Source organism: Neovison vison, chromosome 4 (genome assembly GCF_020171115.1).
Source record: "Neovison vison isolate M4711 chromosome 4, ASM_NN_V1, whole genome shotgun sequence".
Lineage (NCBI taxonomy): Eukaryota > Metazoa > Chordata > Mammalia > Carnivora > Mustelidae > Neogale > Neogale vison.
The window spans coordinates 77,014,608-77,084,685 of NC_058094.1; the positions used below are offsets into that span (position 1 = coordinate 77,014,608).

General features: G+C 38.4%; 1 pseudogene; it reads right to left on the reverse strand.

The window, feature by feature from the left end:
- Positions 1-12,562: 12,562 nt before the first annotated feature.
- On the reverse strand, positions 12,563-43,988 carry LOC122905347 (annotated as a pseudogene).
- Between the last annotated feature and the right edge of the window lie 26,090 nt (positions 43,989-70,078).

A 70,078-nucleotide genomic window follows, 5' to 3' on the forward strand; every position in this document is an offset into this window, starting at 1 on the left:
GTAAATAGAAAAAGAAATCCTTAGTGAGAAAAAACACCTTTTGTTATTGGTGTAGGGTTTTTTTGAAGTAGTGTTGTTGAGGTTTGGGACCTATAGCCAAGAAAGAATTCTCCAGAGGGCTTCAGTGCAAAGAGGTGCTTTTATTAAAGCAGGGGGACTGAACCCCTGGGCGGGAAGACCTTCAGCCCAGGGCTCCTGAGGAACAACTATTGCTTAGTTGGGGATTGGAGGAAGTAAAGGGAAGGGAGGTTCTGAGGATTTTTGTATGCTAATGAAGACTCACAGACTATAGGAGGCCTTGCTATTGTCAAACTAAAGGTGTTTTTCCCCTCTAGCAAGGCATTAACATTAAGACAGTTGGGAACCTGGGAGGAATCTTCTGCCTATCCCAAGATAATTGTCAACCGGCTCCAGGTTGTAAAGATGTTTAATCTACACTTTCTTTTGTCTTTGTTTGCCACTTCACTTTGAAGAGGAGCAAATCTGAATGTGAATGAGTTTCCCAGTATTTTTTGAGAGCATATCTTCCCCAGTAGGAGAGGTTAAAAAAAAAAAAAAAAAAAAAAGCAAACACTGGAAACCTGAGTGGGGAAAAGAAGAAAGGAAAAGGGCGAGGTATAACACAAAGACCTAGGTTTGCAAGGAAGAGTGCTGTGTTGGAACTGGAAAGAAGGGTGCCATGAAGATCAAAATACAGTGAGTGGGGAGTGGGAGAAAATGTATGGCTAACAGTTAAGGGCAAAGGCTCAGATTAGATCAAGATGATGTGGGAAACAAAGGCAGAAGAAAAATTATTAAATTTCCTTACCACCTACAGCCCATTGACAAGTGCTTGAAAGAGGCAGAGGGACATTCTTCTAGGGATTCAACTGCCTCAATGTTAATACCTTCCTAAGAGCAAAAGGCAATTCTAGTCTGACCACCTCTCCTCCCCAAGATTTTGTAATCCTACTTTAACATATAAAAGTTCCTTTGGAAATTTCCTTTATCTCTAAATCCAATATACATGTTGGCAATCAACCTCCTGGCTTACCAATACACATCTAAAGGATCTCATGACTAAGGGTTTTTGCTTTTGTTTCTGTTTTTAAAGATTTTATGTTGGGTCCCCCGATAATGGGTCCATGGTCAAAGGAGTGAGACTGATACAAAGCGAAGGTCAAGCAAAGCTTTATTTCATGCCAAGCATCAAGAATCAGACTGACTGTCAAACAGACTGGCCAGGGCCGCCCCTTAAAAGAGAGGACAACCCCTCCCTGCTTTCCACACTAACTTTTATAGAGCAAAGGCCATGTGGTTGGGCCTGGCCACACACAGGTGGCTAATTGCATTATAATTTACCCCACAGTAGCTATGGAAACTAGCCTATCACCTTGGAAGCTAGGAGACAGTATGTGCCCCCACAGATTGAATGTATCCACCTGACCTCACCCACCCTTGTATTTGGGCTGTTACCTGGGACTAGTGTCCCAGACTTGCTTTTAAGTAAGTTCCCCTGGAGGGGGAGGGGTGTCAGGGTCAATTTAAGTTTTACTGCATAAACAACGAAATGGCTGTTCAACAGAGGTGGGGCTGCTCTTGCTAAATAGGCCCTTACATTTATTTATTTGTTTGAGAAATAGAGAAAGGCAAAGATGGTGAGAGAGAGTAAGTATGAGTGGGGAGATGAGGGTAAAGCAGGCTTCCAGCTGAGCAAGGAGCCCATGGGGGCCACAATCCCAGGACTGTGGGATCATGACCTGGGTGGAAGGCAGACGATTAACTGACTAAGCCACCCAGGCGCCCCATGACTAGGGTTTTATTAGACAGTAATAATTGACCTTTTCCCAATGCCGCGGAAAACCTGAAGCGACTGAGGAAACTCAAGCGGCACAGGAGAAAAACAGGGAAAATTTAGCTTTATTATCACCAGCGGGCTCAGCGGGATCCCTACACAAAGGCTGAGCACCTGATAGGTTTAGGAGTGAGTATTTAGGGTTACAGGTAATGGGGGATGGTAGCCAGGCATTTTCATGGTCTCTCAAGGCCAAATGGCCCCTTCAAATGGAAGTATAATCTATGCAGAGGTGTTTCAGGAGAGTGCTAAATCAAGGCGTGAGGGTGGGGGTGGGGAGGGAACTTGTTTCTTTTTCTTTTCTTCTTCAAACAGGACAGGCCTCTGGTCTTTTTCTTCTGTCTCAGCAGGAGCATTGACTTGTTATCTTATCTTAACCAAATAGGATGGCTATTTGGTCTTTTCTTGGCCTTAGCAGGAGCAAAGGAGAGCCTGGGAAGGAAAGGGACTGGAGCCTCGGAGTCTATATCCACCTCACCAATAATGGCTATCCCCCTCAAGGTCCTGGAAACTTTGCTTCCAAATTCCTTAGAGACTTATGCTATCCCTAACCCCCTCCCAACTTGAAAGTATATAATGGGCCACTACTCATGACCCCAGTACAGCTCTTACTGCCCATGGTTCCTGTCCCCATGTTTTAATCAACTTTTTGCATCAATAACGTCTCAAGAATTCTTTCTTGGCCATCGGCTTCAAACCCTAATGTCCTTTCCTACATCAAAGAGGCTTACATTTTATCTGATGAGTAATAGTAATGTACAAAATTAAGTATATTGATAAGAAGGAGTCATTTGGAGAGGTTCCTATGATGGCCTTATGGTCCAGGAGAGGGGGAGTTAGTTATGACACTGCTCTGTGTTCTGCACAGATTGAAACCTGTCCTTCTTAGTTTTCTTTATGATCTCAGCACAGGCCCTAGACTAAAATGGAAATAGTATAAAAGTTTGTTGGGTGTGAAAATGAAAATGAAGAGACATGGACTTGAATGATAGCCACTGAAAGGAACACCTCTATAAGGGGAGTGCCAGTCCCATGCAGCCATTTAGGGCTGTGGACAGACAGAGGAACTGCTGCCTTCAACCTGTGGCTACCAAGATCACAAGGAGCCTTCATCCAGCAGAATAAGGATGATCAAGAAGAAATAGAAAATCTGAGTAGACCTCAAATGAGTAAAGAGATTTAATCAGTGAACAAAAACCTCCTAACAAAGAAAAGTTCAGTACTAGATTACTCCACTGGTGAATTCTACCACGTACTTAAAGGACTAACAGTAATCCTTCCGAAGTTATTTTAAAAACAGAAATAGAAGCATGTCCCAATTCATTCTATGAAGCCAATATATCCTGATACTCATGCCAGACAAAGATACTACAAGAAAAGTATAGACCTTTATCCCTTGTTATGCAAAATTCCCCAACACAACACCAGCAGCCTGGAATTTCTCACTAGAGTAATTATGGAAGACAGAGAAATTTAAAAAAAAAAATCCAAATTGGAAAAGAAATCTAACATATATGTATAAAATTCTGAATAATTCACACATAAACACACAAAGCTGTTAAAACTAATAAATGAATCCATCAAAGTTACAGAATGTTAAATCAACACTCAAATAATTTAGTTGTATTTCTATGCACAACAATCTGAAAAGAAATTAAGGAAATGCATATACAACAGCATGAAAACAAATGAAATACTTAAAATTAAATTCAGTAAAGGAAGTGCAAAGTTTCTACATTGAAAACTACAAATCATTGTTGAAAGAATTAAAGAAGACCTAAATAAATTGAAAGACATCCCATGTTCATGGAATGGAAGGATTAATATTGTTAAAATGAAACTATTACCTAAATAATCTATAAATTCAATGCAAACCCTATCAAAATCCCAACATATTTTTACACATATGGAGAAACCAATCAAACTCACATGAAATTTCAAGAGATCTTGAAAAGCCAAAACAATAATGTAAAAGAAGAACATAGTTGGAGAACATACACTTTCTGATTTCAAAACTCACTATAATGCCACATTAATCAAACCAGTGAGGTAATGAAATAAGGATAGACCTATAGATCAACAAAATAGAATTGAGAACCCAGAAATAAATCTTTAAATCTATGGTCAACATGTAAATATTTGACAACAAAATCTTAAGAAGCATAATCTTCAACAAATGGTGCTTAGAGAGTAGATTTCCACGTGCTAAAGAATAAAGTCAATGGGGCACTAGGGTAGCTCAGTTGGTTAAGTGTCTGTCTCTTGATGTTCACTCAAGTCATGATCTCAGGGTTGAGAGATGGACCCCCAGGTTGGGCTCACACTGGGCATGGAGACTGCTTAAGATTCTCTCTTCCCCTTTCCCTCTGCCCCTCCCCCTCCAAAGAAGAATAAAGTTGGACCATACTTTACACCATACACAAAAATCTAGGATCAAGAACATAGATTTAAGAGCAAAAAACTATAACCTCAGCTGCAGCAACTTCTTCCTAGAAACATCGCCAAAGGCAAGGGAGGCAAGGGCAAAAATAAACTACTGGGACTTCATCAAGATCAAAAGCTTTTGCACAGCAAAGGAAACAGTTAACAAAACCAAAAGACAACTAACAGAATGGGAGAAGATATTTGCAAACGACATATCAGATAAAAGGCTAGTATCCAAAATCTATAAAGAACTTATCAAACTCAACACCCAAAGAACAAATAATCCAATCAAGAAATGGGCAGAGGACATGAACAGATATTTCTGCAAAAAAGACATCCAGATGGCCAATAGACATATGAAAAAGTGCTCAACGTCACCTGGCCTCAGGGAACTACAATTCGAAATTACAATGAGATACCACCTCACACCAGTCAGAATGGCTAAAATTAACCAGTCAGAAAATAACAGATGTTGGAAGGGATGCAGAGAAAGGGGAACCCTCCTACACTGGAAAGGAATGCAAGCTGGTGCAGCCGCTCTGAAAAACAGCATGGAAGTTCCTCAAAAAGTTGAAAGTAGAGCTACCCTATGACCCAGCAATTGCACTACTGGGTATTTACCCTAAAGATACAAATGTAGTGATCCAAAGGAACACGTGCACCTGAATGTTTATAGCAGCAATGTCCTCGATAGCCAAACTATGGAAAGAACCTAGATGTCCATCAACAGATGAATGGATAAAGAAGAGGTGGTATATATATGGAATACTATGGAGCCATCAAAAGAAATGAAATCTTGCCATTTGCAACACTGTGGATGGAACTAGAGGGTGTTATGCTGAGTGAAATAAGTCAATCAGAGAAAGACAATTATGATCTCCATGATATGAGGAAGTTGAGAGGCAACATGGGGGGTTTGGTGGATTGGGAAGGAAAAAAATGAAACAAGAGGGGATCAAGGAGGAGACAAACCATAAGAAACTCTTAATCATACCAAATAAACTGAGGGTTGCTGGGGGTAGGGAGGTGTGGAGAGAGTGGTTGTGTTATGGACATGGGGAGGGTATGTGATAAGGTGAGTGCTGTGAAGTGTATAAGCCTGACGATTCACAAACCTGTACCCCTGGGGCAAATAATACATTATATTTTAATTAAAGGTAAAAAAATAAAAAATAAAGAGCAAAAACCTCTAAGACTCTTAGAGAAAAACAGGGGCAAATATTCGTGAACTTGGGTTTGGCACTAATTCCTTAACTATGACATGAAAAACACAGGCAACAACAACAAAGATAAATTGGATTTCTTCAAAATTTAAAATGTCCATCAAAAGACATCATCAAAAGAATGAAAAGACAACTCATGGAATGGAAGGAATATTTGCAAATTACATATCTGATAAGGGGTTAATATCCAGAATATGTTAAAAAACCTCTACAACTCAACAAAAAAAGGACAAACAACCCAAGTTTTTTAAAGGACAAAAAAACTTGAATTGGCATTTCTCCAAACACAAATGGCTAATAAACATGCTAAAAGATGTCAAAATAATGATTTTAGAGAAATGCAAAGCAACACCATTGGATATTACCACACATTTACTAGGATGGCTATAATCCAAAAAACAGAAAATTGTGCTGGTGAAATGGTGGGAAAAATGTAACTCTTGCTTCTGTGGAGAACAGTTTGGTGGTTCCTAAAACAAATAAACATAGAGTTATTATATGACTCAGCAGAGTACTCTGAGATATAACAAAAAGAACTGCAAACAGCGTCTCATACTTACATTCCAATGTTTTTTTTTTTTTTTTAAAGATTTATTTATTTGACAGATCACAAGTAGGCAGAGAGGCAGGCAGAGAGAGGAGGAAGCAGGCTCCCTGCTGAGCAGAGAGCCCGATGCGGGGCTCGATCCCAGCATCCTGGGATCGTGACCTGAGCCGAAGGCAGAGGCTTTAACCCACTGATCCACCCAGGCGCCCCAACACAGCAGCATTATTCACAATAGAAAAAAATTGAAATAACACAGGTTTCTATCAATAGATAAATATATAAACAAAATGTCATATATATATATATACATTATATATATATATATAAAATAAAATACTAGCCATAAGAAAGAATGAAGTTCTAATACATGCAACAACATGAATGAACCTTGAGAACATTATGCTAAATGAAATAAGCCAGACACAAAAGGGCAAATATTGTATGATTCCCCTTATATGAACTATCTATAACAGGCAAATTCATGAAAAAGAAAGTAGATCAGAGGTTACCAAGGTCTAGAGGAAGAAAAGAATGAAGAATTAATGAGTACACAATTTTGGGGGGGGGGAGGATGATGAAAGTGTTCTATAAATAGATTGTGGTAATATTTACATTACATTGTAAATGTACTTAATGTCACTCAATTGTACACTTAAAAATGTTTAAAATGGTAAAAATCTATGTGTATTCTGCTATAATTAAAAAAAATAAACATACACAAAACTCGATTCTGTATTTTTCTATCACTCATTTCAACTATCATAAAATAACTCGGTAAAATTGTAGTTTCCAACACTTCTCACAGTGGATACTGATCAGCAATTCGCAGAACAGCACTGTTTTGTGGACCACTGTAAGGAGCACTGATCTGAAGCAAGACATTTCACCTAAATATGCCTCCATTTCTCCAGAGATAAAGAGTGAATAATTGCATTGCTTACCTTCTCTGGCTTTATGTGAATGGAATTAGATCATGTATGGGAATTACTCAGCACAGCCCTGGCACAACAATCTTTAGTTCCTATTTGTTCATTCTCACATATCACGTTCTACATTTAAAATTGTTGATATGTATGCTTTATTAATTCTTTTTTTTTTTTAGATTTTATTTGTTTATTTGACAGAGATCACAAGTAAGCAGAGAGGCAGGCAGAGAGAGAGAGAGAGAGGGAAGCAGACTCCCTGCTGAGCAGAGAGCCCGATGTGGGACTCGATCCCAGGACCCTGAGATCATGACCTGAGCCGAAGGCAGCGGCTTAACCCACTGAGCCACCCAGGCGCCCTGCTTTATTAATTCTTAAAAAAATTTTTTTTTAAGCTCAAAACTGCTTTATCCATTCTTTATTGATATTTGACTCTACTCTGCATTCTATTTCTGGCTAGTATATACCATACTGCATGGCATTTATTTTTTATGTATTTGATATCTGTGCAGACTACCTATGTAAGAGCAAAGATCATGCTTTCTCATGACAAAATCACTAGTGCTCAGCAAAATTTCTGCTGTGTAATAACTCTCAGTAATGCTTATTGAACAGTTTCTGACCCCACCCCTCCATTCCCCAGCTTCATCCTACAGTGCTAAAGACAATCTTGCACTGAAGAGACACAAAATAAGCTTGTATGGTCTAACTGTAACCTCGATCTGGTTGGTCGTTAGGTTCCTATGACATTTTGGAATTATTTAAATTGTGGCCTTAAAGAGCACTCATTTACAATGTGAGTCATCCGTGAAGAAATTCCTGGAGCATATGATATTCAAGTGCCCTTTGTTCTCATTACTAAATAGCAGAGAACATTAAACCACCCACATTCAACCTCCCACTACAGTAACGAAGCAAGTCACAGCCTTCAACATGACTCCTGAGGAATCCTACACACCACAGCCAAGCCAAACCAGGGGACAGCCCTAGGTGGTTTGCAAGTTTGAAGCACAAGACTGAATTCTAAATAAAGAAAAAAAACCCCAAAACTAACCCCCCCCAAAAAAAACCACACCCACAAAACCAATGACAACAATCCCTCTTTTGATTTTTGATTTCATCTCCTCCAACAGACATTCCAAACTTATGCCTCTCAAAAATAAAGTAAAATAAAATAAATATAACAACAATAATAACTCATTCATGGATGCTAGAAAAGTCTGTTGAAAGGAATATAGGCGACTGTATATATGGAATACGGACTATATATAAACTATTCGCTGAATGATTCATGAAATTGATTACAGAAATTACTTCAGTTAATTAAATCCTAAACTAGCTGTTCTTAAAAACAAATCAACAAACCTCTTCCATTAGTCCTCAGGTGAAGAGAGATGAGGTAAAGTACCACCTTTTAAAATTTTAAACACTTGGGAATCAGAGAGCGCACGCAGATTTCTTCTTTGACTGTTGTCAAGTGCTACTTAAATATAAATGAGAAATAATTCGGTGGGTTTCCAACATTATCTTCATTAAGGTAAAGCTATAAAAGGAAAGTTTTAGCCTGAAGTGATAATTTCCAAAATGGAATAGAATCTATGTGTTCTGCCTAGATGTGCCATACAAACACAGGGCTCAGTGGCCGGTGGGTGGATGGCGTTAACTGTCTGCCATAAGTGTTAATTCTCTACACCACCTTCTAATTGGGGACTCCTCAGTCATTCACTAGTAATCTCATTTCAGACCAAGTATACCAGGCTAAAGAAGGATCTGACTCCCATAAATAAAACAACACAGGAGAATTGCATTTTTTCCACTCTTCTCTTTAACTTTGCCAAGGAGCCCTAACTTTGTGCCAACATATATGTTGACTCAAAGTAATGCTAGAGCTGCTTTATTAGGCTGATCCCTAAAACAGCCATAAAAACAGAAGAACTACACCTTTCTTTTCTCACTTTGTTCCCCCATTCCCACAAATATTACTATTTGATCATCACTGACTTTCCTTACATGTTTTATTTTCCTAGGTACACTTAATTGGCAATTAAAAATAAAATGAAAATCTGTTATAAAATATCCAACAATATTGCCTCAAAATTCTGACTTCAAATATTCTAGGCAGTGCTGGATATAGAATCCGGGGGAAAAAATACACTTCTAATTTAAAAGATCATCTAGGTTAACCAAATATATTGCAGCTACATATACTGTATAAAACTTTCAAGATTTTCAGCTGTTTTGGGTTTTCCTTTTTGGCATTAGAAAGAGGGGGGGTTAATATTTTTCTAGTCCTCATTGTTTGTTATTTCAGACGAGATCGGGCGCGTTCAGAGTGGTATGGCCGTAGACTGTTTGTTATTTCAGACCAAAAATTTAAGGAAGTTTTAGAAATATATGGGAGAAATTACATAAACAGGACTGATAAATAAAAAGCACCCTTCCTCTTTTCAGGACATATAACAATTCAAATTTGAGATGTTTTATCATCGTTTTGTCTTTTCACTCACCTGGAGAGTGAGAGAGACCTGACCCTGCTCTATTCCTGTTCTGTTCTTCCTCACCAAGGGGCCATGCATGAACCCTTGTCACTGACAAGTTGCACTAAGAGGCTGAATGAGACATTATTCCCAACATGGCCACCTGATGCCCCAGTGTCTTCCAGCTCATGCAACTTCTTGGTCCAGATGGAAAGTATTTTATTATTTATTTGTATACGAAATATATTTACATATATATATTTTTTAATTCTGTATTTTTTAATAGATTTTATTTATTTATTTATTTGACAGACAGAAATCATAAGTAGACAGAGCAGCAGGCAGAGAGAGAGGAGGAAGCAGGCTCCCCGCGAGAAGAGAGCCCGATGTGGGACTCAATCCCAGGACCTCGAGACCATGACCCGAGCCGAAGGCAGACACTTAACGACTGAGCCACCCAGGCGCCCAAAATTTCTGTATCTTATGATGTTCCGACATCTTAAAATTTTGCTATTGGGAGGGGACTGACTTCCAGTGCTAGTCAATTCCTAGAGATAGCAAAAGGCTAGGCCAACAGCTCACCTCTCACATGCAAACTAACCATGCAGAGTGCCTTGGTTCAACTACTTCCTTTACACCAAACCAATAGATCTCCTGCCCTCGATCATCCCAGGGCCAGGCAATGTGAGACCACCCCTATAGCTCAGGCCTTCCAGAATTATTCAAACAAGCCAGTCCTAAACTGTTCATAAGCCCTGCCTTTCCTACAGAAACTACAAGAAATGCTTTGGCCTAAGCTCTCCCTTCCCTCCTCCTTCCAGTCCTGACCAGAGCCCTGTGCTTCCCCGGTGACACTGTGTGGTGCGGCATGCCTCCTCCTCTTGGGAAATGTAAGTAATAAATTCTTTCAATGCCATTGAATTCTCTGTATCTTAACTCAGTCACTTCTATAAATTAGAATCCCACAGACACAAATGCAACAAGTATCATAAGTGAAACATACGCAAACATAATTCTTCTGGGCTCTCTTACTTAAGCATGTTGCTGGAAGACAAGCCACCTATTAAAATTAATTAGTAAACGACAAATATGTACACAGATTTGTTAAGAAAAAAAAATAGAGTCCGTTAGCTTTGCTTTGCTTTTGGCCTTCAAAAGGCACTTAATTAGGCATCAATTTTATTTCAAGGGCCTTTCCTAAAACTTGCCTGAATTGCCAGATACGATGGGTTTCAAAGTGAAAATTTACAGCTTCTCGGTAAAATTATTGCAATAGCCAGCTGTTTGGTATCATGCTGTGTTGGGTGGCTTCTGCATGCTTTCTGATTAGAATGCGGTATAGACCTTGATGACCCAAGTATAGACCTTGATGGCCCATGATGTCAGAACAAGGGTTTAATGGAGAGCTGAGCTTTAAATCACTCACATTCTTTAAGCTTTTGTGTAAGGCATAGCAGGCCCTCTGCTGGTGGTAACAATGGATTGTACTGTCCTATAGAACACATTCTTTACCAAACACAGATACTCTCTATGGTGGTAGTTATCCTTCTTTGCGCAACAGACTCTTCTAGGGAGGCTTCTAGAAATACTTATGTCCACATTGCTCTGCAAGATGTTTGGTTTTAGTACTGACAGCTCAAACATTGAGATACTTTAAAATTCCCTTGGATGATTTTAATCCTTAACCAGAGCTGAGAATACTCATTTATATGGTATCATCCTTTATCTCAAGGCCCTGTATGAACATTATGATGTTATTTTTATGAAACATTACTGTTAATTTTAATTTTTAAATATTTTAATTGTTTAGTTTTATAAAATGTTAATTTTATAAAATCTGAAAACTCTAGCCCCATTAGGTAGGTGGATTTCATAAGGGCAGTATATCTAATAGCAGAAACTCTTATAAAAGAAAAAACAAATCCCAAGAAAAAGCAGCATTGTTTAATGACCAGAGCATTGGTGTAGCATTAGGAAGTTTGACCCAGAGTTACCACCTACCTGCTGAGATTCTGGATAACTCACTGAAATCATCTGTCTGCCTAAGTTTCACTTGTTAGGGTCTATTTTGTGGAACTTCCAAATGATCACAATTCAAAGTAAATGAAAGTGAGAATAAAAAAGAAAACTGTAGGGGCACTTGGGTGGCTCAGTGGGTTGAACCTCTGCCTTCGGCTCGGGTCACGATCTCAGCATCCTGGGATTGAGCTCCACATGGGGCTCCCTGCTCAGCAAGGAGCCTGCCTCCCCCTTTCTCTCTCTGCCTACTTGTGATCTCTCTCTCTCTCTCTCTGTCAAATAAATAACTAAATAAATCTTCAAAAACGAAAACCAAAAAACAAAAACTGTAGATGGCACTGTATCAATAAATAGAGAATAAATTTTAGTTACCAGCCAAATAAAGTTTAGTATTCTGTTAAAATGTGCATTTAAAGCATTTAAAGAAAACACCCTGGACAAATCCATTTGTGTTTATGGAAAAAGGAAACACCCTCATGATGCATAATTGTGTCCTCCTTTGCTTACTATTCTTCAGATCTTTTTGTAGGATCCTTCTTGCACATATGGCAGTCAGTGAAGTTGTTTTGAGTGACCCATGGTGTGTTATTAACAAAGAGAAATGTCTTTCTCATTCTATTTTTTTTTTCATTAAACTTTTGTGTTAATGGGTCTCAAAATTCTGTGACAGATTTTTGGTCAAGTTGTTTCCATTAAAAAATATTGATTTTAAAAACTAATAACTTAAAACTGCTCCCCCCGTACGCACAAACAAATGGTCCGCAAAACACTCTCCTTTCCTTCTGAAGGTTTGGCGAGGCACTGTTATCATTAACCAGTCTTCTACTATTAAACTTAAATGGCCAATTGACAAATAGTTCTGAGACTGTTCTGCCACCACTGATTAAGACTGGGGTGGGGGCGCCTGTGTGGCTCAGTTGGTTAAGCAGCTGCCTTCGGCTCAGGCCATGGTTCCAGGGTCCTGGGATCGAGCCCCACATCGGGCTTCCTGTTCAGCGGAGAGCCTGCTTCTCTCTCTCCCTCTGCCTGCTGCTCTGCTTACTTGTGCTCTCTATCTCTCTGTCAAATAAATAAATAAAATCTTAAAAAAAAAAAAAAAAAGACTGGGGTGGCAGGTATTGGGGATATTATTTACTTAGCCTTCTGAGCTTTCTGGGCAGACTCGGTGACCTTGCCAGCTCCAGCTGCCTTCTTGTCCCTGGCTTCAATGACACCCATGGCAACCATCTGTCTCATGTCATGAACAGCAAAATGGCCCAGAGGAGGATAGTCAGAGAAGCTCTGAACACACACACAGGCTTGCCAGGAACCATATCAACAATGGCAGCATCATCAGATTTCAAGAACTTGGGACCATCTTCCAGGTTTTTTCCAGAACGTTGATCTATTTTCTCCTTCAGCTCAGCAAACTTGCAAACAATCCAGCACAGGTGCATATCCAGCACTGATTTGGCCTGGATGGTTCAGGATTATCACCTGAGCCGTGAAACCAGCTGCTTCCATTGGTGGGTCATTTTTGCTGTCACCAGCCACATTCCCACTACAAACATCTTTGACAGATACATTCTTGACATTGAAGCCCACATTGTCCCCAGGAAGAGCCTCACTCAGAGCTTCATGGTACATTTCAACAGACTTGACTTCAGTTGTAACATTGACTGGAGCAAAGGTGAACACCATGCCAGGTTTAAGAGTACCTGTTTCTACTCGGCCCACAGAAACAGTACCAATACCACCAATTTAGTAGAGGTCCTGGAGAGGCAGATGCAAGGGCTTGTCGGTTGAATGAGTTGGTGGCAGACACAATCCCGAGCTTCAGGCAGTGTGGTTCCATGGGCATTTCCATCTTTACAGGTGACTTTCCATCCCTTGAACCAAGGCCTCTTAGCATTTGGCTCCGGCATGTTGTCACCATTCCAACCAGAAATTGGCACAAATACTACTGTGTTGGGGTTGTAGCCAATTTTCTTAATGTAAGTGTTAAATTAACTTCCTTAATGATTTCCTCATATCTCTTCTGGCTGTAGGATGGCTCAGTGGAATCGATTTTGTTAACATCAGCAATTAGTTGGTTTACACCCAGTATGTAAGCCAGAAGGGCGTGTTCACCAATCTGCCCATTCTTGGAAATACCGCCTTCAAGTTCACCAACACCAGCAGCAACAATCACAACAGCACAGTCAGCCTGAGATATGCCTGTACTCATATTTTTGATAAAGTCTCTGTGTCCTGGGACATCAATGATGGTCACAGAATACTTGTTGTTCTCGAATTTCCACAGGGAAATATCAATGATGATATCATATTCACATTCACTTTCAGTTTATCCAACCCCAGGCATAGTTGAAGAAGCCCTTTCCCATCTCAGCAGCCTCCTCCTCAAATTTTTCGATATAGATCAGAGGACCAGTAGCAATAGACTTGCCCAAATCTACATGTCCAATGACGACAATGTTTTTGGTGACAACTCCAAGAGGTTAGTTCTTGCTCTTCTTACATTTAGCTCTTATTACCAGGCTATGAGGTGATTAATGGAATCTTTTCTTTTTTTGAGACAGATGAGAAATTTGTATATAGAAATCCAAGAATCATAGGAATTATATGGTCTGATTCCATCAATGCTGCTTAAATATTAAGATTAATTTCTAAATAAAAATAAATCTAAAAGCATCAAATTATAAGTATGGAAAAATATAGAAGAAAACCATTTAGCTGGTTATAAAAAATAGCTAATATTTATTGAGTACTTACTCTATACCTAAACCTGAGTTAAGAACTCAAGAAAAATTCTTATTTGACAAAGGCTACAAAAAGTAGCTTTATACTGTAGTATTTAATCTTGCTTTTTTCTTCATTAACCTGTTATATTCAGCAACTTAACTGGGTTGAAAATCAAAGTTTTCTTTTTAAAGTCTTAATTATCTACGAGTTACTATAAACTAGAGTCACTATGTTTCATCAATTCTCTTGTATTAATCTGCATTAATCTTGCATTAATCTTGACTCTTCCCTTTTTTTTGAAAGCATCTTCCCTAGGTGAGGCATACCCTGTTCAATTCCTTCATTTTTATTTGCTGGAGCAACTTTTTATCTTCACATATCCCCTTTCTCGATCCTCCTTTGCCTTTTATTCCTGTGTATGTATTATCACTGCATCATATACATGCCATACGCCATATATATGGCATATATATGTGTATATACACCTATATATCCTATAGTCATACAGAATAGCTGACTAAGAGAAATGGAGACAGAAAATTACAATGCTTTTGTGGAAGACATATTCATTCTGTGGGAAATTGGTACTTTCCAATTTAATTACTTAGGCTACCTTTTTTTTTTAAGATTTATGTATTTATTTGAGAGGGAAAGCATAGGTGCATGAGCATGGGTGGGGGAAGGCAGAGGGAGAAAAGCAGACTCCCTGCTCAGCACAGAGTCTGACCTAGCGCTTAATCTCATTACCCTGAGATCATAACCTGAGCTGAAATCAAGAGTGGGACAGTTAACTGACTGAGCCACCTGGATGCCCCTTAGCTTACTTTTGAAAGCATTTTTAAAACTTTATAACTTTTAATCTTCATACTATGGAATATATGGACTAAACTTTAAAGTAAAAATTTGAGTCATAAGTGAAATTTGTTATTAAATGTCACTGCTAAATAACTGGTTTCATCTGGACGCAAACAATAGAAAATGTGTAGGGGAAAGCTAATTCTAGAATATTCTGAATGTAGATGCAAGGACAGCTGAAAATGTTCTGGTTTGGCACAGTAAGATGGTCTTGAGTAACAATTCGAACAAGAACGTTTCCTTCCCAGAGTCCTAGAGAGAGAGATGGGGAAAAGTCTGGAATAGAGGCTGTTGAGAAAAGACAGAACAACTGAAAGAAACATAATTTTCAAAAGTCTTTTTCTTTCCAGGGTTTTGGTACACGCCTGGCATTCTTCTGGTTTCATCCTACCATTGAAATGGGACTCGTTCTTGCATGGACCTGCAATATAATTAGGAAAATGCAAGGTACTCAGAAGCAAAATAATTTTCTCTGTGTTATCCAAGAGAATAATTTACAGAAAATGCCAGTTTAGTTAAGTGACATAGATTGTGCTAATTCAGCTGGATAGAGTAAGGTTGACAGGAATAATTTTATAAAGGAAACAGAGCAGAACTATCATTTTGTCAAATAGAACATTTGTAACTACATTCCTAAAGTAAAGCACTTCATAATGCTTGAATCAGAATACCACAATAGCAAAGAAATACATGGTGGCTTGAAAAAAGACCTTTTTATTCAAAGTATGGGCCAAAGACCAACAGCAACAGCTCTGTGTCTTCTGAGAGCTTATTAGAAATGCAGAAGAGGGACGCCTGGGTGGCTCTGTGGGTTGAGCCGCTGCCTTTGGCTCAGGTCATGATCCCGGAGTCTTGGGATCGAGTCCCATATTGGGTTCCTTGCTCGACAGGGAAACTGCTTCTTTCTCTGCCTCTCTGCCTGTTTGTGTGCTCTCTCTCCCCTTCTCCTGACAAATAAATAAATAAATAAATAAATAAATAAATAAAATCTTAAAAAAAAAGAAAAGAAATGCAGAACTAGCATTTGCATTTTAACAGATGCCTAGGTGTTTCTTCTGTGTGCTAGAGGGAGAAGATTTAGAATTCCTAATCTATTTGGGGGAGTGAAATGCATGGAGGAAAAAAGAATGCCTTTCTAGCACCATTTATTTATTTATTATTTATTTATATTTATTTATTTATAAGATTTTATTTGTCAGAGAGAGGAAGAGAGAGTGCACTCAAGCGCACAGCCAGGGGGAGCTGCAGGCAGAGGGAGAAGCAGGCTCCCAGCTAAGCAGGGTGCCCAATGTGGGGCTGGATCCCAGGACTCTGAGATCCTGACCTGAGCCAAAGAGAGACACTTAACCTACTGAGCCACCCAGGAGCCTTCTAACCCTTTTTAAATGGGTGATCTCCACAAAACTGTAGCTTGTATTATTTATCTTTGTACCACTTATACCTAGTAGTAGCTGGTCTAAGATGGCAATAAAATGTTTGCCGAATGAGTAAACTAGTTAATGATCCTCTTTTAAACTGTCTCGGACATAGGCAAGGTTGAGATACACTGACAGAGAGAGGTTTAAGTCTCCCAGGCTGGCATTTTGTTATAGCAGCCCTAGCGAACTAATACAGATGAAGAGATCCATCTGTGAGGTATTTCCCCTCAGCAGTTTGAAGATCCCCTCCTAAAGCTGTGCAGAATTAGCTGGAATAGTTGACCATTGGACAGTGTGGGGGTCAGGGTCACTGACCCCGCCCACAGTCAAATATCTGTGTGTAACTTTTGACTCCCTCCCAGATTTAACTACTAATAGAGCTGTGTTGATCGGAAGCCTTCCCAACAACATAAACAGACATTTAACACATATTTCATATGTTATATCTATTATATACTGTACTCCTATAATAAAGTAAGCCAGAGAAAAGAAAATGTTATTAGGAACATCATAAAGAAGAGAAAATGCATTTATAGTACTGTATTTATCCAAAGAAAAATCCATATTATCAGTGGACTTGTGCAATTTAAACCTGTGTTCAAGGGTAAACTGTAGTTGTTTCTGTCTTTTCCCTCTGGCTTCCTTAATATTTTTTTATTTTATCATTTGTACCATATTCTAACTGAATATTTTCAAATCTTAAAACTTCTTGTGTTTCTGGAATCTAAGGCTTTTCTTCTAGTAATTTTTGAAAATCGTCATTCTCTTTTGAAATGTACTGTTTTCCTCAATCATTTCCAGTGTCTTCCTCCCCAACTCTAGTTATATAGATATTCTTCCTTTCTGTCTCCAACTTTCTGTCCCAATTTCATCCTAATAAATCCTTGGGTTTAGGGGTCATTTTACTAACTTTATAGCTATTTCTAATAATAATATTAATTGCTATTAATAAGTCAATTTAATTTTTAATTTTAGTAGCTATATGTTTTATCCCTGGCATTCTTTAAAATGTTCCTTTTGAACACTTTTATTCTTTTCTCAGGTCTCAAGCCTTCTGTTACTTTCAACATAGTTTTTATTTTATTTATTTTATTTTTCTTAAAGATTTATTTATTTATTTATTTATTTGACAGAGATCACAAGTAGGCAGAGGTAGGCATAGAGAGGAGGGGAAGTAGACTCCCTGCTCAGCAGAAAGTCCGATGCAGGGGCTGGATCCCAGGACTCTGAGATCATGACCTGAGCCAAAGACAGAGGCTTAACCCACTGAGCCACCCAAGCACCCCTCAACATAGTTTTTAAAACCATCTTTCAGTTTGCTTCTGTAAAGTAAGCTGTTGTAGTGCTAAGCCTGCTGGCTCACTCATGGTTCCTGTTTGTTCAAGTGCGTCACCATGTTTTATTGTACGCGGTATCTTCAGGATGGGTTTGTCTGTTAGGCATGAAGTCTGCATTACAGGAGCAGTTTTGCCTTTTCTTCCGCCAGGCTTTCCAGGGATGTTACTGGTGAAAGAGCAGTTATTTATTTATTTTTAAAAATTTATTTACTTATTTATTTATTTATTTGAGAGAGAGTGAGCCAGATCATAGACAGAGAGGGAAAAAGCAGACTCCCCGCAGAGGAGGGAGCTGGACAGTGTGGGCTTGATCCTCACACCTTGAGATCATGACCTGAGTCAAAGGCAGTCGCTTAACTGATTGAGCCACCCAGGCACCCCTAAAAGAGCAGTTTTATGTTGACTTCTCAGCCTGGAGTTTCTCCCCCAATGTAGAGGATATAGGTAACCATTTTTGAAAAATTTCAAGGGTAACTCTTTTTCACACTGCTCAGAAAGAGCACATTCTTCATAAGTCAATGAACAAACTTTTTACAGATCACTGAAGTGCTGAGTATCGTAGGAAGGGTAACTAAGTATTTTTGTGTGCATCTGAGTATTGACTGGCAGCCATTTTCTTACTTTCTTTCCTTTTTTTTTTTTTTTAAAGATTTTATTTATATATTTGACAGACAAAGATCACAAGTAGGCAGAGAGGCAGGCAGGGAGAGAGGGAGAAGCAGACTCCCCGCTGAGCAGAGAGCCCAATGTGGGGCTCGATCCCAGGACCCTGGGACCACGACCTGAGCCGAAGGCAAAGGCTTTAACCCACTGAGCCACCCAGGCACCCCATCTTTTTCTTTAGAGAGAAAGAGAGCATGAGAGGGAGGAGGGGCGGGGGGCGGGTGGAGAGAAAGAGAGAGAGAGAATCTTAAGCAGTTTCCATGCTCAACACATTCCAATGCAGGGCTCGATCTCATGACCTTGAGACCATGTTCTGAGGCAAAATCAAGAGTGGAGCGCTCAACAGTCAGAGCCACCCAGGTGCACCTCCAGCCATTTCCTCATGTAATAATCCTCCATCCACCGCAGCAGCACTAGCTTACGTGCGGGCTCCACATGTTCTCAACTTCATATTGTGAATTTCCTTGTTATCTTATGTATATTGATAACACTTACTGTAATTTCTCAGAATTCTGCTTGGTGTATTATATGTATTTCAGTTTGCTGTCTTTCTTTTATACTGTTTGTATTCATCTGGTGTTTAAATATTGGAGCTCCTGAAATCAAGTTTGGGTGCATACATCATCTGTTCTGTCTGGCAAAGTTCCCTGGGAGAGGGCAGGAGGCCAGTTCTGATCTGTAGTCCCTCCCAGAGAGTTTACAATGAGAGGCGGGAATGAGTCTCAGGCAGGGAGACCCATGCACCAGAGAACTACTGTTTGGCCATTACCATGCGTGACCACACCACAGACACTGCCTTAGGAAAAAAGGATGGAGGGACGCCTGGGTGGCTCAGTTGGTTGGACGACTGCCTTCGGCTCAGGGCGTGATCCTGGAGTCCCGGGATCGAGTCCCACATCAGGCTCCCAGCTCCATGGGGAGTCTGCTTCGCTCTCTGACCTTCTCCTCGCTCATGCTCTCTCTCACTGTCTCTCTCTCTCTCAAATAAATAAATAAAATCTTTAAAAGAAAAAAGGATGGAAAGAGACAGTGGTCCTCTAGATCCTTCATCCCTCCTAAGAGGTTTGGAGAGAGAGCCTGGAGTAATAAATGCCTGATTTAGCTGGCCACTGATTTTTAAAAAATATTTTTAAAATTTTTATAAATTTATAAAGTTTATAAATTATATAAAATTATGTAAGATTTATAAATTTTAAAATAAATTTTTAAAAATAAAAAAATTATTTATTTATTTGATAGAGCACAAGCAGGTGGAGTGGCAGGCAGAAGGAGAGGGAGAGGGAGAAGCAGGCTCCCCGCTAATCAAGGACCATTAGAGGGCTTGATCCTAAGACCCTGGCATCATGAACGAGGCCAAAGGAAAACGTTTAACCTACTGAACCATCCAGGCACCCACTGGCCACTGATTCTGGGGCTCTGCCCTGCCCTGATTATTACTCAATGCAGAATAGTCTGTATTTCATGGGTAATTCTGTCCTAAAAGGGGAAGCAATGATCACCCTAAGACAACTCAGGAAGAGGCCAGAGTGTTGTTTAGAGCTTTCTTCCAAATTTTCCTCTGAAGCTGCCTCTGGTGGTCTTGTGCTCAGGTTGCAGGTGCTCAGGTTGCAGCCACACACGAGTCCTGACCTACGTCAGTCTTTTTTTCTTTTCTTTCTTTCTTTCTTTTTTTTTTTTTAATTCCACAAATCCTCTTCTTTTTCTGTCTTTTGTCTCTTCAGGTTCAACTGTGAAAGAGTGAGCCAGCAGCCCATGTTTATTTGATATCCTGATAGAAAACTATGATCTAGTTTACCACTTTTTATTTCTGGCACCTGGCTATTTCTCTTGACTCCTGCTATTGTAGGTACACATGAAAGGTCATTACATGTTATTTGATGTTGTAGGGAATTTAAGACCTGAGGGTTTGGGGATTGGCATAGTCTTGGAAATTTCTGGAACCAAAAGTTACTTTAATCTTTTCAAATCTGTTATAAGCCTCTTTGTGTATTTGATTTGGCTACGCTTCTTCTTTCCAAATTTTACATGAGATAATTGTCAAGTTGACCTAACATCGTGTGGGTCATATACACGGTTTATAATAAAGCCTATGAAACTTGAAAGAAGCAGGGATATGGCAAAGAAAAGTTAAGAAACTTTGTCCCAACATGATGAGAGCATAAACAGGGTTTCTTTTATGAGGTAGTGATTAAGTGATTAAGAGTGTGAGCTTTAAAGTCAGAATTTCAAGTTGGATCACGTGCAACCTCAGTCACTCATTAACTACATACACTTGAACTAGATGCTTAATTTCCCTCAGTTTTGGTTTGTACAGCTGTAAAAGTGGTTAGTAATTGTACCTACCACATGCATTGATGTGAAGATTAACTTCTATAATAGGCACTTAGTACAGGGCTGATCATACAGTATCTAATTAAAAATGCTCATTATTTTTATTATGTTTTATTATGTTTTTCTAACCTAGAAAAATTGGAAAAGATGAATCAAGGTGGTGGGCAATGACTTTTTTTGGTTTTCCCTATAAAATCCCATCTACTTCCATGCCCTGCATTTAAATTTACATTTAGAAGGGGACAAACCCAAGTATTATTTATTTATTTATTTATTAAATTTTTTCAATTTATTTATTTTCAGGAAAACAGTATTCATTATTTTTTCACCACACCCAGTGCTCCATGCAATCCGTGCCCTCTATAATACCCACCACCTAGTACCCCAACCTCCCACCCCCCCGCCCCTTCAAACCCCTCAGATTGTTTTTCAGAGTCCATAGTCTCTCGTGATTCACCTCCCCTTCCAATTTACCCCAACTCCCTTCTCTCTAACACCCCTTGTCCTCCATGATATTTGTTATGCTCCACAAATAAGTGAAACCATATGATAATTGACTCTCTCTGCTTGACTTATTTCACTCAGCATCATCTCTTCCAGTCCCGTCCATGTTGCTACAAAAGTTGGGTATTCATCCTTTTTGATGGAGGCATAATACTCCATAGTGTATATGGACCACATCTTCCTTATCCATTCGTCCATTGAAGGGCATCTTGGTTCTTTCCATAGTTTGGCGACCGTGGCCATTGCTGCTATAAACATTGGGGTACAGATGGTCCTTCTTTTCACGACATCTGTATCCTTGGGGTAAATACCCAGGAGTGCAATTGCAGGGTCATAGGGAAGCTCTATTTTTAATTTCTTGAGGAATCTCCACACTGTTCTCCAAAGAGGCTGCACCAACTTGCATTCCCACCAACAGTGTAAGAGGGTTCCCCTTTCTCCACATCCTCTCCAACACATGTTGTTTCCTGTTTTGTTAATTTTGGCCATTCTAACTGGTGTAAGGTGATATCTCAATGTAGTTTTAATTTGAATCTCCCTGAGGGCTAATGATGATGACCAAGTATTATTTAAATGCAAATTCTCAATTTTCTCTTTCAGCCTAATAGGCTGATTTGCAGCTTCTATAATATGTTGTAACTTAAATAAGCCAGAAGGACTTTAGAACTTTTTAAATATACTGCATTTATTTAGTCTAATGATGATTTGGAATTAAGACATGGATCTTCCTGGTCTAGTGATTCTATATATATCTTACAGGTTTTACATTAAAATTGCAAAAACAGCATATGTGAATATTGCCTGAAATAGTAAAAGAATATAAAAATATTAGTTATTATTATTATAACATCTACATTAAATAACATTATAAAACAGAATTATGTCTTTCATATATATATGTATATATATTGCTTAAAACAACACATATCCTCTAACAGTTCTAAAAGGTAAAAAAGTATATATTTAAATATATTTAGGATTTAGGACCGAAATTCTCATATTACTAAATGGGGGTGAGTTTGAACAATTTGTCTTGCTTAATGATTGGTCAGTTTTTTATTGATTTTATAAATAAATATATATTTTAAGATATTTTAAACATCACTTGACAAATCTGTGAGTCATTTATTTTGATGTTTGAGAGGGTTTAGGGGATTTTCACTCTGGGCACAATGGAAGAACAAAAATGAGATTCACACGCTTGCCTTACAGAACTAAAAATCTCAACAAAAGGTATGAAAGGACCCTGGCTTCGTTGATGAAATCAATGAAAACAGTATTTTTCAGGGATTGAACAACAGGGAGCTCAGGGTAGTGGCCCCCAGTGAAGGAAAACAGACCAAGTAAGCCCTATGCTTATCTGTGTTTTTTTCAACCTGTGGGCATTCAGAGGGTCCTGAAGCAGGCGGGGGCAGGCCTGCAGTGAGGCTAATGGTTGCCTTAGCAATAGTGGTAAATTGAAGGAGGCACACACTTGCAGGGTCAGGCAAGTGCAGAGTTGCCTGGAGCATGAAGAGTGTGGAGGTGTTCAAATATTAGTGAGACCCAAGTGACAAGAATTTGCAGAGTCCCAAAGAAAAGGAGATGATGTAGAAAGCACACGCATGGCCTGGCCTGCCCTCCCCAATTGCTTATGGCCTGGTACAGTGTAGACACCACAAATGTATTGCTAGAAGTCCCTTTCTTGAGTAGGAAGACTTGGAGGCGATCATTGGCCTGCCTTCCTTTCACTTTCCTGAAGCAAAGGTGGTATACTGCTGTTGGGTTTTCTGCAGTCTGAACTCTGTCCAAATACAGCACAGAGGGAACTGGGATTTGGGGTTCCAGCCAGCCAGCATGAAGCAACCTTGCTGAGCAGCTGGAGCATTCAGAGGACATCCGAGCCATGCCATTACTTGGTTTTAAAGACTGTTCTGGGCTCACCCCAGTGAAATTTCAGAACTCGTTTCAAAGGAGGCTCATCTGCATGCAAATTAAATACCTGCCAGAGCAAAACTTAATAGTCTTTGAAGGAAGTTAGCAAGACTAGACACAAAACAATATAATATTAATAGTAATAAGCATCCTATTAAAATTGCTAGACATGTGAAGAAGCAGGAAAATGTGATGTGTAAGGAGGAGAAAATTCAGTCGATGGAACTGGACCAAGAATGACAGAGATGATGGAATTACCAGATAAAGTTTTTTAAAAAACTATTAAGAACATATTCAGATCCTTAAAAGAAGATACTAAAATAAAGAAGAAAAAATTTTCATTTAATTTAAGATAACTGAAATCAAATAGACATTTTCTGACTATACCAGATTCAAATAAAAAATAAATAATAAAAAAATATATAGGATATCAGCAAGTGCTAGAAAGTTAAAAAAAAAAAAACTCAACACTTGGGTCAAAGAATTCATCACAAGAGACATTAGAAAATATTTCAAACTTAATGATAAAGAAGGCACAATATATCAAAATTTGTGAGGTACAGGTAAAGCAAAACATATAGGAAATGTTATAGCTTAAATTATTATGTTAAAAAAAGATTAACATTAATAATCTAAGCTTCTGGCTTCATAACCTGGAAGAAAATACACTAAACTGAAAAAAAAAAAACAGGAAAACATAGAAAGAGGGAAATAATAAAATAGGAGCTAAGATCCATAAAATAAAAAATTGGAAATAATAGAACTCTGTAAATTCCTTTAGAAAATAGAAGTTGTTGGGGGTGCCTGGGTGGCTTAGTGGGTTAAAGGCCCTGCCTTCGGCTAAGGTTACAATCCCAGGGTCCTGGAATCAAGCCCCACATCGGACTTTCTGCTCAGTGGGGAGCCTACTTCCTTCTGTCTCTGTCTCACTCTGCCTGCCTCTCCACCTACTTGAGATCTCTGTCTGTCAAATAAATAAATAAAATCTTGAAAAAAAAATAGAAGTTGACATTTTCAAACTCATTTTAAGAGTCCGTCACGAATTTGATAACAAAATCAGACAAAGTCATTGCAAAAAAACTACAATTTGTAGTTTTGTTTATAAGCGATGAATTGCTAGATTCTACACCTGAAACTATTATTGCATTGTATATTAACGAGGTGAATTTAAATAAAAAACTTGGGAAAAAAGGAAATGAATTTGATGTTGATCAAACACTTAAACACCAAAACTCAAACTGGAAAACTTCTTGAAGAAATGTTCACAGTCTTGTGGTATGCAATGATTTCATAAGTACATAATGCACATACCATAAAACAAATAAATTGAACTTCAAAATTAAAATTTCTGCTTGTTATAAGACACCATTAAAGAAATAGAAAAGCCAGACACAGAGTTGGCGAAACTATCTGAAATGCATGTATCTAACAAAGACCTTGTATCCAGAATATATAAAGAATTCCAATAATTCAGTAATCAGATAACAACCCAATTAAAAATCACAAACTAGGGTGCCTGTATGGCTCAGTGGATTGAGCCTCTGCCTTCGGCTCAGGTCATGGTCTTGGGGTCTTGGGATCGAATCCTGCATCGGGCTTTCTGCTTGGCAGGGGGCCTGCTTCCTCCCCTCTCTCTCTCTCTGCCTGCCGTTCTGCCTACTTGTGATCTCTCTCTCTGTCAAATAGATAAATCTTAAAAAAAAAAAATCACAAACTATTTAAATATCAACTTTACAAAAGAAGATATAAGAATGGCCAATAAGTACATAAAAAGATGTTCTGCATCATTTGTCATTATAGAAATGCAAATTAAAACCATGAGTTACCACTACATACTCTCTAGACTAACTAATATTAAAAAGAAATAAAAAGAGAGATAATACCAAGTTTGGGCAAGGATGTGGAGCAACCGGAACGCACACTACTAGTGGAAGTGGAACTGTAAAGTGTTATACCTACTGTGATGGTTAATTATATTTGTCAACTTGCCTAGGCTAAGCGATAGCCAGATATCTGGTTAAACATTAGTTGTGGGTTTGTCTCTGAGGCTGTGTCTGGAAGAGATTAGCATTTGATTCAGGAGATTGAGTAAAGATCATTCCCACCAAAGCAGGTGGGTATTATCCAATCCATTGAGGGCCTGAATAGAAAAAAAGGTAGAGGACGAAAAAAGTCAATTTTTTCTCTGCTTGCACTGAGCCATTCAATTTCTCCTGCTCTAAAATCTCGGTGCTCCTGGTTCTCGAATGTTTGGACTCAGACAGAGATTTTCACCATTGGTTTCTCCTTCCATTTCAAGCCTTTGGACTAAGGACTAAATTACAACACTCGCTTTCTTGGTTCTACAAACTGTAAACAGCAGTTCATGAGACCTCTTGGTCTCATAACTGTGTGATCCAATTTCTATTGTAAATCCAGATAGACAATATAGATAGCTATAGATATGTAGGTACAGAACAGATGTTGATATAAACATATGACCTATTGTTTTTCCCTCTGGAAAATTCTTGGACAAAAGTTTGGCAGATTCTTATAAAGTTAAATATACAACTCCAGTAATTTCACCCCTAGGTATTTGCCCCAAATGAAAAAAATATATACACACACACACACACACGTATATATACCTATCCATATACATATATATCTCACATGGATGTTTGTAGCCACTTTATTTATAATAACTAATAACTGGAACCAGTATAAATATCCATTTATGAATGTGTAGAAAATGGTAAATAGATGAAGAATTATGATGTATAGTTATACAATGGAATGCCATTCAACAGTAAAAAGGAATGACATCATGACATGGATTAATTTCAAAAACATTACTTTGAGCAAAAAGCCAAAAGAATAGAGTACATAGTACATGATTCTATTAATACATTATGAAGTAAATAATAGTAACTGATGGTGATAGAAATCAAATGGTGGTTGCCTAAGTCTGGAAGTATGAGAGTTACTGTCTGCAAAGGTACATAAAAGAAACTTGTAGGTATGCTGGAAATGTACTAGATCTTGATTAAGTTTCTATGAGTGCATATATTTTCTCAAAATTAACTGAACTGTAAACCAGAGTGGTTGCATTTTAATATATATAATTATATCTAAAATTTTACTTAAAAATAGATTTGTTTTTCAGATTCCACTTCTGAGTGGAGTCATATGCTATTTGTCTTTCTCAATCTGCCTTATTTTACTTAGCACGATAACCTCTAGGACCATCTATGTTGTCTCAGATGACACAATCTCATCCTTTTTATAGCTATGGAATATGTATATGTATATATCTCATCTTCCTTATCCATCTATCTATTGATGGACACTTACATGGCTTGCATATCTTGACTATTGTAAATAATGCTGCGATAAACATAGGGGTAGATATACCTTTTTGAATTAGTGTTTTCATTTTCTTTGGGTAACAGGACTTGTGGTGAACATAGCAATATATATATATATACACACTTGTCAAATCACTAAGTTATAAACCAGAAACTAATGTAACTTTGTGTGTCGGCTGTATGTAAATAAATACATGTTTTTTCGTATCTAAAAATTTTTAAGACAAACAACTTGATTAGAACTCAGTAAGAGCACAAAGTCTTTTTCAGATATATATAAGTTTGAAGGACTATTATTCTCAGCATAAAAATTTAAAGTAAATTTAACAGTTCTTGTCTATTACGACTTAAGGTCACACTTAAATTTAACAGGCTTCCTGTGGCAACACTAAAAGAGAAATTCGTGTTTTTTTGTTTAGTTTAGTTTTTAAGTTTTTATTTATTTACTTAACACAGAGAGAGGGCAGAAGCAGGAGAAGCAGCAGAGGGTGAGGAAGAAGCAGGCTCCCTGCTGAGCACGGAGCCCAACTTGGGGCTTGAGCCTAAAACCCTAGGATCATGACCTGAGCCAAAGGCAGATGGTTAACTGACTGAGTCACCTAGGTGCTGCAAGAGAAACTTGTTTTAAAATATTTTCTGTATTATGGATTTAGTAGAGTAATGTGTGCTCATCCTTACAAGTCAAACAGTACAGCAATCTATACAAAAATAAACAGTCCCAACTATACCAAGTGTATGCCTAGTCCTCTCTCTCTGATCTTCAACACCAAACCTTGAGAAAAACAATGTAAACTATATGCCCCATATTCTACCATACTCCCTCTATGTTCACCTAAACACATACAAGCATCCCACTTATATTAAAGAGGTTTTTTTCCCCCTTGCTTACAAAAATGGGATCATTTTCTCTATAATTTAGAATATATAGGTGTGTATATAATGTACATATTCTGTATAACTTGTTTTTCTTTAAGGAACATACTTTTAGGGGCACCTGGGTGGCTCAGTGGGTTAAGCCTCTGCTTTCAGTTCAGGTCATGATCTCAGGGTCCTGGGATCGAGCCCCGCATCTGGCTCTCTGCTCTGCAGGGAGCCTGCTTTCTCCTCTCTCTCTGTCTGCCTGCCTCTCTGCCTACTTGTGATCTCTCTCCGCCAAATAAATAAATAAAATCTTGGGGGAAAAAAAAGGAACATACTTTTAACAGATGTTTAAATTAATACCAAGAAATCCAACTTAAATTTTTTTAAAAATCTATATAGTTTCCCAGAGACTGGATAGACCCCAGCTTATTCAACCAATCCCATACTGACAGACATTTAGATTTTTTTTAAATTATGCTATTACTAAGGATGTCCAAATAGTGCCAAGTTTGTAGCACATGTTCAGTAAATACTTGTAAATCAAGGAGCGAATGCTGGAATAAACATCCTCGTACTTAAGTCACAAGATAATGAGCACTTTAAACATTCTTTTTCTTCTCTACTCCATTCTACCCATGGTTTCACCTAACCAAGTCATAGGTGTTTAAGTGAAAAGAGTGCTTTTATTTTGTTTGTTAAAGTCAGCTCCAAATTATATGGGGAATGTCAATGCTTAGAGAGAACAAAAGCAGGACTGCTCTGGGTGAATCGGAAAATTCCACCTTCTATAGCAACTCTAGAGTCATCTATCTCTGTGTTTCTAGGGGCGAGAATTGGAAACACAATAGTCTGTGACTCAGACTCACAGCACCTTCTGCACTAAATCTAGTTGAACACTATACTTGGCATTTTTCCAAAATTACTTATATGGGATAGCAAGGTGAAGTATTATGCTTTTTTTTTTCTAAATTCTCTTTCAAATGTAAATATTTACATTGTATTTCTAATGTTTATCAATTATATCCTTCCCTTTTAGAAATTAGAAGTGACACTGCATAAGAATCACCAAAACTCTGGCTTAGATATTTGTAAATTTATGAGGAGCATTTTTGCTCAAAAGTAATCTCATAGCCAAAACACGCAGTATGTTAAAAGAGTATTATAGAGGGCACGGCTTGCATGGAGCACTGGGTGTGGTGAAAAAATAATGAATAATGTTTTTCTGAAAATAAATAAATTGGGAAAAAAAAGTTAAATAAAAAAAAAGATAATAAAAAAAAAGTATTAGAACCATTTCAACTTAGACATCAGCCTCAAAAATACTGTGTTTCATACGGAACAAAATTGTCAGTCTAAGAGTATACAAAATCTAAAAATATTTGTATCTCTATTTGTGCCATAGTAACATAAAATATATTTCAAGTAGCTTTCCAATAACTTCCATTTAGCCAAATAATTATCAAGAGCTTTCCTACCCCAACTGTTAACAAGTGTTGCAGCTTTCTGATAGGTTCTATAAAATTCCATAGAACCAATAGATTATGCACCTCTAAAGTATGCTTGTCATCAGGTATCACAACAACGCTCTTACTAGCAAAATTACTGTGGCTCCAAAAAACAGAAACAAAAACAAAAAACTTATGTACATGTTTCTCACCTAGCAGTACGCGTCATACAAGAACGTTCATAGAAACCCAGATAGGGAATACTTTGTTAATAATTACAGTGAGATAAGTGCATCCTCATAAGAAAATATAAAGTTCCTTTCCACTTCTGTCACAAAATCCAAGCTTTGGGAGTCAGAATTTCTGTAACTATTATATTAATTTTTACGTTAGATGGAAATTTGGATTCTAGCAATGTGAAAATTCGATTATAATTGCATTCTAAAGATCTGTAACTGAAATGATATGATATGCTGTTGCTAGTTTTTCCTACCATCTCCTATTGACAGAACCAAATTTCATGAATTATTTTTTTATTAATTCCCTAGAAAATTAAGGATTACACATAATTGATATCTCTTTCATGAAAGTGATGCTGAATATCTCAAGGAAACAAAAATGTAATATGTAAATTGTCACATTTTCTGCTAAAGAGGCATTGTCCTAAGCTGTGATTCTTTGAGAAGGGGCTATGTTTTAGTCATTTTTATATCCTTAGCCTCTGACGCTGACCTTCTGTGAAAGTGTTCAAGAATCATTTAAAGCCATTTACTTTATTAAAGGGATGACTTTCTCTTCTTATGACTTGCATTCCTATTAACACCAACATGAAACATCATAATTAAATAATTGTTGACACTTTGATCGTATTGGATAGATTTTCGAAGTAGCAGTATACAATAGTTACATCTTTATTACTTGGTAACAATGGTAACAGTCACATCATTGTCCTTTCCTGTCACTGAGTCATCTTTTCATGCTATCATCAATGCCTCAGTCATTATAGAATCTTGGAGCCCCCAGACTACATGCAATATATATGGCAACAGATGTGTTTGTCCTAGGGCAGAGGATGCACATTGTGTCCATGCAGAAAGTAAATGGAGATGGTAATTTGTGGATTAGTGGACTATTCTGCCTGCTATAAAAGCATTCAGAAGAACGAAGTGTGTTGTCCTTTAGTCCTTGCCCCTCTTAGAGAATTGGGAACTTTCGCTTTTGAAGTGACTTGAACTGTCCAAGGGCTCAGAAGGATCTCAGAAACTCTGAGACTGAAGAACTGACTGGGGAACAAAGTATGAGAGGGACAGGTTGCCTCAAGTGAAGATCGGGGCCTACATTCCATGCAGCTTATAGGAGGTCAAAAACCTGAGTTGATGGGAGCTGCAGTAAAGACCCCTGTTCTTTTGCTAAGCACTTGGGTTGGGGTCACATGTCTTTCCAAGGACCACAGAGGTTTTGCTTTCTATTCACTGAACACTGCAAAGTTTACATGGCCCCTACTGCTTGTGGAACCCCAGGCTGAGACCAATAAAATATTCTTTAGGTCAGGCTTCTCATCACGGTGGAGTTCCAGAGTTGGATTTGGTATGAGCTTTTAAAACAAAGCTATGGGATCTTTTCTTATATACAGATGTGTATATTTCCTGTTATTTTCAGTATGGTTTTATCAGGAAAAACCTTTGGTTAAAGATTCAAAAAATACTTGGCAATCAAATATATAATAATGGCGCCTTTCTCACCATGGTCCTGAGACTCTATGATATAGTTAGTTCTTTAGTGGCTAAGCAAATTGAATAAAATACATACACTCCCTGTTCTCCTAGAAGTTTATAAGTAGAATCTGTATGGACGTATTGCCAGTCTATCGCTAAATATATTTAATATTTAAGATCTCATATAATGCAGGGTTTTCATACTCCTAGAAGCCATTCTTTTCTCCCCAACAATGTTAAAAAGGGGTTCCAGTTTTTTTCATTCATTCATTCATTCAACAAATATATAGTATTGATTACTATGAGTAAGCACTATTTTATGGGATGGGGATATAGCAATAAACACAACTGTCCTTATAGAGCTTACACTGTAGTAAACAAGTACACATAATATACATACAACAAATAAACATATTAATATAATATAGAGATAAGGAATATGAAAAAATACAGCAGAGTAAGGAAATAGAAATTCCTTACTGAGGAATGCTGAGAGGTACAACTGAAGGTAGGACGAGCACTGAAGACTTCTTGACATAGGGTCTGAATACAGATGGAAATTCAGCAGCGTGCAAGGCATGAGAAGAGTGGCTGCAAGACCATTACTCTTGGCAGAGTGGACAGCAACTGGAAGAACTTTCAGAATAAAATAAGCATGACTCGTGTGAAGAACAATTAGGAGATACTGTGTCTGGAAGGCAGTAGTTAAAAAGAAGCATACAGAAGGTAAGTGTAGAGTCAGGGAGGGAGCCAGAGCAAGCAGGTATTACAGGTCAAGGCACAATTTTGGATTTTGGGGAGAGTGATCTAGGAAGTCATGTGAACACTATATTATAGATGAACAAGAGTGGAAGCATGGAGACCAGCTTGGAGGCCAATGCATAATCAACATTAAAGATGACGATGGTAGGCGGCAATGGAAGTGGGGAAAATGTGTATATATGACCAAACTTGCTGGTAGAAAAGCTGCGGAGAATGAGGGAAAGGGAAGAATCAAGAATAAATGCTGAATTTCCAGCCTGTATACCCAGATGAATAGAGATGATTATTTACTGGGGACCCAGGAAGGAGTTGGTGATGGGTGGCAATCAAGTTCTGATTTGGAAGAGTTGTCTATTGGAGGATATGTCAAGTAGATGGATAGGTACACAAGAGAAAGCTGGTGAGGAGCTCAGGGTGTTTAAATCTGAGAGCTCTGAGGAGGACCTCCACGCCTGAGTGGAGGAATGAAAAATAGAACACAGCCAAAGCTTGGGTCCCCCGCGGCTTCCACATTGAGAAGGCAAGAAAGAGCTACAAATGGATGAGAAGAAAGCCAGACCAATGCAGTCCCCTGAAGCCAAGGGAAGAAGTGCTTTCAAGAGGAAGACATTCAGCTGTCTCAAAAGCTGGTGGCTGAGAAAAACTGGGCTTGTTAAGATTTGTCAAAGTAAATAGTTAATAATAACATGGTTTTAGCAAACCTGCAGGTTCCAAGCCCGATTGGACTAAGTTGAGGTAAAAATAAGGTAAAGAAGCAGCAACTCGTAGAGCCAAATCTTTCCAAATGTTTTACTATAAAAATGAACTGTAAAAACACTGGGATTCCTAGTGGAATATCAAGAGTCCAGGGTGATTTTTCTTTTGTTTTATTAAGAAGAAGGCAATTACAGCATATTGGCATATTGACAAGATGACTCCAGCTGAGACGGGAGAGAGATGAGTGTGTCTGGGGAGTCAAGACCTTGAAGATGAGAAAAGATGAGATGCCCTGGGTACGTTTGGAAACTGGCAACAAAAGAGAGTCTATCGACCAAATCAAAAATGCAGACGGTCACTCCTGTGTTCAGGTCCCAGTAGGGTAGTGGGTTGAATGACAAGGACACCAGGATATCCTTTTTGGAATCCTTCTAGTTTGTAACTGAAACAAGGACAAAGTCCATAGACTGGAGAATGATGGTAGGGAAGGGGACTTCTAGAAATGTGAGGAGAAGGGAAGTTGTGAAACTGTTGTCTCACAAAGTAAGAAAGTAAATTGATATGGGAAATGCTTTCCTCTCTCTTTCCACAGCCTCTATCAAAACCCTCAAATAATAAGAGTCACAAGTGAAATCATCATCTTTTTCCCTTTACTCGGAAAGTGCCATAGTTGCCTGGCCAATAGCCTTCCTCCAACTCCTCTCTTGTAGTCCTGAGCTTGCCTCCTGCACTACTAAGGTTGAAATCCTAGAAACTAGCTTTCTGATTTCCTTTTCAGGTGAGGCTTTGCTGATGATCCTTTTCTGGCCAAGGAGACTTGAGGAGAGATCCATTTGGGGGATTGGGAACTAGGATCGTTCTTTGACACCTTTTCTTCCTTGATAAGAGTGAGATATCCACAAAAGAAACTGCTGGTATCTTGCAAGTTTGGGGTTCAGATAAGTGGAGGTGTGGTCTGTGGCTGTGACCCCCAACCTCCTAGGATGGTGAAGTGAGCAGAATCAGAGAGGCACCCTCCAGCCAGGTGAGACCTCTGCCTTGCAAACCTGCTGAAGCCCCAAACCTGGGATTTTTGCAGCTTTAGTTTTATTAATGAACCTCTGTTGTTGTTGTCATCTTAAGATTTTATTTATTCATTTGACAGAGAGAGAGAGAGAGGGCACGTGCGTCTGTCCACAATCATAAGCGGGGGAGGGGCAAAGCGGAGGGAGAAGCAGCCTCCCTGCTAAGCAAGGAGCCCACCTGCCCCACAGGGGTGCTGGATCCCAGGATCCTAGGATCATGATCTGAGACGCTTAACATCTGAGCCACCTCAGGCACCCTAATGAGCTCTGTTATTGAAGTCACTTATAATTCAGAATTCTTTTTCTTGAAGCCAAGGCATCCCAACTGATACAAATTTGAACGTGGGTACAGTTAGGAAATGATGCCACAGCCAAGGACACTCAGAATATTCAATAGACCAAACTCACAATTATATGCGTTTTTAAGTGATAAAAGAGTAAATCAAATGGTTTAAATATTTTGAATTCTACTGTATTATGTGACTAGGAAGTCTAACACGCCCTGTTAGGGGAATCATTAGGATTTTATCTTTAAGTTTCACAGTATATCACACAAGGTCTAATACAATCATAGCCTAAATTTACTCAGCTTATAAATACATACAACCTATAGCTTAAAGTCATGATTTGAGTAGAGGAGAGATCCCTGTCTCAGGTAGACACCAGTCTAAAATACCTTAAATTATCACAATTTTAATGAAGAAATGATTATTATTGCTGTTGAGATTATTATTATCAGCAACCACTAAGCTTAAGAAGATCTAAATTTGGAGGAATATAATGACAATGTTGAGTGCCATTAACGAAAAATTGTATTTTTCCCTAATCCTTCCCTATTCCTCTGCTGTGAGTAGGTTGCCATTGTCAGAATATATGGATCTTTGTGGATTTTACAGGTCAATATTTGTCTATGCCTGTAAACCTTTCATTTTAGATTTGTTAAAAAAAAAAAGTGATATGGTTTGTGGGGATGGGGATTAGGAAATTTATTACAAAGAAAACTTGAACTGGTATGAGATGGGTTTTCTAGCACACTTGATTACTATCTCAGCATTCCTAAGTTTCTGATGATGAGCAGAACATTGTAATTCTGAACCTGCTGTGATCTTTAGAATGCCTTTTACAAGGAAAAAAAAAAAAGGCTTATTCATTACATTTAAAGATAAACACCTTTTAAAAGGAATGGCTTCCTTCCTTGAAAAGTGTTATAAAGTTACTTTCAATCTCAAAAGAAATTACCTAAAGAGTTGGAGAAGAACACAGCGCCCTTATTTTGTGTAATGAGTTAAATTGTGTCTGCAATTGAGTGTTTTTTAGCTCTATCCATTGGAAACAGGGCAGAAAGAATTTATGTAAATTCTAGTTGTATGAATTGTTGTTTCTACTGCTATCAGTTTATAAGCTGATATTTTGTGTACTTGGTCTTCATGTAGTATCCCATTAATGTCAAAAATATTTACATCAATTGAATGAGAAGGGAACACATCCATGTGTTTTCTAAGAAACAGAGTTAGCCTAAAAATACCCACCAAGAAAAATCAACAAGAAATTCTGGACAATCAGCACTAGCATTAGTCCAGACTGTTCTTTTTTTCTGCGTTTATATTTCCCAGATTAAATTTTGGAGAACGTGATTGGTTGCAACAACAGAGGAACTCATGTTAAAATTATTTTTTCATAATACTGTTTGTGTAGTATCTGTTTGTGTGGCTAATTAGCAGAAACATGGAAGTTTTAAAGGTTGAATTGTGACCATTCAAAACTAGAACAACCAGTAGTTTCTGTACCTCATTTCCCTAGACAGAAACATTTTATAGGCATTCAGTTCAGGGGAGGCAAAGTCTCAGTGGACACAATTAAATGTGTTTCTTTTGCATTGATGATGCAAGATCACATGCAACCTGACCACGTAAACATATTAAGTCTATAAATGTCTAACATAAAATCACAGATGTAGCAATACATGTCGAATTATTTAGCATCTATATCTTTTAACTAAGTTCATTTCTTAGAATTATCATCCTTGGAAAATACTTATGATAGGTACATAGATTTTGCTACACTGGTATCAGCATTAAGAACAGCAAAAATAGAAGATTGAAGGAGGATTCTTAAATAGCTAATAAAATGAAATTTGGCTAAAAAAAAAAGTAGAACCATAAAGTTGGATACTAAGCAGACATTAAAAATTATGAAAAAAATATAAATGACATGGAAATAGATTTGCAATATATTGTTAAGTACAAAAGGAGGTTACAACACACTATAAAACACTATGCACATTTGTGTATTATTGGATTAATGACTATCTCTCCCATCTGGGAAATGACTTTGTTTTCCTCATTACGGCTAGCACAACACCTGACACATAGTAGTCACTCAGTAAATATATATATATATATATGATTAGTGAGATACATAATTATAAATGAAATAAATGACATTTTTTGTTTTGTAATTTTTATTATCTTACTTTTATAAATACATTATCATTTATTTTACTTATTTATTTATTTATTTATTTTTGAGAGTGGGAGAGAGCAGGGAGAGGGGCAGAAGGAGAGGAAGAAAGAATCTTAAGCAGGCTCCACACCCAGCACAGAGCCAAGCACAGGGCCTGATCTCATGACCCTGAGGTCATGACCTGAGCTGAAATCAAGAGTCAGACGCCTAAAACACTGAGCCACGCAGGTGCCCCCAAAGCTCTATTTTACAATGCAGTTTTGCCATACCAATATTTTACATAACACCTCTTTCTCCTGTGGTTTGGAACAATATAGGTTGCTAATTCAAATGAGATTAACTTCTAATATTGCAAATGGAAAAGAGATTGACAAAGTAAAAATAAGGTAGAAGGACAACACTGAATAAACCTGCTGATGATCTTGTGATATTTGTATTTATTAAGTTCTTAAATCAGCCCTGGACGTTTCTGGTTTTACATTTGTGTTAGCAGAGGTAAACCAAAAATGTGAATTGAGCTCTCAGAAAGTTCCTGGACAAGATTTCTTCTTTATATTTGTCAGCTACTGTCTTCTATTGGCTTTCTTTAAAATTTTAAATCAATTTTATGGATTTATTACACTGATTTCAAACACATAGTACAATGAGTTTGACAACTGTATGATATATACTCATGTAATCACAGTCAGACTCAAGATTTAGTATATATTACCCCTCACATTTTCCCATTACTCTTTCCATTCAACTCCCCTCCATCAGGACGGCTCCCAAGCATCCCCTGATGGGTTTTCTATACTTAGACTTTCACTTTGCCTATTCGAAAATAATGTAAATGGAGTCATACAATATGTGTTTTTTGGGTCCGATTTCTTTTATTCAACTAATTTTTTGAAATTTATCAATATTGTTGCATGCACAGAAAGTTAATTATATTTTTCTGTTGAGTAATATTCTGTTGGGAAGATACAGTTTCTGTGATGAATTCACATTCGATGTATCTAACAGTTGTTTCCAGTTTGAAGCTTTATGATTAACATTTCTACACAAATTTTGGGTGTGTATGTTTTCATTTCACTTGTATAAATATGAACATCTAAGAGAACAATTGCTCATCTGTATGCTGAGATGTGTTTAATTTTGTAAGGAATGACTGTATGGTTTTCCAAAGAAATTGCAACATGTATGTGCCCTTCAATAAAAGAATGGCCAGTTGTGCCACATTCATGCTTACTTTTAATATTTTGTTTTTATTTATAACAATTCTGATTGGTGATACACTGGTAATTTGCTGTGTTTTCATTTTCATCCAAAATATTCATATATTCCTCCCCTTTATTCTGTTAAGATGATGAATTGTATTGGTTATTTTTAAACATTAAGCCAACTTTATATACATGAGGTAGACTCTATTAATGATTTATTATCCTTTTTAGATACTCCTGGGTTCAATGTGTTAGCATTTTGTTAAAAATTTTTACATCTTTAGATGTAAAGACACGGCTGTGTCTTTGTCTAATTTTGCTATTAAGATAAATTTGGTCTCAACAAATGAGGAGAGAGGTATTCAGAACTCTTTTTTTATGTGAGACAGTTTTTGTGTAGGATTAGTATGATTCACAAATGAAATCAAGGTTGTTTCTGGGGCTGGGTTGTTCTTTGAATATTTTCAACCAAGAAATCAAATTTTTCATAGATATAGTATTATTTAGATATCCTATTTCTTCTTCTCTGCATCTTGGTAGTGTATTTTAGGGAATGTCTTCATTTCATCTAAGCTATTGAATTTATTGGCACATAATTGCTCATAATACCATATTATTCTTCAATACTTATAAGATTTGCAGTGATAAATCCTTTAGATTTTTTTTTAAGATTTTATTTATTTATTTGACAGAGAAAGACACAGCAAGAGAGGGAACACAAGCATAGGGAGTGGGGGAGGGAGAAGCAGGCTTCCCGCTGAGCAGGGAGCCTGATGTGGGGCTGGATCCCAGGACCCTGGGATCATGATCTGAGCCAAAGGCAGACACTTAACGAATGAGCCACCCAGGTGCCCCTTCTTTAGATTTCTGACATTGCTCATTTGTGTTTCCTTTCTGGCTTACTTTACTGGTCTAACTAGAAATGTATCAATTTTATTTATCTTTTAAAATAACCGGCTTTTTGTTTTACTAGTTTTCTTTCATTTATCTGTTTTCTGTTACATTGATTTTAGACATCATTATTTCTTGCCTTCTCCTTTTTTGGATTTAAATTGTTCTTTTTCTCACTACATTACGTCATTGATTTGAGATCTTTTGTATTTTTTTTCTTTAAGATTTTATTTATTTATTTGACAGACAGAGATCACAAGTAGGCAGAGAGAGAAGAAGGGAAGCAGGTTCCCTGCTGAGCAGAGAGCCTGATGAGGGGCTCGATCCCAGGGTCCTGGGATCATAACCTGAGCCCAAGGCAGAGACTTTAACCCACTGAGCCACCCAGGCGCCCCTCTTTTTGTCTTTTCTAATATAATCACTTAATGCTATATTCTGCCTTAGTTATATCACATAAATTTTTTTTTTAAAGATTTTATTTATTTGACAGACAGAGATCACAAGTAGGCAGAGAGGCAGGCAGAGAGAGGGGGAAGCAGGCTCCCTGCTGAGCAGAGAGTCCAATGCAGGGCTTGATCCCAAGACCCTGAGATCATGACCTGAACAAAAGGCAGAGGCTTAACCAGGCGCCCCACTGAGCTGTGTCTTTATATTTAAAATAGATTTCTTATAGATAGTATACAGTTAAGTTTTGCTTTTGTACTCAATTTGTAAATTTCTGCCTGTTAATTTGTGTCTTTAGACCACTTTCATACAATGGAATTACTGATATGATTGGTTTTAAGACTATCATCTTGTTCTCTATTGGTACCATCTGTTTTGCTTCTTTGTTCTTCTTTTTCTGCCTTTTTGGATTAATTTAGTTCTTTTTCATAAATATTATCCCCACTATTGATTCATTAGTCGTAATTAATTGTTATATTTTCTGTTGTTTAAGGTTTACAATAAGCCTAACTCATCATTTTATTTTCTAGATTACATGCTTATTACAAAAGAATGTAACTCAGAAATAGTCAGATGGAAGAAGTGCATAGGACAAGGTATGGGGAAGGGGCATGGACCTTCCATTCTTTCTACAGGTGTGCCAGTCTCCTTGAATCTTTGCGTATTCACCAGCCTGGAAGCTCTTGAACATTGTCCTTTTGAGTTTTCAGGGAGGCTTCATTACATAGGCATGACTGATTAAATCATTGGTCATTGGTGATTGATTTAACAACCAGAGGTCAGGAGGGTGGCGGTGAAAGTTGCCACCCTCCAATCATGCAGCTGGTTGAACCAGCAACTACCTCCCATCCTTTAGTGCTTCACAAAGACACCTCATTAACATAACAAGAGACATCTTTATAGTTTTTATCACAGGAAATTCCAACAGTTTTTGGAGCTCTGTGCCAGAAATTAGATGAAGAACAAATATATATTTTTATTATAAATCACACTGGCCAAGTCAGTTTTCCAAAGCCCCAGGTGACTTTCCATTGCAAGTAAGATAATACCTAAACTTCGTTCTAAGTCCTTCAAACCCCTCATCTCCCATCAATGCCTCTAGCTCAACAACGTGCTCCATTCTCCAGCTTTAAACACCATTGCTGACATGACATCCATGTTCCTTTCCTTAAGTCTTTTTTCCTACTGTTTTACTATCCATAAAGCCTCTTTTCCATCTAATAAAGTTCTCTTTATTTTCAAAGTCCTTTTGGCCTGTACTTCTTCAGTGAAACCGGTCACTACCACCCAAGCAAAAATACTCTTTCTCTGAACTTATATAACCTTTGAACCACCAGAACAGCACTCACCACACAGTTATTGTTCAACGGATCTACCTTCTTTCTTATGTATCTTTGTTTCTCTATCCCTTACACAGAAAGTGATCAATAAAGTCAATTTAATTAAAAAGTTACATGAAGGTTTATATTTAGGACAAGCTATAATCTAGAATAGATAGGATTAATTCCAAGAATCTATACAAAGGCATCAGATAATTGAACAATCATGAAAGCACATTGATGGTGTAATCAGGAGATTATGTTGGTGAGTTAGAGAGTGAATGGAGCTGATTCTTTTCATTACCTAGAATTATTTTTAAAATGTTGTACTCAGAATAACTTGAGAAATCATCAATCCTAGAATGGCAAACATATTTAAACTCTTGCACTTGCTCTAATTGTTAGGTGGAGGCTAGAAGTACCACATCTGGGATTCAGAGGCCATGAGCAGGGGATAAAGATGCTACAACAAGTAAGTAGTGTTTATCACATGTATATGGTGGGGGGAATAGACCTAAAAGGTGTGAATATTCTTATAGGTCCGCAACTCAAACATCTTAGAGGTTGGCATTTCTACCACATTTTGAAGAACCCCATAAAAAAACCGGTAACGTGCTAGGATTGGTGTCATGTCTTATCATAGCTTTATGCTATAGGCTAACCAAGCCTCCTCTAACTCTGCCTTTGGTGAAGATGGGAAAAACCAGGGTGGGTCTGGGAAGATAGGTCCTCTTCAATAGGCTCAACTCAGTTTCCTTAAAACTCTCTGACTATACAGATGCTCAGCACTCTGCCATCAACACCAATGGCATATGCCCCCTTCTGTAAGCCAAGCAACTCCTCACCAACAGAAAATGATCTAGGAATGAGAACTAGCCCCGCTGCTCTCAGCGAAGTATAAGATTATCAGGTAATGACAACTGAAAAATACAGAGAAGGGATTTTGGCAGGGCCAGTGTATGAAGGAGGGATCCTTAGTTTTAGTGCCTTTACTTTTAATTGCAGGTCAAAATCTCATCCTCCTATGACTTGCGCTCAAAAAATTTTCAGGAGATCTTGGTTTAACAAAAAACGGAGAGAATTCATTGCCAGCATATCTCCTTGTAAGAAATATTAAAAATTCTGTGAACAGTTTGTGTAGGAGTTTCTGCAAACCTGAAGGTCACTGTTAAATTTCCTCCATCGTTGCTCTTTTCAACCATCCATTATTCCATTATCCATCCATCCATCCATCCATCCATCCATCCAGTATTTAGGAAGGAACTGCACTTGATTATCTTTTCCAGGCTAAATAGTCTCCTTTACTTTATACATCTTATAATAATTTTCATCACATTAATCTCTAGTCTGACTTTCTTGTTAACCTGATGCAGCCCTCTGAAGTTACAAAACATATACCTAGACACTAATTTCAGTCTTTCAGTAAATGAGGTAATAAAAATAAAGTTGCTTTATGAATTGAAAGACACTAAGGGAAGTCTAAGAAACTTTAGTAAGGACCTGCCAAGCACAGATTGATCCCTCAGTTCTACCAGTTGTCTCAGTGTCAGCTTGTAACCCACAACCATCTCCATGCCAGTGTATGTTAGTTCTGAGCCGAAGCCAAGCTATGTGATAGTCCAGTCCACAGCTAACCACACTTAGTTTGCTGACTAACATAACTTCCGCCAGCACCCAACAGTGATGACGAAACTTACTTTCCACTGCTGGAATTTTTGACACACTCACAACTTCTGCCTTTTAACCAGTGTGCTTAAAACCATTAACATTCAAAGAGATTACTTACCCTGTTGGCTCAGTATCTGTCCTATTTGTTACTGTTTTCTATTTGTTGGCCTTGTTCTTTGTTTCTGTTTTTTTTTTTGTCTTCCATCCTTTTTCTGCCTTTCATGGTTTTAACTGAGCATTCCATTTTCTCTCCAGTCTTAGTATATTTACTGTTTATACTCTTTTTTTTTTTTACCTTTTTTAGTCGTCGCTCTAGAGTTTGTAATATATATTTACAGCTAATCTAGTTTCACTTTGAAATAACACTGTACTGCTTCACAGATAGTTTGAGCACCTTATAATAACAAAATAATCCTAATTCCTCCTTCCCATCCCTTGAACCCTGGCAGTCATTCATTCCATCTACATAAGCATGCATATATAAGTACATATATATAAGTATGCATAATCGAATACATTGTGGACATTATTATTTTGCACAAACTGCTATCTGTTAGATAAATTAAAATAAGAAAAATAATTTTTATTTTCCTTTCTAATTCCTTCTTTGACGGTCTTCCTTACTTTATACAGATCTGAGATTCAGAGTTTCAGACCTATGCTATTTTTCTTTTCTCTAAAGAAATTTCTTTATAATATTTCCTGCAAGGCACACCTACTGGCAGGAAGGTCCCTCAACTTTTATTCGTCTGGGAAAGTTTTTATTTCTCCTTTACTTTTGAAAGGTCATTTTGCAGAGCACAGGATTCTAGGTTGGTGGGGTTTTCCTCTCAGCATTTTAAATATTACACTCTACTCTTCTTGCTTGCATGGTTTTTAAGGAGAAATCAGATGTAATTCTTATCTTTGCTCCTCTGTAGGTAAGGCATTTTGCTCCTCTGACTTTTTTTCACTCTTCTTTCATCATTTCTGTTGTAGTATTTTTATCTTGTGTGTTATCTTTGATTTTCTATAATTTGAAAACTATACCCTTAGGTGTAGGTTTGGGGGTATCTATCTATCTATCCTGCTTAATGTTTTCTGAAATTCCTGAATCTGTGATTTGGTGTCTGACATTAATTTGGAGAAATCCTTAGTCGTTACTGTCTCAAATATTTCTGTTCCTTTCTTGCTTTCTTCTCCTGCCATCCCATCTCACATGTGCTACATCTTTTGTAGCTGTCCCACAGTCCTCGGATGTTCTGGGTTTTTTTTTTTTTTTGCTTGTTTCTTTTTTGTTTTTTGCTTTTGTTTAAGTCTTTGTCTTGGCTTTTCACCTTCAGAAATTCTATTGATACATCCTCTGGCTCAGAGTTTCTTTCCTCAGCTATGTTCAGTCTACTAATGAGCCCATCAAAAACATTCATCATTTCTATTATAGTGTTTTTATTTTGTGTATTTCTTTTTGGTTCTTTCTTTGGATTTCCATCTTTCCGCTTATATTGCCTGTTTGTTCCTGCTGTCCACGTTATCCATCAGATCCCTGAGCACAGTAATCATAGTCATTTCAAATTCCCAGTCTGATAATTCAAACATGCCTTCCATGTCTGGTTCTAATGCCTGGTCTGCCTTTTCAAATTGTGTTTTGGACCTTTTGGTAAGTATATATATTTTTTCTTGGCAGCCAGATGTGATGTGCTGTATAAGAGGTACTTCTATAGATAGTTTTTTAGCAATTTGGTGCTAAGGTGTGGAGTTGAGGAAACAGTTTATAGTCCTGTGCTTGGGTTTCAATGTTTTAGAGTACCAATGTCTCTGGACTAGGAAGTTCACAAATGTTTCTCAGTTGTCCTCCACCCCTCAGTCTCCCTTAGAAGGGACAGGATGGCTAGAATAGGCTAGAGTTGAGTATTTTCATTCTCTAGGACAGAAAGCACTCCCTGTCTCTTCAGGCTCACTGTGATCCTGGATTGATGGCCTCATTCAACTAGTTCTGTGGAGCATTTTACAACCCATGCATGTTGTTTTACATTAGAACAATCCATGCTTGCAACTTAACCCTTTTATTTATATAAAATTGCATTCATACAGGTCTGAATGTGGACAGTAGAACGTGTCAGTAGTTTGACAAAAACACAGGAGATAGACTACACTGAGCCAAAGCAAACGACTTCAAGTATAATGTTAGTCATCCTTCTTTTGAGGAGTTCTTCATCCTCCTCATCACTGAACTAGTACATGCCTCCTCCATCCCACTGGTATTTAGTATCAAGACTTCTCACTGGCTCTTCTCTCTTCCTTCCCCTTGGATCTGTCCCCTTTACCCCTTACCTACATTTCTGCTGGCCCTACCTTCCTCCCCCACAGAGCCATCAACTCTTTCCCTGCTGTTAGGTGAAGTAATTCACCCCTCTCTGGTCCTTCTCCCAAACATTACACTGGGCCCACCTAATTAAGCTTAGCAAGCCTAGAAGAACTAGTAGATGCCCATTTATCGAAATCAAGTCCTCCTTCTAAACAATTGGGGATATTTTTTTTTCTCCCCCTCCATTACATCTTAATTAACCTCTCTGTGGTATTTGATATTTTCACTACTTCCTCCCTGAAATGTTTTCCTCACTGATCCCTGTCCCTTCTTATTTCCATCCTCTTTCCTTATCTATTTTTCCATTTTGTAAGCTCTTATTGTTCTGAGTATTTTTTAAAGATTTTATTTATTTATTTGACAGAGAGAGAGAGGGAGAGAGAGAGAGCACAAGCAGGAGGGGTAGCAAGGAGAGAGAGAAGCAGCCTCCCCACAGAGCAGGGGGAGGCAAATGTGGGACTCGATCCTAGGAACCCAGGATCATGACCTAAGCCAAAGGCAGTCGCTTAACCAACTGAGTCAAACAGGCTCCCTGTTCGGCACATTTTTTAAAAAGCTGTTTCTAACCTTGCCGCATGCTCCAGAGTAGCTTTGCCAAATAGAAAAATAATGCAAATGACGTATGTAACTTTAAATTTTCCAGTAGCCATGTTGTAAAAAGTAAAAATAGATAAGATTAATTTTAGTAATACATATTATTTAATCTACTATGTCTAAAGTATGATCATTCAATCAAAATGAAAATTATTAATGAGTATATTTTAGGTTTTTTTAATAAAATTTTCAGAATCTAGTATGTATTTGTAAAGGAAAAAACACCCCTCCTAAGAGTCTACTCTCAGTACTCTGCTACAATACTATTTCACTTCTGACAGCAGATGTGTGGGTTTCCCACACCCCCAACAATCCTGCTATACCGGCTGGGTGCCCTGTAATTTAGCTCAATTCTAACATTATCTACCTAGAGATAGAGTCAGATTCCATAGGTTAAGGGCTCAGTCCCACAGGACGGCCCTTCCCTACTTCAGATGGCAATCCCAAATCCAGATTGTCTCCTGTGCTTCTGACTAACTAGCTATAAATCAGAGGTTTTCACAATCCCCTCCTCAGGTTTGATTAATTTATTAGAGCAGCTCACCGAACCCAGGAAAACATTTAGTTACTAAATTGCCAGTTTATTATAAAAGGATATAACTCAGGGATACTTGGATGGAAGAGATACATATGGTAAGGTATGGGGGAAGGGGTGTAGAGCTCCCACATTCTCTAGGAGTTCCACTCTCCCAGCACCTCCATGTGTTTATCAGCCTGGAGCCCCTCTGAAATCTGTCCTTTTGAGTTTTTATGGAGTCTCCATTATGCAGACGTGATTGATGACATCATTGGCCACTGGTGATCAGCCAACCTCCAGTCCCTCTCTCAGACCTCAGCTTTAAATACCAACCCTGAAATGACATTCATGTTCCTTTCCTTGAGTCTTTTTTCCTACTGGAGGACTGAAAACTCCAACCCTCTAGTCATGGTTGGTTTCTTTGACAACCAGCTCCCATTCTTGGGGCCTTTCCAAAAGTGACTGCATTAACATAAACTTGGGTGTGGTGGAGAAGAGCTTCTTATGAAAAACAATTTCACCTTTTTCCCCTCTAGTGCTATTTCGGCAACTAGATACAAAAGATGTCCCGATAGTTCTCATCACAAGGACCTTGCAAAGATTTGAGGAGCCTTGTGCCAGGAGCTATTGGGGAAAATCAAATATAGATTTTTTATTATAAATCAATACCACGAACTTTTACACAACATATCTCAATTCACATGCTAAATTTCATTAAAATATTTTATCTGTCTATAAACAATAAAATTTATAGTTAAGAAAGTAGCTTCAGATAATCAAAATGTTTGAAACATACTTGTTTTCCAATAAAATTAAGTAGCAAAAATCATTGATTCATATTTCCATACACATTGAAAAAACAGGTTCATGATGTCTGCAGAATGGATTTGACTTTGAAGCAAAAGCATAACTCTCCAAGTTTAATAAATTCCTTCCTATGTCAACCTAGTAATAACAGCAAATTCTAAAGAGAATTACATAAATTTAAAAAGTAGCTCTACATTTGCCAATATTAACAAAGCAGTCTTCAAGTTTTCCCTGTAGTTCTTTTAGTCAAATTATAGAACTCTGTGAATTATAATTAAAATCTTTTGCATATTGAGTCATGATAAAAAGTCCTGTAAAATCATTTTGATTTGTATTATAGAAAGTTTCCATTTCAGCATAAATTCTCATAGCTGCATAGCTAGGTCATGAATAAGCATTTCCCTTCTTGGGGCTTCAAATTTGGCTCATTCATACACAGTGTGATATCAGTGAGAAAATGTAAATCATGCTGAAAAAAATGTTTAAAGATTTTATTTATTCGTTTGACAGAGAGAGATAGCACAAGCAGAGGGGAGGGGGCAGAGGCAGAAGGAGAAGCAGGTTTCCTGCAGAGCAGGAAACCAGACTGGGACTCTATCCCAGGACCCTCGGATCATGACCTGAGCCTAAGGCAGGTAAGCACCAATTGAGTCACCTCGGCACCCCATCACACTGAATTATTATCTGACTATATAGTAAACATTCTTTTGTGGTTAATGTACACTTGAAATATGGTTAATGCAACTGGGGAAATAAATTTTTAATTTTAGTTAATTTTAGTTAACTAAACTAAAATTAGTTGATTTTAAGTTTAATTTTATATTTTAAAACTGATGCTAGATACTGTGTCAAATACTTTTCCTTTAATATGACTTTATTTTTTTGGTCAAACTATTTTTTTAATTACTGCAACATGGAAGACATTATTATTATGGCATCATAATGGACATATTGTCCATTTCTAGCCATTGTCAAAGGTTTATTTCAGTGTAAGCAGTGTTCTTCTAGTCCCTGATGGAACATTGTAATGTGTTTATTTGAATATTTTATATATGGAGCATAAGGTATTGTATGCCTACATAAATCAAAATTTGTGATTAAATTGAAATATTTATTATTTTAACTGTCATATAATCGAATCATTTTTCTAGTTTATTTATCTCTTAACCCACTTGCCCATATGCTCTTTGGGCTGCAGAGATAGGTATTTATCTGCTCCAGACTTCCAGTGCCTAATATTGTATATAGTATAGAGTAAGTGCTAATTTTCTTTTTAAGATTTTATTTATTCGACAGAGAGAGAGACAATGAGAGAGGGAATACAAGCAGAGGAAGCAGGAGAGGGAGAAACTCTCCCTCTCCTCCCGCTAAGAAGGGAGCCCAACGTGGGGCTCCATCCCAGGACGCTAGAATGATGAGCTGAGCCAAAGGCAGACACTTAATGACTGAGCCACCAGGCACCCTGAATGAGTGTTAGATTAACATCTGTTGATTCAGTAGAATCAGAACCCTGCCATGTACCTTTTCCCTTCTACTGGCCTACCATGCAGTATTGCAGCATGTTCCAGATGTCTAGATGTGTTCTTTATGCAATGTATGTCATATCTTGCAAAAAGAGGGGAAAACAGCTTTAATAACAAGGCAATGCTAAAAGAAAGTCTCCATACTTCATTCTCTCAGGATGAGTCTTAAATGTTGAGAGTTCAAATATTCAGGATGCTATCAGAAAAGGGTGTTAATTCCAAGCTTTATACATTTAATTGAGAAGATCTCACTTGTGCCATAAAATCAAAACAAATCACACTTAACTTGTCATGACTAGAGGCAGTGTGAGAGGTCAGACACACCTTGGTTCAACCCTGTCTCCTCTACCTGATAGTGTTGTAATTTTAGTCAACCTACTTTCTCTGTCTATACCTTAATTTATTCACCAGTAAAATGTCAAGGATATCAGGATATTGTCATCTCCTGAGGTCATTGTAGAGATCAGGAAGCATACAGTATCCTAGTATAGTGACACAATCCTAGTATAGTAAGGCCTCAATAAACCTTAGCAATTCATATTATGAATATTATGAATAATAAGCAAAATATATCTGCTATAGTATTTGATTGTTAGCATCTGATTGTAAGATTGCAATTAACTTAAGAAAGAGAAAGGGTCAAAGGAGAAGGAGATGGCATGATTGTATTATAAAACCACAGACAACAGAAAAAAAAAAGACTAAATCAAGAAACAAAGGAAGCAGTGCAACTCTGAGAGCCAACATTTTGTAAATAAAATATAATCTCTTCAAGGTGCCATGATTAGAATGACTCAGCTGTAATGACTTTTCTGCTCTGTGCTACTAGGTTATATATTTGAATTCTAAGTTCCTGGTAGACAATCTGATTAGTTTAACATGGGTTTTGTGCCAACCCCTCAGTATGTGGGATGGGGGTAGCAGGACTGCATGCAGCATCTTGACTAACAGTTCCTCCAAGAATATTTTTAAGGGGGACACCTGGGTGGCTCAGTCAGTTAAGCGTCTGCCCTCTACTCAGAACATGATCCCAGGGTCCAGGATCCAGCCCCGCACAGGCCGGGCTCCCTATTCAGTAGGGAGTCCGCTTCTCCCTCTCCTGCCACTCACTTCACTCCTTTTCTCTCATTCTCTCAAATAAATAATTTTTTTAAAAATCTGCTTTTTAAAAAAAAAATAATATTTCCAAGGCAATGAAGATTATCCCTCAAAGTAAAATGGGAGTGCTGCTATGAAAAGAAGGAGTAAGGAATGCTTTACAAGTAAAAACAATAGATGTCCTCTACACGTATTTTTATGATAAACTATAAATTACCTAGTATTTGAATAAGATGTAGATAATTTTCTGTTTGCCTATTTCCTTCCTGTGAAGCAGAAGTAAAACAGGTGGACAAGCTGCCTGCCAACGGTGCGGTCCTGGGATAAGGATTCCTAGAATGGTAGAGCTGGGAGGGATGGTTTACCCAAAGCAACCTACAACATTTGAGCCTGTAGGGAAGTCTGAATTATGCCGGAGGGGGTGCCAAGGTCCTCAATGGAAAGACCTGGCCATGCAACAGGAAACAAGAAAGTGCACAGGAATTAGAGACTGTGAAAATAAAGAGCAAGATGAATTTGTTTAAAAAAAGTAAAGCATCCAGTTCAGAATTAAATCCATGAACAAGAGTAAAATGAAACATTTCTTGGTTTCCTGCTCCCAGAGTATTTCCAATGGCCACAGATAACATGCTTCAAGGGCTCATGTAAAAAGGTTCTACAGGGCTGGAGAGATATTAATTTCTATGACTCCAAACAGTAGAACTGGGCCAGCTCTTTACCAGGCGAAACTGCTGACTTGTTTCTGCCCTTGTCTTGATCAGATTCTTTTTATCTTTTATGCACATTTCACCATCATCTTTGAACTACTGTTTTCTAAATACTGGTCTGTAAACCTAGGCTGAGCTGTGACAATATTTTTGTTGATTTGTAGTCAAATATAAAAAGGGGGAAAAAATTAAAATTGCTGCAACACGGTTTTCATAAAACTAAGTTTATTCAATTTAAAGGACTTTCTTTCATTCTAAAGTTGTATCTTTCTAACACATTTTGATGTTAAAATATCCTTTCTTTTATGAATACATGGTGAGAATAAATGGCAGTTTTTAAAAATATGTTTTTCTTGGCACACTAAATACTGACAACTCTATATTGGTTTTATCTTCTTTTTCTTTTATCTTTAAAAAAAAATAATGTTGATGTATGAAATACAGAATCTGGGAAATACAGTTCTAAGTGTTTCTGCGTCTCTCCCCATTCACTTATCACGTAGTTCTGCATGGCGAAGTGTGGCTTCTGACCATCAGTGGTGAGAAACAGAAGTGGCCCTAAGTTCAAATCCTGCTTCTCCACGTACTTGCCCTCTGACCTAGGGCATGTCGTTCGGTTTTATCCATAAAATAACAATAATACTTGTACTAATTCCATCATGTTTTTGGTAGAGTGTTCAGTAGATGTTAGTTCTAATCATGACCTATGTCTGTTACTAAGTTCAAGTAATTTTTTTCTTTTTTTTTTTTTGTCTTTCAGTTTATTTGACAGAGAGAAATCACAAGTAGGCAGAGAGGCAGGCAGAGAGAGAGAGGGGGGAGCAGGCTCCCTGCTGAGCAGAGAGCCCGATGCGGGACTCGATCCCAGGACCCTGAGATCATGACCTGAGCTGATGGCAGCGGCTTAACCCACTGAGCCACCCAGGCGCCCTTGTCTTTCAGTTTAAAATTACTCAGAGTTTATACTTTAAGGACTGGGCTTTTCAACCAAATTTTTTTAATCTCAAAATCATGTCCAATTTTGAAGAGCTAGAATTTCAAAAGGTTTGCTCCTTCAGTGTTTGATGAAATATACAAGCCCCTTGTCCCTTAAGGACAGTGTCTTCGTATTTGTAAGATTTGGCTTTCCTTGTGCTGTGCTGGGTCATACCCCTGCCTGCTCTTTGGCAGGAGGTAGTACTTAGCAGAGAGTTAGGACATGAACAAAGTTCCCCTCCTCATTGGGGCATGAGCTATAGGTACTTTGATTCTTTTGGTATATCAGATCACATATCATCCGTAGTCACAGCAGCTCTCTCCTAACAACACTCAACTTATAAGGTATTATTATATAACCTCATGTTCCTTCTGGTCTAAGTACAGCTTGTTGGAACAGGTCCATTAGGATGTGAAAGGAGACAAGAAAATAAGTCTGAGGGGGCATTTCGTTGTTTGAGAAAAGGCTCCTTCTTCAACTGCTCTCAGCATGCCCACGGTGGGGCAACGAGAATCTACGATCAATTTGACATTAATCCTTGTACAATATGTGAAGTATAGGATGGAGTTAATTTTTTTAGTTATGGATTTATTTTTGGATATGCCTGTACGATTTCTCTCATACAGTTTGTTGAAAAGACTATTCTTCTGTTGAATCGCTTTTGCACCATTGTAAAAAACAAAAACAGCAGTTGGTTATACTTGTGTGTGGCTATTTCTGGGTTCTCTGCTCTGTTCATGGATCTAAGTCTGTCTCCACGAATATCATATAGTTCTGATTACTGCACGTCTTAAAATCAGAGAGAATGATTCTTCCCACTTCTTTTCTTTTTTCTTTTCTGAGGTTCTTTTAGCTATTGTAGTTCCTTTGCTTTTCTATATATATTTTGGAATAATCTTATCTATATCAACAAAAAAAGAGATTTTTTATAAAAAAAAATCCTTGCTGATATTTTTATAGGAATTGTTTGGGGAGAACTAACATATTTTACTATGTTGGGTTTTCTAATCCATGAACACAGAATCTTTCCATTTATTTAGATCTTTGATTTCTCTCACCAGCATTTTTTAGATTTCAGCATACAAGTCCTATACATGTTTTGTTAATTTACACACAAGCTTTTCACTTCTTTTGAGCAGTTGTAAATGGTATTGTATCATTCATTTCCATTTCCACGTATTTGTTGCTAGTATCTAGGAATATAGTGAATTTTTGTATGTTGACCTTATATTCTGTGATTTTGCTGAATTAACTTACTATTTGAGTCTCATTAAAGGTTCCTTGAGATTTCCTACATAAACTATCATTTCATCTGTAAATAGTTACAGCTTTATTTCCTCCTTTCTAACCTATAAGACTTTTATTATTTTTTTCTTATCTTATGATGCTTGCTCAAACTTCGATTACAATGTTGAATAGCAATGGTGAGAGCAAACATCCTTGTCTTATTTCCTATCTCAGATGTAAAGCATTTAGTCTTTCACCATTAAATATGATGTTAGCTGTAAGTTTTTAAATAAATGTTCTTTATCAAGTTGAGGATGTTCCCCTCTATTCTTATTTTTCTGAGAGCTGTAATTAAAAACTGATGTTGAATTTTGTCAAATTATTTTTCCACTTCAATTCATAGAGTCATATATCTATCTTCTTTAGCCTGATAAAAGGTAGGTAATACAGATTTTTTAAAATTGAGCCAATCTCGCATCCATATAATAAATTCCACTGGGTCATGGTGCATAATTCCTTTTATATATTGCTTAATTTTGTTTGCTAATAATTTGTTAAGAATTTTTTTTGAATATTTTATTTATTTATTTGACAGAGAAAGATCACAAGTAGGTGGAGAGGCAGGCAGAGAGAGAGAGAGAGAAACAGGCTTCCCACTGAGCAAAAAGCCCAATTTGGGGCTCAATCCCAGGACCCTGAGATCATGACCCGAGCTGAAGGCAGCAGCTTAACCCACTGAGCCACCCAGGCACCCCAATTTGTTAAGAATTTTTGCATCTGTATTCATGAGTGATACGGTTTGTAGTTTTTGGTTTTGTTTTTGTTTTTCTTGCTTTATACTATGTCTATCTGTTGTTGTTTTTTTATTTTTAATCCGAGAATGAGGGGAAGTGTTTTCTCCTCTTCTGTTTTCTGCAAGAGATTGTGTAAGATTTATATATGCTCCTTAAACATTTGAAGAACTCTGCAGTAAAACCTTATGGTACTGAAGAATTCTCTTTTGGAAGATTTCTTATTATAAATTCAGTTTCCTTAACAGAATAATCAAATGATCTGTTTCATGTTAGGTGAGTTACAGATGATGATTTTTGAGGAACTGGCTCCATTTTAGCTAGGTTGTAAAATTTATGGTTGTAAAACTGTTTATAGTATTATTCCCTTACATATCTTCATTTTGGTGGGGTTTACAGTGATATCTCCTGTTACATTCATGATCCCACTGAGATTAATGATTTGTTTCTTCTCTCTTTGGTCAGTTTTGTTAGAACTTTGTCAATTTTCTCAAACTTTTCAAAGAACCAACATTTTTCTTCACTGTTTTTCTCTTTTCAATTTCATTGATTTTTGCTCTTTTTTGATTATTTCCTTCCTTTGGCTTTGGATAAATTCTTCTCCTCTTTTCTAGTTTCTTGGAGGTGAGAGCTTATATTATTGATGTGAGACTTTTCCTCTTTCCTAACATAAGCATTTAGTGTTATAAATTTTCCTTAGTAATGCTTTAGTTGCATCCCACACGTTTTAAATGTTCTATTTTCATTTTATTTATTTCAATGTCTGTGTGCATGTTTGTTTCTTGGTTTATTTTTTCCTGATACACTTTCTTTGACCCATGGACATTTAGAGGTGTATTGTTTGGTTTCCAAGTGTTTGGAGATGTGTGTCTTATATTTCCATTATTAATTTCTAATTTGATTTTGGTGTTGACAGAGAACATACTCTGTATGGCTTCAGTGCTTTTTAAACTTGCCGAGGTTTGCTTTATGGCCCAGGGTATAGATTATCTTGGTATGTGGTCCCTGCACCCTTGAAAAGAATGTGTGTTCCGCTGTTATTAGGTAGAGCATTGTATAAATGTTTATTATATCTTGTTCTTTGATGGTATTGCTAAGTTCTTCCATATCCTTGGTGATTTTCTGTCTGGTTGTTTGCCAGTTGTTGAGAGAGGGATATTGAGATCTCCAACTATGATTGTAGATTATTTCTCTTTTCAGTTCTATGAGATTTTCCTTCATCTAAGTTGCAGCTCTGTTTTTAGTTATGCAAATTACAATCATCCTTATCCTTCTGGTGGATGGATTGTTTTATCATGTCATGTCCCTTTCTGTCCTGGGTATTGCTCAGAAGTCTGTTTTAGCTGATGTTTGTATGACTACTCCTGCTTTCTTTTGATTAAATTTTTGCACTATATATCTTTTTTCATCCTTTTAATTCAAACATACCCGTATCATTATATTTGAAGTGAGGTTCTTGTAGACAGCACGTAGCTGGGTCATATTTTTATCCATTCTGCAATCCCTGTTTTTGTAAGGGGTACATTCAGACCCATTACGGTTATTAATTATTGATATGTTAAAGCTTAAGTCTTCCATTTTATTTTTTGTTTTGCTTGTTCTCTTTGATTTTTGTTTGCTTGTTTTCTTTTACCTACCTTCTTTGGGATAATTGGACATTTTTAGAATGCCGGTTAGATTTATCTACATTGTTTTTATGTGTGTCTCTTTGTTTAGACTTTTTAGGGGTTGTTCCAGGTCTGTGTTAAACGCATATAGTTTATTAAGTTCTAGCGGTATAGGCATTATACCCATTTAAGTGGAGTGTAGAAACCTTACCTCATTTATGTTCCTTTACCCATTTACAACTGTCTTGAACATTTCCACTAAATACATAAAAAACCATATTTGTGGTTGTAGTTTTTGCTTCAACTACCAAACATAATTAAGAAAACTCATAAGAAGCAGATTCTATTTGTATTTACCCATATTTTTATATTTTTGTGTTCTGTTCCTTCCTAATATTTCAAGAGTCTTTTTTTTATCATTTCCTTTTTTTTATTTGTTTGTTTTTCGGGTTTCTTGTTTTCCATATTTGAAGTTCATATTTTGTTACATAATCAGTAATAAAAAATTATTAATGGGGGCACCTGGGTGGCTCAGTGGGTTAAGGCCTCTGCCTTCGGCTCAGGTCATGATCCCAGGGTCCTGGGATCGAGCCCCAGGTCAGGCTCTCTGCTCAGCGGGGAGCCTGCTTCCTCCTCTCTCTCTGCCTGCTTCTCTGCCTACTTGTGATCTCTGTCTGACAAATAAATAAATAAAATCTTAAATAAATATATGAAACAACTATTTTTTAAAAATTATTATTATTTTTTAAAAATTTTATTTATTTATCTGACAGAGAGAGACCAAGCAGGCAGAAAGGCAGGCAGAGAGAGAGAGAGGAGGAAGTAGGCTCCCTGCCAAGCAGAGAGCCCGATGCGGGACTCGATCCCAAAACCCTGAGATCATGACCTGAGCCGAATGCAGAGGCTTAACCCACTGAGCCACCCAGGTGCCCCTAAAAAAATTTATTAATGGGATAAACTCTCCCATTAAGGTCATAGATCACTATTTTGTTTTTTGTGAGTTTTTAATTTAAATTCAATTAACTAACATATAATGTATTATTAGTTTCAGAGGTAGAGTTCAATGATTCATCATTCTCATATAATTCTCAGTGCTCATTACATTGCTTGCCCTGCTCAGTGTTCATTGCCCTCTTATCCCACACCCTTCACCCCTCCAGCAACCCTCAGTTTATTTCCTACGGTTAAGAGTCTCTGGTGGTTTGACTCCTTTTCTGATTTTGTCTTGTTTTATTTTTCACTTCTTTTCCCTATGATCCTGTTTTGTTTCTTAAATTCCACACATGAGTAAGATCATACGATAATTGTCTTTCTCTGATTGACTTATTTTGCTTAGCATAATACCTCTAGTTCCTTCCACGTCATTGGGAAAAGACAAGATCTCGTTTTTTTGGACAGCTGAGTACTAGTCCATTGTACATATATACCACATCTTCTTTATCCACTCGTTTGTTGATGGACATCTGGGTCTTTCCATCATTTGGCTATTGTGGACATTTCCTTTTTGTTTGGAGAACTTTGTTTAGCCATTCTGTATCATCTGTTTGTTGGCGTTTATTGATGGTCTTGTCTTACTCAGATTGGCATCATCCTGGTTCTTGGTATAACAAGGGACTAGTTTTTTAATAGAAACATGGTCATTTTGGATATTATGTTATAAGGATATGGATCTCATCTAGATTTTGTGTTCTATCAGGCCTCCTCTGATACCACTCTACCTCATTAGAGCCAAGTACAGGTGAAAGTCCAGTTTCTCCACTGGGCATCTATTATGTTGGTGATGGCAAGTCACATTAATGCTGAGCTGAGAGGGAGTTCTGGCTCCCCACTTGGTGTCCTACTAATTTCCCCTTGCTGAAAGGAGGAGGGGCAGCCCCACTGACACTGTGTGTGGGGTGCAAGGGTGAAGGATGGTCTTTTGGGCTTATTACTGCAATGGCGTTGGAAGACCGGGTTCCCTAGAGGGGAGGACTCACTGAGACCACAGTAGGAGGTATCCTTGTCCCTTGGCTCCTTCTCTGACATCACACTGATGAAGGAGAGGCTATGTGCCCTCTACTGGGTAGAGGTTTATACTCCACAGTCAGTCTGTTTCAGGGGTGGGGGGAGGTAAAAGGATTTGGGCTAAGTGGTCTTGTTATCCTCTAAAATTTTTCTGTCTTGCTAGCCTACTCCTTTCCTCCTCCTTTGGCTAGAAAGAGCAGGCTTTTCTGAGAGCTTTTTCTGTTTGCCTGTTGGTGATACTAGGTTCCATATTCTGTTCTCAGTCAGGGATATATAACATCATGAAGCAAATACAGGGACTCATCCCCACGTAATTCTTCAGTCCTGAGGACCCTACTTGATCTGCTGTCTGCTTTCCACATTTCAGAATATGAGCACACTTATTTTATTTCTAATGTCCACAAGGCTCAGTTATTATTAGAGGGAGAACAGGGAAAAATACATCTACTCCATTTTCCTGGAAGTGGAAGTAGAAGTTGCACTTATTTTTTCCTTCTTCACATTCTGTTGCTTTGGCCATTCACTATTACTTAATAAAAACTTGTATTTTGATTCATTTCTTACTCCTCATAAACACCTAACTTATGACATAAAGACTTCTACTTCTTATATCTTTCACCTACTCATTTCTTCATATTCACCAAACATATTAAGGTAATTAACTAACTAACTTAATTAATTAATTAATTAATTAATGTATTGCAGCAGGAAATAAAAATCACCTTTAAAAATAGAAATTACAAAGTGAATTGCTATTTTCCTGTGATTTTTTTTCTCTTCATACCAGGAGTGGACATGTCAGATAAAATCCTCTAGTAGATGTAAAGAAAAGCAGAAAAAATGGTAAAGGTCTTTCCCTCATTTTTTTTTAGTAAGCAGATAACTTATTTGTTGAGATATCATTGATTTAATCCTATCTGAATATATTCAGAGCTGATATAAGAGCTGAAACTCAAAATTCTAAAAGTTCATAGAAATTTATGATTTAAAGTTCATAAGCAGGCAATATTACATAACTTTTAATTACCTAGTTAATGGTGGAATATCTTAAGCTGTCACCGCTTCAAATTTTAAAAGCCCAACTCCTGTCAAACAAGCTGACATCTATGCACTTCCCAAACTACCTCTTTCGTAATAATTCCACAGTCATTTTTGTGTTTCTTTATTTCACTGTGACAGCTTCAACTTTTATACTTTCCAGGGGGACCATTGGCAGAACGTTCCAACAGGAACCATATAACCATATTGTGGTTTATTCTTGTTATCAAGATCTGAAGTGTTTTATCAAAGAGGAATTTGTCAGTGAGGTCTGGCAAGCCCTGGAAGGAGCTTTGGAGAGCTGTGGAAAATGTGTGTCTGGCGTATTTTGCACTTTCTCCTTTTGTATAATGAATAGAGGATAGTTCATATTGCTATCATTGTATTTTTACTTTATTTTCATAATTTTAAAAAAGATTTTATTTTTATTTATTTGAGAGAGGGTGAGAGAGAGGGCGGGAGCTTGAGTGGGGGAGGGGCAGAGGGAGAAGAAGACTCCTCTCTGAGCAGGGAGCCCGAGGTGGGATTCAATCCCAGGACCCAGAGATCATAACCTGAGCCAAAGGCAGACACTTAACCCACTGAGCCACCCAGGTGCCCCTATTTTATTTTCATAATTTTATTTATATTTCCCATAATTATAATTCTCTAAGGTTGTCTGAGGTACAGATAATACCAGTTCTCCAGTCTGTCATGGTGCTTATAGTCACAGGTGCACCCTGAGAAGGAAGCCTCAGAATACTGGGAGCTTTTCAGGGAAAATTCCAGTATAAGAAATCTGGGCTTGGAAAGCTCAAGATTTTTTATTTCAAGGCCATGAATTGTGAAGGCTGGTGAGCAGAGTAAGCTTAAAGGTTGGGGCTCGTGTTCAGATTTAGATATGGTCATCTAAGTATCCCTCAACTACTTTTCCCCTCTCCGGTACTTTTAACGATGAAATTTGACAATCTACATCAGCTAATTGTCTCTCCAGGCCTGAGGTAACACGTTTACCTCCAAAAAGCAAAAGGAAATTTGATAGAAAGTGATAGAATATGATACAGTCATCTTTGTGTGCAGTATTTCCGGTACTAGGTTTTCTGGCTTACAGCCCAGATTAAATTTCAATAAAGATTCTCTGAAAGTTTTCCTCCAGGAAGGGTCTGTGTTAAGATGCGGGTGTGGAATACTCCTGGGAGATGGTGGCACAGACAAAGAAGGAAAAGCTGGACTGAGGGGTGCCTGGGTGGCTCAGTCAGTTAAGCGTCTACTTTCGACTCAGGTCATGATCCGGGGGTCCTGGGATTGAGTACCCCATTGGGGTCCTTGCTCAGTGAGGAACCTCTGGCTTGCAACTTCCCCTGCTTGCTCTCTCTCTCTCTCCCTGACAAATAAATAAAATCTTAAAAAAAGGAAAAAAGAAAAGTTGGACTGAACATTTGACTGAAAGCTAAGGGTTCAGGATGACTAATAATCAAGAGCCGGTGGACAGGCCCCCACTGGAGTATCAACAGATACACAGTGTAGAGAAGGGGCCTCTTCTGGTCCTAAAGATCACGGTCAGCCTGTGGTCTGAACACCAGTCATCAGCTAGGCTTGAAGGATCAGAATTATCAGCAAGAGGCCTAGAACCTGGAGAAACAGAATAGGCAGAAAAGACTGAAACAAGGAAGCAAGAACCCATGGGACGACTCAGGAAATAAACAGGACACTAACTAAGAAGGAGACCTTGAAAACAAACCATATCTAGCTCAGAGGTCTACACAGGTTTCTTATAAAGACGATAACAAAATCTGGAACACAATGAGCCTGGGGATGGCAGGTAAAAATCAAGTGTAATCCCTTGTCTGGGATCAAGAGACAAGTTCTGGTGGGCACAACACTTATTTATTCTTTTTTTTTTTTTTAATTTAGATAGAACACAGAACTTATTATGTGCCAGACAATATTCTAGGTGCTGAGGATAGAGCAGTGAATGAACACGGATGATCCTCTGCTAATGTGGAATTTATATTTTATTGAGAAAGGTAATAAACAAGTGGCAAATACTGCAGAGCATAATTTCAAGTAGCGTTTAAGTGCTAAAAATAAAATAAAATTAAAAAATAAAGAAAAAAAATGAGTACAAATTCTTTGGGTAAAAGAAATTTGAGGAGGGGCCATATTAAAACCAGGGAAATCGCTATGTGATGATCTCATGGAAGACTGCTCCAAAGAGAACAGAAAGTGCAAAGGCCCTGTGGCAATACTGAGTACAGCATGCTTGAGAAACTGCAAGGTCAGCATGCTGAAAGCCAAGGACTCACAGTAAGGCTGGCAGGTGAGGAGTTTGGAGAAGCAGTGGGCAGATGTTGAAGGGCCTCACAGGCCCTGGCTAGGAGTTTGGATTTTATTGTTGAGATATTTTTCTCATCCACTCTCCTAAAATTAAACCCCACCACTTCTTGGTTACCACAGATTTTCATTCTGTGCCTTATAACTATTCATTGTTGTCAGAGGCAGCATAGCCACTCCAGGCAAACAGTCAAAATCAGCCATCACTCTCCCCATGGAACTCTTGGCCACAAGTCCATTTCGCTGTCTCAACAACCCACAAAGTTCTCTAAATGGCAGTGCTGGAACCCACCACAAAGCATCTAATGCCATGTGCACGTGCCATTACAAACCCCAAGTCCAGTCTAGATAATCAAGTGGGCCAGTGGGGAGCATTCCTCAGATGCTCACAAAGACGCAATTCCCACAGCCTGTTGGGGACCGCCTGTGGCCAAGGAAGTTCCCACCATTGCAAGATGGTGCCTGGCCAGGTGCCAAAACAGACCTCCATGTAAACAAGTCAATATCAGCGGCAGCCCATGTGGGGGAGGAAAAGCAGACCCTGGATAGACTAACTAGGGGAAGCCTAGCAGCAGGTCTGTGATTGGATGTCTTGAGAATATCTGTCTTCTGATAGGGTGCCCTACTGCATATAAGCAAGTGTGGTATGAGAATAAAGAAAAAAAGCAACATTGACAAGAGACCAGGCTACGTGTTGTTCTTGCGGGTCGAGAGCGACAAATGGTGCTGAAACCCGGGAGATATTAAGAAAAATAGAAAAACCTTGCAAGGGAGAAGTCTGCAGGTAAGCGGGGTAAAACCACGACAAAGGTGGTGGGAAACTTGTACAAGTCCGCAATAAGAAGCGGGGCGGCCATAGAGCCGGGATTTTACAAGACCGCAATAAGAAGCGGGGCGGCCTTAGAGCCAGGATTTAGCAGGGAGTATACGCTGAACAACCATTAGGTTGGGATTCTAACTATGGGATCTGAACTGTCAAAGTCGAGGTTGGAGGGTGCCCTAAAGGACCTTCTAAAGGCCAATGGCACGCTGTTAAAAATGAGAACTGCTAGGATATTCTTGAATACAGTTGAGACCGTGGCACCTTGGTTTCTGGATGAGGGCTTGCTAAATATCCCCCAATGGGACCATTTAGGCGAGGATTTTAAGAAGAGGGATAAGAACAAACCATTGCCGCCGGGAACGTTAGTTATATGGACTCTAGTCAGAGGGTGCCTGGGAGGACGTAAGCCGAGATGTAACTCAGCTATTCAGGAGGGCGCTGAGGCACTCGAGGAAGTGAAAGAAGAACGCTCATTTCGTGCTTCGGAAAGGAGCAGTTCTAGCGAAGGGGAAGAAGAAATGTCGGGGGAGGAGCTAGAGTGGAAGTTCAAAGTAAGACTAGGCCTTCCCTGTTCAGCAGTGACCCCTAATGCTCCGCCTCCCTACAATCCCCTGGCGGAGGAGATGACATGTAAATGTCATCCCTCTGCCAATGAGGATTGGAAGACCGCATGGAGGGGGGCCAATAGCAGTTCAATGTTCCCAGTTCTAGAGGACCAAAATCATCAATGATATCACCAGCCCTTGGACTTTAAATTAGTTAAACAATTAAAGGAAGCGGTCATGCAGTATGGCCCTCAGGCAGCATTTACTATTTCTCTAGTGGAGTCCATAGCAGGCATGAATTTAATCCCCAAAGATTGGGGGAATTTAGCAAGGGCAGCCCTCTCTGGAGGGCAATATTTGGTCTGGAAGACAGCATGGCAAGAGTATTCCCAGGATGTTGCACGGCATAATGCCACGGCAGGCAATCCACAATGGAATCTGGATATGCTTATGGGCATGGGGCCATACGCTGGTAAACATAACCAACTGCAATACAACCCTGCCGTATACATGCAGATTGCAGCTGCCGCTACTAAAGCATGGAAGACCCTCCAGAGCAGTGGGGACTTGCAGGGTCAACTATCTAAGGTGATACGAGGACCAAATGAAGCATATGCTGATTTTGTTGCAAGATTGATGCAAACAGCTGGGAGAATATTTGGGGATGTTGACACAGCCATGCCTTTAATTAAGCAACTGGCCTATGAGCAAGCCAATAAATGGTGTAAAGAGGCCATTAGGCCATGGAAAGCTAAAGATTTAAGCACATACATCAAGGTATGCAGGGATATTAATGACAGCGTTATTCAAGGACAAGTACTTGCTTCAGCCATTACTCAAGGCCTTCAGGGCATTCAGCTACCCCAACGTAAGGGCGCTAAAGGAAATTCTGGGGGATGCTACAAATGTGGAGCTCAGGGGCACTTTAAGTGAGAATGTCCTGACAGCAAGGGTACCCCAACAGCAAAGCAACCTGGCATATGTCCTAGGTGTAGCAAGGGTACATACTGGGCGAATGAATGTCGCTCAGTAAAAGATATTCAAGGTAATCCACTACCCCCAAGGAATTCAAAAAAAGGGAGATGGGGCCCATCACCCCAGGGCCCTCAAATGTATGGGGTGCTTCAACAGGTAGCCCGCACGCATTACCCGCCGACGAACCAAGGCGGGCTACAAAAGGAAGCGCCGGATTGGACATCCGCGCCACCACCAGATTGGTACTAACCCCCGAGATGGGAACCCAGGTGGTGGAATCAGATTTTAAGGGCCCACTGCCTGTGAACACTGTGGGCCTATTACTAGGGCGTAGCTCCACAGTCCTTGCTGGATTAATAGTGCACCCTGGAGTAATTGATGCTGATTATACAGGGATAGTCAAAATATTAGTGTCTTCCCCTCGTGGCATTACAGTTATCAGTCCAGGTGATAAAATAGCACAAATTATAGTGTTACCAAGCTGTCATAAACTATTCCCCAACACAGAAAAATCCCGTGGACAGAGGGGTTTTGGCTCCACTGGCCCGCCCCTTGCATGTCTAACACTTGGAATGGAGGATAGACCTCTTTATTCTCTGTGGATCAGAAGTAAAACATTTATGGGCCTTCTGGATACCAGGGCTGATCGTAGTATCATTAATGAAGTTGATTGGCCAAAAGATTGGCCCCTACAAAGGGCTGATCAAACCCTTAGAGGCCTAGGGGTTGCCCAAAGTCCTATGTGTAGTGCTGCTACATTACCATGGAAGGATGATGAAGATCATAGCGGCCTCGTTCAGCCATATGTACTTAAGATCCCTATATCTCTCTGGGGAAGAGACATTCTTACTCAAATGGACCTAAAATTGACTACTGAAGCCTTTTACAGTGAGAAAGCTCGAAACCTCATGACTAAAGCTGGATATTCAGGTGTTGGAGGATTAGGGAGGAAAAATCAGGGTATTACAAATTCAGTACCCCTAAGTAATTATACCTCTGGGATTGGTGGACCGGGGTTGGGTTTTTCATAGGGGCCACTGAGCCTCTGAAAATTCAATGACACAATGACAAGCCTGTGTGGGTTTCTCAGTGGCCCCTGCCCAAAGAAAAATACAAAGCAGCCCACACATTAGTGTATGAACAACTTGTTGCAGGACATATAAAGCCTTCCAGTTCACCATGGAATACTCCTATCTTTGTCATTAAGAAAAAAATCAGGTAAATGGCGGTTATTGCATGATTTGAGAGCAATCAATGCCCAAATGGTTATCATGGGACCAGTCCAATTAGGGTTACCCTTGGTATCTGCCCTCCCCTCGAGATGGCCTTCAATTGTTATAGATATCAAAGATTGCTTTTTTTCTATACCATTATACCCCAATGATACCCCCCGATTTGCATTTACCATACCCATTATTAATCATTCTGGTCCCGATCAGCGATTTGAATGGACAGTTCTTCCTCAGGGTATGGCTAACAGCCCCACAATGTGTCAACTTTATGTTGATCAGGCCTTGCAAAAGGTCAAGGAGCTCTATCCTTCCGTTTTGGTATACCACTATATGGATGATATACTACTTTGCCATAAACAGGAAGAACAGCTTGAAATGGCCCTTGTTTCCCTTTTCGAATGTTTCAAACAGTTTGACTTGAATATAGCCCCAGAAAAAATTCAAAAAACAGTTATCAAGGAATACTTGGGCACCAAGCTTGACAGTACAAAGGTCAAGCCCTTGAAAATCAACTTTGCGAACTGATTCATTAAAGACATTAAATGATTTTCAAAAACTCCTGGGAGATATTAACTGGATCAGGCCATACCTAAAACTCACTAATCAGGAACTACAGCCCCTGTTCGAGACATTGAAAGGAGACTCTGACTTGAACTCCCCCCGTATTTTATCTGAACAAGCTCGAGAAGCTGTTAAATTGATTCAAAATAGACTTGAGACTGCCCAAGTTGATAGAATTAATTACTCTGAAACCCTATATTATTGTGTTCTTGCAGTAGAGCACACACCCACTGCTGTTTTTTGGCAGGAAGGTCCCATCTCTTGGGTCAATTTAGCTTACTCTCCAGGAAAAGTTCTGCCATGGTATCCCAATGCCGTAGCTAAAATCATATTGAAAGGACTAAAACTTAGCATCACTGCATTCGGCAAACAACCTGACGTCATCCTAACTCCCTATACACAAGAGCAGTTAACTTGCTTAGCAGCATGCGACGATGATTGGGCCATTACTATGACTATCTCAACTGCAAAATTTGACAATCATTATCCAGCAAATCCATGGCTGCAATTTAGTCTTACTCACCTATTAATTTATCCAAGGGTTACACGTCAATCACCTTTGGATAATGCAAAACTCGTTTTTACTGATGGTTCTAAAAATGGGGTGGGCACTGTGGTTACCCAAGATAACACTTGGACTTTTTTATTTCAAAGCTCCTCCCCTCAAATTACAGAGCTATTTGCAGTCATTAAAGCCTTTCAGTTGTTTCATGATACACCCTTTAACTTGTTATCAGACAGCAAATATGTTGTCCAAGCTGTCTCCATCCTGGAAAACGTAAGTCACATCAGCACCAAATCCACCATTACAGAAACTTTAAAGAATCTCCAACACATTATATGGGACAGAAAGGTACCCTTTTATATAGGGCATATCAGGGCACATACGGCTCTCCCCGGCCCCTTGACTGAAGGCAATCACAGTGCAGACATGTTAACCAAAGAGCAATTTATCTTCACTTTAATGGAAAATATTCAACAAGCAAAACAATTTCACAAGCTATTTCATGTTAATGCTCTTATTCTCAGACTTAAATTCAACATAACTAAAGCTCAAGCTAGGGACATTGTAGTCTCTTGCAAAAACTGTGTTACCTTCTTGCCATCCCCCTCCTTAGGAGTCAACCCACGAGGCCTGTTACCCAACCATATATGGCAGATGGATGTTACTCACATCCCCGAATTTGGCAAACTAAAATATGTGCATGTTTCCGTGGACACATGTTCTGGTGTCATATTCGCCTCTATCCATGCTGGGGAAAAATCCAAAGATGTTATTTCCCACTGCCTTCAAGCCTTCGCCGCTTGGGGTAAACCTCGACAAATAAAAACAGACAATGGGCCTGCATACACCTCACAAGTATTCCACGGTTTCCTTACTCAACTAAACATTACCCTAAATCATGGTATTCCCTACAATCCTCAAGGACAAGCCATCGTGGAACGTGCCCACTTAACCATCAAACAAACTCTTTTTAAAACAAAAAGGGGGAATAGGGGACACGTTCCGGTCCCCTAAAGACAAACTAAATACAATTCTATTCATTTTAAATTTTTTGACGCTCGATAAAAATGGTCAAGCAGCAGCTGAAAGACATTCAGCCCGTATGGATTCTTCCCCCAAGCCCTTAGTTCTTTGGAAGTATATCCTTACGGGACAATGGAAAGGCCCGGATCCTGTATTAATCTAGAGCAGAGGCTCCGTTTGTGTTTTCCCACAGGACAAAGAAGTGCCGATTTGGATTCCAGAGAGATTGGTTCGGAAAGCCCCTGAGAACGAAGATGAGGACAGAGGAAGCCGTAATCCTCCTACTGTCGTGGGGGACTCTGATATTCCTAATTCCCCTGACGGCGACACGTGAATTATGGGCTATTCTGAAAGCTTGGCCCTATCCTTTACCCTTAACTAATTCTTCCTTTATTTTCCCCCTGTTCTTTACCACCAATCAAACCCTAGGTTTAGCTGAAATACTGAGTGTTGGTTGTATTGTTCCTTTTTCTGCGCTCTGTGTTACCCCTGTAAAATTCTCTAGCCTTAGTCAGATTAGCAATTCCTCCCGACTGCTCTTCCGATATTTACAAGGCACCTGGTCTGAAGACTTTCAAAATTTTACACAGAGCCTTCTTGCTGAGATCACTAAGGTTAATAGTACTTGTGTACGGCCCGCATCATTTCCAGACATACTAAATGCACTCGGCAATGTTTCTAACTTTACTAAACAATGGGCTGGAACGATTGGTCTGCTTGTCCTTCTCCTCATTGGCATGCTACTTCTCACTAAGAAAATATAGCAATGGAGATGACAACATCAGGAGCAAAAGCGAGCCCTAGTACAAGCTCTGCTGGCGATCGAAGCTGGAACATCCCCCCAAATATAGTTAAGCATGCTGGATCGGTAGTCAAAGACGGGTAAGATCAGTAGAGAAACATACCAACCTAAGACAGGACAGAGATCATCGATATCTTGTGTCTGATGACAGGTAAGGATGTTTTCTGCTACTGACAACCTAAGACAGGCATGATCCCTGCCATAAAACAAAAAAGGGGGAGATGTTGGGGACCGCCTGTGGCCAAGGAAGTTCCCACATTGCAAGATGGTGCCTGGCCAGGTGCCAAAACAGACCTCCACGTAAACAAGTCAATATCAGCGGCAGCCCATGTAGGGGAGGAAAAGCAGACCCTGGATAGACTAACTAGGGGAAGCCTAGCAGCAGGTCTGTGATTGGATGTCTTGAGAATATCTGTCTTCTGATAGGGTGCCCTACTGCATATAAGCAAGTGTGGTATGAGAATAAAGAAAAAAGCAACATTGACAAGAGACCAGGCTACGTGTCGTTCTTGCGGGTCGAGAGCGACAACAGCCCATTTTATATTTTCAAGCACATTCCTCTGAATTCAAAAAGAAAAAAAAATATATATAGGGGGAGTTTTTTTGAGGTCCCAGAATTTTTCTATTTAAAGTTATGGGGAACATGGATTTATATGCTTTCCTGGATATAAAATGTAACCAGAAAAGTAAAGCAAAAATAAAATCATTTCCATACCAGGATAAGAAATTCAGAGTTTACACACCTGATAAGGAAATTTGAGCCATGACTAGTTAACAAACATTATTAGAGCTGGATAAGCAATTGTGTTTGGTTTTCATTTTGGAACATTTAGCCATGGAGACATTCTGGATCCAACCCTGTTTAGCCACTCATTTTTTTTTTTAATTTTTTATTTTTTATAAACATGTATTTTTATCCCCAGGGGTACAGGTCTGTGAATCGCCAGGTTTACACACTTCACAGCACTCACCAAAGCACATACCCTCCCCAATGTCCATAACCCCACCCCCCCTTCTCTCAACCCCCCTCCCTCCAGCAACCCTCAGTTTGTTTTGTGAGATTAAGAGTCACTTATGGTTTATCTGTAGCCACTCATTTTTATAGACTGAAGCGTATCATCTAGCGCTGCTACCTAACATAAAAATATCTCAAGTTCCAGGATCTTGCTTTTTGCTTTCTTATCAAAATAATGGCCAGTTACCAAGTGGCATTAAAGCAATAGGGCATTGTTCTTGAGAAAATACAGAATAGATATACAGGTAGGTATGAGGAACAGAGTGTGTGGACCCAGATAAACTAACTTGTCTCCTGGTTCCATTACTGTCTAGTTGTGTGAGTTTTACTTTGTTATTTCAACTTTTCATTCCTTGGTGTCCACATCTGTAAAACAAGGATAAAAATACCCACCTCAGGGGCACTTGGGTGGCTCAGTCAGTTATGTGTCTGCCTTCAGCTAAGGCATGATCCTAGGGTCCTGGAATTGAGCCCCATGTTAGGGGGCTCTCACCATGCAATGTTATTACAAAATTATTGACTGTATTCTTTATGTTGTACCTTTCATCTCCATGACTTAATTCCTTTTAACTGAAGTTTGTACCTCTTAATCCCCTTCACATATTTTTCCCATTCCCCCACCACTCCCCTTTGCCAACCTCAAATTTGTTTCTGTGTTTGTGTCTGTATCTGTTCAGTTTGTTTGCTCATCTGTTTTGTTTCTTAGATTCCACATTCAAGTGAAATCACAAAGTATTTGTCTTTCTCTGACTTATTTCACTTAGTATAATATCCTCTAGGTCCATCCATCCTTTTGTAAATGGAAAGATCTCATTCTTTTTTATGGCTAATAGCTAGATATATAGATATATAGATATATCTAGCTAGATATCTATATCTATATAGATATAGACATATATAGACATATCTATATAGATATAGATATCTAGCTAGATATATCTATATATCTTTATATCTCACATTTTCTCTATCTAGTCATCTGTAGATGGACATGTGGAGTGTCTCCATATCTTAGCTATTATAAATAGTGCTGTAATGAACATATGGGGTGCATATATCTCTTTGAATCAGTATTTTTATTTTCTTTGGGTAAATACATAGTAGTGGAATTACTGGATTTTTATGGTATTTCTATTTTTAATTTTTTGAGGAAACTCCATACTCTTTTCCACAGTGATTGTACCAATTTTCATTCCTACCAACAGCGCCTGAGGACTTCCTTTTCTCCACATCCTCACCAACACCTCTTATTTCTTGTCTTTTTTATTCTAGCCATTCTGGCAGGTGTGATGTGAGATCTCATTGTGCTTTTGATTTGCAATTCCTTGAGGATAAATGATGTTAAACAACTTTTCATATGTCTGTTGGCGATCTGGATGTCTTTGGAAAAATGTCTATTCAGATCTATTTTTAAATTAGATTTTTGGGTGGAGTTTTTTTTGTTGTTGTTTTGTTTTTTGTTTGTTTGTTTGTTTGTTTGTTTGGTATTGAGTTGTATAAGTTCTTTATATATTTTGCATTTTAACCCCTTATTGGATATATCACTTGCAAATATCCTCTCCCATTCAGTAGTTTGCTTCTTCATTTTGTTGGTGGTTTCCTTCTCTGTGTAAAGGCTTTTTATTCTGGTGTAGTCCTGATAGTTTATTTTTACTTTTGTTTTCCTTGCCTGAAGAGACATATCTATATGTTAGTAAGGCCAATTTCTAAGAGATAACTGCCTATGCTTCCTTTTAGGAGTTCTGTGGTTTCAGGTTTCACAGTTAGGTCTTTACCAATAGTTTGTTTCTTTTTATTTCTGAGTAGCTTTCCATGATATGGAAGTGTCATTTCTTTTAACCATTCATGTATTGAGGGACATGTCAGTTGTTTCCAATTTGGGGCTACTACAAATAAAGCTACTTATGAACAACCCTATACAGGTGTTTGTCTGAATATAAATGTTTATTTTCTGAGATAAATTCTCAGGAATATGATTGCTGCATTTTGTGAACATTTATAACAATTTCCTTACTGTTATAATTATGAGTCACAAAGGTGCAATTGTTGCAGTACAAGTCATTGTCAATAAACTCATCAAAGATGAAAAGAAGTTGAAGAGGAAAGGAGAGGATATGAAAGATAGCTCTGGGTGTTTTAAGAGTTGGACATGGCATATGGCATACATTGCTTTTGCCTACATTCGATTGGCAAAAACCAGTCACATATTCTCTCCCTAATTGCAAGGGAGGTTAGGAAATTCAGTCTTCCAAGAAGAGGTAATGGAACATTTATCTGGCTAGGCTTTGTGTCAATAGTGAACAGCATCTGTGAACAGATGGAAAAACAGAACATTTTGTTTTTGCTATCAAAGCCTTGCAGGTTGAACCAAGTCTGGCTTGAGGAAACCTCAGTAGCAATCTCTGAATCACTTCCTATGAAGACAACTGGGAGAGTTAAAGCTAAGGTGGTGACACTTGTAAAGGTACTAATAAGGGTTTATTGGTAGTTATCATCATTAAAGCAGTTGACACATGCTGCATGTATGAAACTCTCCTGACTGGAGGCAAGTAATCTTTGGGAGGTATAGGAATGGAAAGAGGGTACAGAGAGAAGGGGTAGAAATGCATCAAGACTAACCTACCTGCTGGTTTCAAGAGCCATTCTCAATGAATGATCCCGGTGAAGCCGAGATCAGCAAACCACAGCCAGCACAGCACACCCAGTGCTCTTCCTGGGAGGATAGCCTGGGGGCTAAGGATGAGTTGTACAGAATGGGTGGGGAAAAAATCAAAGGGAAGAATGCTATTTTGTGGCCCTGGAAAATGTACGAAATTCAATTTCCATCGTCCATAAATAAAATTTTGTCAGAACACAACCATACTCATTTGTTTATGCATTGTCTGTGGCTGCTTTCACACTACAATGACAGAGTTAAATGGTTTCAACAAAGGCTGTCTGCCTAAAGACAAAGCTGGAATTATTCACTATCTGTCCCCAGTGTGCCAACCCCGAGTATAAGCCATCTGGGCCTAATAGTTTTCAGTGGTTTTGAAAATATTGTTAGGTTCATGGAAGGCTATGCCCCTCTTAAAGCCAACTTTATTTAATGGCTTTTTCACACTGGAAAAGTAGCATTGCTATTTTTCTAAAGATCCACTTTTAATAGATCTTTTTCAGCTACTTGTCACAAGAGCAGTCATCTGAGAATTAACAATCCCATTCCTGAGCCTGAAGGGATAATGGAATTGTCCCTGAAATCCATCAGCATTGACCCTGGAGTCCCTGGTCTGGAAACAGAACTGCAACACATCCTGCTTTGAAGAGTCCATATTACATAACTGTAGCATAATCATGTTATATGACTGGAAACCTTTAAGCACCATGAAAAAGATTTTCCCCAGGCATAAAGTGTTTAAGTTTTTAACTGTATTTAGAAATCTTCAGCTTTTCCAAACTTACTTGTTCCCCCATTGAGCAGTCAAGTTCAAAAGAACATCAGCAAAAAAACAAACTTTTCTTTAAAAAGAAAAAAAAAGTTCCCATACTATCTGTGTTCCGAGATACTTCATCTTTTTAGAATAACCTGCAAAGATCCAGCATTAACGTCACAATTTATAGAAATGAACAAGTAGCACTTGGGTTATTTTGATATCCAGGGAAAAGCACGTGAATCTTTTCCACTAACACCTTAGGAAAACTACCACATTTTATGCCTTTTTAACAACTTGTGAGATTTTTGCTCTCCACATCTGATTTTGCTTTTTTTAAATGTGTAGTCGGTGAGAGTCCTGGTTTGGAACTCAGACACCCCAGGACCCAAATTCCCCTCTGGTACTTTTATTGTGTGACTTTGAGTCAACCACATCATGGGGCTTGTACAACACCCATTCCACAGGATATTGTGGGAATTAAATGGGACACAGCCTGGAAAGTCCCTAGCTCAATGGCTGGCATTTAGAATATGGTCAATAATACTGTCTATGATTCAGGATTGTTGTTGTC